This window comes from Python bivittatus, unplaced genomic scaffold (genome assembly GCF_059951505.1).
Source record: "Python bivittatus isolate LINGU-HERP-01145 unplaced genomic scaffold, Pbiv_v1 ctg000700_np1212, whole genome shotgun sequence".
NCBI classification, from domain to species: Eukaryota; Metazoa; Chordata; class Lepidosauria; order Squamata; family Pythonidae; genus Python; species Python bivittatus.
The window spans coordinates 89,342,400-89,414,488 of NW_028277098.1; the positions used below are offsets into that span (position 1 = coordinate 89,342,400).

Below are 72,089 nucleotides of genomic sequence, written 5' to 3' on the forward strand. Positions count from 1 at the left end.
GTCAATTCTTAATGACCACATAGGTAGGTTTTCTCCATGATGATCTGTCCTTAATCTGGCCTTTCAGATCTTCCAATGGTGCCACCATCACCACTGTAACTGAGTCCATCCACCTTGCTGCTAGTCATCCTCTTCTCTTTCCTTCCACCTTTCCCACCACTAGAGCCTTCTCCAGAGAGCTGGGTCTTTGCATAATGTGTCCAAAGTAGGATAATTTGAGCCTGGTCATTTGTGCCTTGAGTGAGAATTCTGGGTTGATTTGTTCAATGATCCATTTGTTTGTGTCTTTGGCTATCCATGGTATTTTCAGGTCTTCTCCAATGCCAAAGTTCAAAAGCATCAATACTCTTTCTATCCTGCTTCTTCAAAGTCCACTAAATATATGTAGGGGATAATGTTGAAGTCTTGAAAAACTCTGAGTAGCTCATAATGGAGGAAATTATTATTACTTTTATTATTATTAATTTAAATTTATTATAGCTACCCACTCCCATAGCCTCTGGGAAATGCACTCCACACCTTCTGGGGACACATTTATTTATTCCACCCTCTCACCTCTAGATGCGTTGAACTACAATTCTCTTGAGAGTTTTTGCTCGCAGCTGAAGAGCATCAGCTTGGGGAAACTTGGCCAATTCTTATTCTTATCATCAAAGTAGTTCCTTCTTGGCATTGAGTAAAGATGCTGGAGTGGAAGCTTAATGATATTGAAATGAGATCCCCACTCTTCCTTCCTTCACACTGTAAGATCGTCGCCCTCTTCTTCCTCCTCTCTAGCTGTGGATGTTGCTTCTGCCCTATCAAAAGTTAGGTGGAATAGGGGGAGAAAGTTGTTCCCGCACCCAAACTGCCCCCAGGAAGCAAGCGGGGGAATCAACTCACTCCCTACTAGGGAAGTCAGGAAAGAAATGGGAAGGGGGGAGGAGGAAAAGAATCTGGGCTGATTCTCTCCTCTCATTCCGCAAACCAGTCAGCTGCGACCTCCGCCGAGTTCGAGCTTCCCTTCTCACAGAGAGAGAGGGAGAAGGACACCAGTCGTACTGGCCGGCGAGTTTCTGGGTCAGGATTGGAGGATTTATCCCAAAGACGGATCGATTTTGGGGTGGGGGGAGTTCAAACGGCAGCCAAGAGAGAAGCCAAGCCAGCCAGCCAGCGCTATAAACTGGGTTGCGTTTGCAACTTTGCTCCGACCGCCTACGTCCGCTGCAACCCGGGATGGCTTCCAATTTTAATGATATAGTAAAGCAAGGGTATGTCAAGATTAGGAGCAGACGTTTGGGCGTAAGTATTTTGCGACCGCTTTGTTCTTCCCATTTTTCTCTCTCCCCTTCTCCCCTTGGAATTCCACGATACCCGATTTCAGCTGACACTGAGCGGCGGGTGGTGAGATGTGCCAGATGCTCCTCGCGGTCGCCCTGTGGGTTGTGTGGGATGACACAGGCGAGAGAAGCGAGCCGACGGCTGCCGTATTGGTGCATTTGTTCACTTACCCCTTGCAAAGAGCTGAACCTTCCCAGATCCTTGCGTTACATACATACATACATACATACATACATACATACATACATACATGAAAGGTTTGCAAGGAACATGTCTAGGTAACGATTCGTTGAGTGGAAAACATGAGATCCGCGTTGGCATGACATGGGTATTTCCAGGAGCTCTGCCGTGCTGATAGAGTAGCAAGTTTCGAATGCCACAGAATTCTTCCGCTAACAGGATTCGGGTGAGTGGAATCTTGGGGGAATTAGGTTGGAGGCGATGGCATGGTAGGAAAACAGATTTAGAGATCAGGAATCGCCTAATTAAGGCACTCTGTGCCTCCTAACTTTCCACTTCCGGCTCTTTCCAGAAGAGGAGCCCTGTTAGTGCAAAACAGCAAGCAAAGTTCAGGTCTCAGTTCAGTGCTGTGGTGTAATTTGTATTTGCAGCAGGGCTTAGCCTAGAACAGTGTTTCTCAACCTTGGCAGCTTGAAGAGGTGTGGACTTCAACTCCCAGAATTCCCCAGCCAGCCTTGCTGGCTGGGGAATTCTGGGAGTTGAAGTCCACACCTCTTCAAGCTGCCAAGGTTGAGAAACACTGGCCTAGAGTCTTGGGGGACCTTGGAGATGTGCCGCTGAATCCTAGATAACTTCACTCAGAAGTGAGTCCTGTGGTGGGTGATGATGTTTACTCCAATGTGCTACAGTGCAATACTTGATTTTTATAAAAAGAAGCCGGGGTAAATATTTTAAGTGAAAGGTGCAGAGAATTGCAGTCAAGGCAATAGGCTTCATTCAGAATCAACATGCATAGGCTTGTGCTGTCATCGTTGTTTGAGAGAAGAGGCCAGTAATGCAATATGTACATGATTCCCCAGAAGTAAGTCTCATGGCTTCAGTAGGTCGATTGCTATATAAGTGTGCTTACGACTGCAGATTTACTGAAAAGTCCAAACTGAGGTTGATGGAAGTAACAGAACTGCAGCATGAATCCCTCTTGAATAAAACCAGTCCTGCAAGGAGAAAATCTACATTGTTTACACTCAGTGAGTCTTGTATCTCATTACCTGCACCAGACATTTCTGTAGTTCTATGATATTAAAAAAATCTGGGCAGATGAACATGTTGATATCCAGTTTGGTCTCATGGTTAAGGCTCTGGGCTAGAAACCAGGAGACTATAAGTTCTAGTCCCGCCTTAGGCATGAAAGCTGGCTGGGTGACTTTGGGCCGGTCACTCTGTCTCAGCCCACAATATCAGGCTCGGGCGAGAAGCCATTCAGTCAATTCCTGTCACAACCAATGGACCAACTTTTGGTTGATCTGAAAAAAGTGGACCCTGCACGTGTGGGAAAAATGCTAAGAAGAGGGAGAGTGGGCAGATGAACATGTCATGCTCTTGTTAGCTATCTCTTTAAAATGTGCTATTATTCTGCATGTGGGCCACATGGAAACACCACTCCAGTAAATTGTTCCTCCAGGTCAACTTTTGAGGGTGTGTTGCCCCCAAAGGATCCCTTCATCCATGAAACTCTTTATAGCTGTGGGAAGCCAGTAAGCCATAGGCTTTGACATGGAAAATAAATATATTTAGATAGACTGGAAATTGGAGTCTTAGGAATATAACATCCATATCAGTCTGCTAGAATTCCTATTGTAAAGAGCTGATCACAAAGTTTGGGTGTGTAGAAAAGTGTGTATGGGAACTGTGTTTGTCGAAGAAATACTTTGAACAGGCATGTATCTCTGATCTTCATAAGGGCCTCAGTTTGGTGTTAATGTTTGTGCTTGAGCATTTCTTTCCTGTTTAAGCATTTATTTCATTGTTTACCTATCCAGTACACTTAAAACTCGTATTCAGTAAAAGAGATGCAATACATGAAGATGCTGGGAGTCTTATGTTAAAATTATGCACTGGACTGTTTTTTACTGGACTGTTGCCAATGCACTGGTAGCTGTTTTGCAGTAATAGGTAATGTGGCTTCCCTTGAGAAGTTGATTCATAGACTTCTGCAAGGTTTTAACTCTTTGGAGGCACATTGTCTACAGTTTTCATAAGCCAGTGAGATGATGTCTCCAATTTGAGTTTCAACTCAAGCACCCTTCGTATCACTAGGTGGCTAGTAAATGTCACTGGCTACTATAAAAGAAGAGAGGGCTTCTTTATAACTGAAAAGTTCATGCAGTGTGAACCTGGTGCTGAATACTGCATATTTGTGAATGTTGGAAGGGCCATATAGCTGAAAAGAGTAAAGCACAGAGAATGCCTGGAAACCTGGTCCAAACTGTATACAAATATAATTCCTAGTTTTCAGTGAGCCATTATATACTTCTAAGTAAAGATGTTCAAAATAGCATCTTCAAAGCTCAGACACTTCTAATGAAGAAAAGTTATCATGGGCTGAGGTCATTATAATATCCCTATCTTGCCTTTCCTCCAAAATGCTCAATGAATGTATACTTTTCCTCCTCCATTCTAGCTTCACAATCAATAGATAAGGTCAACTAGGAAGAGTGAGAGAAAGAGCATGATTTGATTCCTATGTGGCACTATTGTTGTGGTTTGTTTAATTATAGTTAGGGAATAAATGACATTTATTTGGTTTCTTATAACGTGCTAAACCAAAACCAGATAAACTACTTTAGGGTTTAACAAACTTAGGTATGAACTCTATTTTGCACTAATCCAAGATTACCCAAGGAACTTTAGGGCTAAATGGGAAACTGGACGTGACTGTCCTTGGTCTTAGTCCCAAATTATAACCTTTGTGCCCCTGTATAGACCAGGGAGGCAATCTAATAACCTCCAAGCATTTTGGAGTGCAATTTCCATCATCTTCAGCCAGGAGTTTCTCCTAAGCTGAGAAGATAAGATAAGTTGCTGCAGGAACATGTCCAGTTTCCAGTCCTTCCTGTTCTCCAGTTTCAGAGTAGAAGAGAGATTTTTTTATTGATAATGGCTGGGTGAAAGAGAACAAGCTGACATTAAATCCAGACAAGATGGAGGTACAGTTGGTAAATATAACTCAAAGATGAAAGTTTAACTGGGATTAGACAATATTCCATTCCTCCTGAAAAAGCAGGTCTGTCTGGGAGTGCTGTCTGGGAGTGCTGTTTGATTCTCAGTGATGACTGGATTTTCAGGTAGCCATTGTGCTAAGGAGTGCTTTTGCACAATCATGTCTAGTGTGATAACTGTGACCGTTCCTGGGCTGGCGAGATTCGGTGACAGTGATCTAGGCCTTGGATACATCTCATTTTGAGTATTGCCACACACTTGCATCAAGCTATGGAGAGCTAGTGTTGTGCAGTTAAAAGGACAAGTTAGAACTTGGGGGACCTTTCTTAAGTCTCCCATCAGCTCTAGAAACACTTTGGACACTTTGTGTGAGTCACTCTTTGTTGCAGTTCAAAAACAGGGGTTGTTGTTGAAGGGAGCAGGAGGTGCTGTGCATGCTGCCTTACTTATTATTTATTTATGGTATTTTGTACTTTGGAATCCACAGTTTCCAGCCTTGAACTTCTGGAAGACAGACAGATGCAAAAAATGAATGAATGAATGAATGAATGAATGAATATGTCAGGAACTGGTGCAAAATGCAGCAGCTAAGCTCCTGCATCACTCAGTGGCTGTCCTGAAGGATCTGCATTGATGGCAAACTAGGTTCCCTAGGTACAATGTAAGGTGTTTGGTTAAATAAACAAGACTTTCAAGCTTGACTCCTGGTGACTACATGGATATGCTTGGGCATCTATGGCAGGGGCAAGGCAGAGGCAAATGACAACGCATTCCCTTTTGATGTGCATTTTAGTGTTGGTTGTAAGTATGTAAGGAGCAGAGTTTATGTGATGAAATCCTGATGCACATTTTGTCATTTAACTAACAGCTCTGGATTCTGTGGACATGTCTGTAGTTTTTTTTGGTAGCAGTATGGAAGGTTACCATTCCCTTTGAGGGTATTTTTTGACTTCCCAGTCTAACCTACGGTTCTGGTCCTCCACCAAATTCTGAGAAGGTATGACTTTGCTTAACTGTTTTGAGCTCCACCAAAGTTGGCTATATGCTGCCACTTGCTGTGGGATGGGTCTTTAAATAACATCTGTGTGACTTCCTGTCTTTCAGGAAGCCTCATCTGAAGAGGACCCCATTGTCAGAGGCCTCTCATTCTGGAAATGAGAGAGGGCTTCTCTTGTAATGCTTCAAGACTATTGAATAAAAACCTTCGGTTGCACTTAGTCTCCATGGTCTTTCCCTTTAGAAGGGCAACTCATTTCAATAGGCTTTTAATTGTTAATTGGTAGTGGTAGTAGAAGTAGTTAATTTTGTTAACATTCTGATCCTAGTAATTATATGATGCTCTGACATTTTTATGTATAGTTTTATTATCATGATTATTATCATTACTGTGATAATTTACTTAATTTAAATTTAAATTAATTGCCAGAATTAGTTTACTGTGGATATTTGATGTGTACTCTTATGTCATTACCCATTGGGAGTTATCATAAAATATAGCTATATGCAAGAATGATAAATAAACACCAATTATTTTGTTCCTTTTAATCAGTATTTTTATCTTTTTGTATTCTGTTGTTGTTTCTAAATTCTGTAGATGTTTTGAGTACTTGCCAGAGCAGAAAGGTGAGGTAAAAATCAGAGAAGCAAATAAATAACAGTTTTTATTTATATGTTATTAGTTTATATTTCAAATTTAGTCACTGCTCATTTTGCTTTTAATCTTTATATTGATTTTTAAAAACTTTTTTTTAGCCTTCTGGAGATACAAATTGAATAAGTGGAAAACAATTGAATTAAAAAAAAAAAATCCCTCCCACCACCCCACCCCAGCACATATATGGATTTAGATGGCATGTGGATTAATGAATATAACCCTAGTACAAGCCATGATTCAAGATTCTGGCTAAAGTGGAAAATTTTAACCATAGCCTCAACCTTGGAATGATTTTAAAAGGAATACTAAGCCTAACCTAAGTATTGTTAATAATAATCACACTCACAGAATAATTACAAATAATCACACCCACAGAATGCCATTATATAATCTCCCATCATTCTCTTGTTGTCTATTTAAGGGGTCCAAATTATGCGTTATGAACTTTTGATGTATATGGGCTTAGTTCCTTGTGCAAAGTAGTTCTTTAACCTGAGAAACTGGAAAGAGGAATGAAGAGAAGGGTTGATGCTGATCTTTCCCTCTACATGTTAATTGATATACTAGATGACCATCCAGGGTAGGGGTTCTTAACCTGGAGTCCATGAACTTTCAGGCGGTCCATGAACTTGGATGGAAAAAACCCAACAACTTAATTTTCACTAATCTCTAAGTGAAATGTAGCTTTTCATTCAATAATATATGTAGGCAACAAAGTAATTTATGGTCTCTATACTCCAAAAATGTTTGTTAACATCAATAAATCTCACTAAAATTATTGTACCTTAAAAAGGCCATTGTCTTGACATTGATTTAATGGATTAATAAAGAAGTACCTATATTACTATACTGCATATTTGCTATTTTTCAATATTTTGATAACTATAATTGAGGATCTTTAGTTTCCTTCATAATAACATCGATATGCATTTCATGCATTTCAGTCCATTTTTCTGAGAAGAGGTCTGCAGGTTTCACCAGACTCTCAAAGGACTCCATGGTACAAAAAGGTTACAGACCCCTGATCTAGATAAAGCTTTGGTTTGCAGCAGATTTAAGAGTGGCTAATGACTTTGTAACACACTGTGCTTGCATATAGTCTCTTTTCCAAATTTGCATACACTGTGGATAGATTACCTGCTGGGTGCCAGAATTCACTACAGCAAAGTGGCCTTTGAGAGCTTAAAGTCACCGTTTATACTGCAGTTAATATTGAAGAATGAAATCCACATGTCGAGAGAAACGCTGTAGCTAAGGAGAAAAGCCATAGATCCTGGCTGCGTATTACAAGTAATGGCAGCAGGGTCACACAACTTGAAGGCTGTCTCTGGATCATTTACCTTGACAAATAATAAATCAGATGCATTTGTGGTTATTGTCCACTTAAAATCCTTTCAGAGAACTTTGGGACGTATAATAGTGCCCAAGAGTTGTAAAATACTTTCATTGCTCCTCCAAAGGGCATTAAGGGGAATGGTTGCTGAGACCTCGGGGCTGAGGGGAAATCCACTGGCCTGTGGAAAGTGGATAAAATCTTTTTAAGAGCCACAAATTGCCTTTACTTTCTTCTTGGTTTTTAAGTAGCCCCGTATAACTGGATGTCAGTTCAGGATTTGTTTACTTAACAATATTTATGGATGGACTTTCAGCCGATGCAGTCAGGGCAGTTTAGAATGTAACACAGCGAAAGGCATTCCAGGGGACACATTCTAAAAAGAATGAAGAGGAAAAAGAGAGGAAAATCAACAGACTAAAATCCCTTCCTTCTAAGCCCAGATCTGGGTGGCAGACGTGACCCCCAGATGGCTACAGAATGCTGGAGGTTTCTGTACCTCTTTGCAGTCCTCTAGTAATCCTCTAGGGATTTGTTTTGTTTTTTTTAGTCTTGATCTAGTAGTACTAATTTCTTCCAAACTGTAGGAATGAGCCCATTGGATTTGCCCACCATAATGGATCTCACTGTGCTTTTCATGATAAAACAGGCCAGTCAGATAATATTGTTAAATATCAGAACTAAAATTCCATTGACAGTTTTTAGAGACAGATGAACTCCCAGAGTTTTTGGTTATTTGCAGCATAACTGGGGGAAATGTATAAAATCAGATCAAACATAAAACATTAAAACATATAAAATAATCTACACACATATGAACAGGTTTTGTTCCAAGGCAGCAGTAATTATAAATATATGCAACAGGAAAGTGAATTACAGAGGGATAGCTAAGGAATACTTCAGACATATGATTTAGGTTATTTACTCTTTGTAAAATAAACCAAAACAAAGAAACATGTTTTACATGCAGTTTAAATGGGCAATTAGCATATTTATTTAATAAAAAGAATAGTTTCCATAGCAGCATTCACATTCCCTCTTTTGAAAGAAGATATGCTCTGAAGTAAATTATTCTGTCACATCTCTAAATCATGGCATTTTATACAGATAAGAAATCCATCCTTGGTTCACAAAGAAGAAAATATTATTTTGTGTTATATATATTTTAGAACAATCTTTCCCATTTTTAGCCCCAGAAAGAAGCCATGGTAACTTCCAAACTGCAGTTAAAATGAAAACAAAAATAAAAAATAAAAGTACTTGTAATTTTTATTTTATAAAATGATTATTTTATAAATTGAACATATAGCCGTAAATGGAGTAAGTCCATTTGAACACAATTGCTGAGTTCATAGACTGTACTAAATCATAATGTCTATTGGTAAGTTTTGTTCAGAGTGGTAAACTATGTCAAATACAGTTTTGCCCTAATATTTTATTTAGCTCTAACACTTTCCTTGTTGCAAAGTGAATTGAATTTGCTGTAATCACAAAAGTAGTTTGCTTCCATGGTAATCATGCCTTAATAATGCAATCCATTATACAGATTATCCATTACCAGAATGTAAGTTTGTGTTCCATTTCCTGACACAGAGATTATCTGCTTACATATAGTTCAAATTCACTGATCCTGTCTGTGAATTTGATGAGCTGTTGAACAATTACTGTGACAGAAACATTCTACTCTTAGCAAAACATTTACCATATCTACTCTCTAAAGTGTTTGTCTAGACATAGGCATTTCCTTTAATCTGGTCTTATGGTTTTCCTCCTAGTTCTTATATCATCCTTGCAGGCCTCCTAAAGAGCTTGTATGGCTTTTCAAAATCCATGTTCACATACTACAGGCACTGCATTCATAAATAATACTTTCTTCTGCCACTGACTGTAACATGAAGAAGAATTCCATGTGGAGAGCTTCTGTTTATTTATAGAATGTGAGCAGCTTTGACCTGGACTTTCCGTAGTGACTTCCTTCCTGCAACTTTGGTATCCTATTTAAATAGGGAATTTGAGGACGTGATGTGGAATTGCCAGTATCCAGTCTTGGATGTGAGCCATCCAATGTGTTCACAAACTCCTCTCTCTACTGAGTCAGAGTAGTTAGTATCTATTTCCTTGCAACTGCTATTTCACGTTCTTTAGCAATGATGGCAATTTAATGATCCATGGCAGTGAAGGAGTTGAGGTAGTAGCAACACAACTATGGCATTAAGTGTGTTAGAAATAACTGTAAAGGAGCTTTGGTAACTCACCCAGCAGGCCATCAATGATGCATTGGGATTTTCCAAATAGTAGTCAGTTCTACTCCAAAGTCTAAAGCAAAGTAGAAGCTAAAGATGTAGGTCTTTTTCTCCCTGGCTCCAATTTCCCTTAGACACACAAGAGTTGAAAATTGTTAAAACTTTTTAAAAATATTAAATTGTTCATGAGGTCAAGCTAGTACTGTATATATGGAATAGTATATTAAAAAGATAGAACACACACACACACACACACACACACATATATATTTTTGTGGGAACACTTGTTTGACATAATGTCAACAAATGCTTGTTTCACTTATGTCCCCAGAAGGAAATATATGATTAGATTATATTTCTTTAAGTTATTTGGCGGTATCATCCTTTTATGATATGGCATTTAGCAAGCTGTCATAACTGCCCTGGTTTTATTTTACTCCTTTTACACGATTACTATTTATATATATGCCATCTTGGGCACTTCCAAAATATATATAGTTATTGTAACATCTCATATGATAAACATGTCTGGGTGCTAGACTCACAATGAATTTTATCCTTGGTTAGTTTTTATGACTTGGCATGCTATGGAAAAGAAGTCTATTTAGTTCGTTTATGACACAATGTATTGTGTGAATTCAGAAAATGAGTTAATTCAGTAACCAGATTTAGTGAATTGTATACATTAAGCCAGTGACCTTGTTGCTGTAACTCATCTCCTTGTCAATAGACCTACAGTTTGGCACTAGTGATACATGACACAGGATGACAAGGTCTTTGCCCAGGTACCATTTTGTTTAGTCCTCCCAGCTGGCCAAAGTTGTCACTTCCTGCTTGACTCCCCTGTTGTTGTTTGCCTCCGAGCTACAACAAAAAACAAAACAAAACATGGTGGCATAATCGGGGTAGGCAGTAGCACTGGGAACAGTTTCAATGAGAACTTGATGACCATCCCTATAATGTGGCCATGGGGGGTGAAAATGAAAATAGACACAATTCCTAGAGAGACCCCACTTTTACAGAACCCTTGTAGGGTTTCATCTTGATCTCTAGGATGTGATCTGGATCTCAGAAGAGAGAATGGTTCATTCATCCTACCATCAACAAATCCCATGATCTCACTGACTAGGTGGGCTCTTTTAATCCATCATGTACGACAAGGTCTGTTCAGAGCTAAATGCAATCTCCTAGGAGGTTAGTTGACTAGATCAATTAACCCCTTCTTGGTATTTCCACAATTTCAGTTTTCCCGAGTCAGTAAAGGTGGTGTTTAGTACTACAGTTCCCAGGAGACATTGCAGCAGAGAGGAGGAAGAACCACTTAGGGGAGGGGTAGAGAAGCATGAGGGAGCTATGTCTAAAACTGTTACTTAACAAAGCATTCTAAGCTACAGCTTCCTCTGGAACCTTTCTTAAGAGCCTTTTAAGAAAGAACAAAAGTATTGCGCAGACATTATAGTGGTATTGCCTTATTATCCCATTTACCAATCTTCAAGAAAGAAAATGTAGTCCCATTGCCCCACCCCCACCCCAGCTCCTCAACTTTTACTTGTACACTAAATTGTGTTGCTCATAGGTCTTATGGGTGAATCATCACTCTTAGTCTGACACTGTGGCTTTAGGATGCAGAGCACTCCTTGGCCTAAGCAATTGCAGGGAACTTTCTGATGCTGAGAGTGAGCAGTAGGTAGTCATACACAAAAGTGTGCAGGACAAAAAAGAAAAAGTGGGTGTGGCTATAAGCTCTTCCATGCACACAGATCCACCTATAGGCATTCATATGCAATCTTATATACATCCATTCCGAGATGTAGCATATACATCTGTTTGCTTTCACATGCAAATTTCTAGGCATGTTAAAATGTTTCATTGGAAAATTCAGTACAGATTCAAAACTGAGCAGGATACATACTCTTTCTCTTTTGCTCTATTGCTGTGTCACAAAACTCATCAGTGCCATCACCTTTAACTACTTTCCAGCCCTTCTACAGTGAAAAGTTAAGCTACAGGTAAGAGGAATTTTCAGAAGCAAAACACTTACCATAGAAGAAAGAAGATGAGAATTGGAATGTTAGCTTAGAAAGGACAGGATCTCTGAGAAAACATGAGCAGAATGGGGAACAATGAAGCAGCATGAATACACCAAAATGACAAGGGTTTGTCATCAGTAATGGCTCATAAGGCAATTCTACACTGCTTCCTAAGCTGCTGGTCTCCCATGCTGCTCCTGCCTGTTTCATGAAACTTTAGAAATTCCAGTCTGGATTGCACTGGGTTGTGAGTGGGGCTGGGTTTGTGCTCAGTGGAGACTGTGGCCACCACAAGACCTGACTGGTTGTTCCCCTGCTTCTTGCTCTCCCCATCTGAGCTGGGAAGACAGGCCTCCCTGGTAATCCTCTTTGTGGGCTGGTCTCCCAATGCCTACCTTTTCCTTTTGGGGAGTGTTTCCTTCTTCCTAGTCCCTGTGCCTTTCCTTTGCTTTTCCAGATGTTTGCATCCATGGATGTCTTTACTCCCCCTTCCCACATTACCTCCTTTGACACTAATGCAGACCCTATTTTTCTTTTTTTGTTTGATGGTATCATCATAGCTCTGATGCTACAGTAATCAAAGCAAAACGGAAGAAGTTTTTTTCACACTTAGATTCCTCTGTAGGTCCATGGAAAATTGGTAGCAAAATCAGCTTCACAGAAACAAAGGTGCCATGTTCCTATATTGCAACTTAAAAATGTTTAAAAAATAAAGGAAAAGGAAGAGAAGCTTTGCAGCATGGTGGCAGGGGGTGGGAAAGCAAGGGAAAGCCACAGGGAGATGTAAGAGTTCAATGGAGCATGACCTTCTAGGGTTGAGGATGCTTCACTGATTTAATAGGCCATGGTGGGATCAATCCCCCTCCCTCCAAAAAACCAGCAACCAGCAGACAGCGTTGTAGCATGACAGTGTAGAACAAAATGGCTGCCTGAACAACAATCAGTCTTTAGAAGAGAAGGGGTGGGCCAGGCATTGCAGCCAATCAGAGCTGGGGCTACTACTAAAGTAGATTGAAGTGCTGGAAACCATCCACTCTGAAAGTCTTAAGATGACTAGGTCAGAAAACAACCATTTTAAACCAAAGCTGAAAAATGGGCATGGAGTACATTTGCAATGGGCTGTGAGTGGAAGGCAACATCATATATTTCTGCACTCAGAAAATGGTGAATGGTCTTTCCTGCTGATGGGACAAGCAGAAAGTCTGGATCTGCCCATGAACTACCAAAGAATGTTGGAACATGTAGGAATCTGTTTTGAGCTACAAGAAAACCCTAACGGAAGGGAAAAGATGGGCCCTAGGCAACAGACAAAAAAAGGGGGGGGGGTATGGCCAGGGTGAAGAGATGAGAGATCACTGGGGTACTCTGCTCTTTGTGATCTTAATATGGCAACACCAAATGATGAAGTAAACTGAAGGCATAAGCAGATTGCAAGGCATAGATTCTCACTCAGTGAATTTCCACCACCCATCCAAACCGTTAGTTGGATACACTTTAAGTTCCAGGAATTATAACTGGCTTTTAAATTCAGCTGTCAACTAGAAGGTTAGAACATCCATTTTCACTCACTTCAGAATTTCCAAACCACAGCCAGAGGAGAAGAATTAATGAATTTCAAGGAATACATGTAGAACAGATTGATCTCATTTCTAGGCTTAGACCCATGTTAGTAGTAGTGAAAGGACTGAATAATTCAGAACCTTACAGAAGTCTTTTTTGAAAGAACATTGAAAGAGCTAATCATGATAAGATGGGCAAAAGATGCTAAGAAGCAACTCACAGTGTGAAGGTATAGCTCTTTCTGTGATGCAATTTCTCAAACTTCTTGGTAGCCAATTCCTTTTTAAAACTTATTCCACATCTGGAGCCAAGAGATAGCCATCTTTTTGTTTTATATATCCATAAGGATGCACAGACCACAAGACCTGATTTGGGGTTAGGGTTAGGGAAATGCTGATTTAAATGCTGTGCAAGCTGATTAACCATCCAAATCCAGAATAAAATAAAGCCTTGCTTGTCCTTAGCATGGGGGAAATGCAAAGAACTATTTTTCTTTTCCCAGCAGAATGGAAGAAAACATGCAAGCTAATTAGATCGTAATGAGAGGATCAAGTTTGCCAACTTTGATTAAAATCAATGTAGAGGTTTCCAAGTTGCACATTTCTAAAATGGGGAAATAAAATGCCTGTTAATTTAGGTTGTTTTGAAATCGAAATTGATGAAATTCATAATGATGGTAGTTTTTTCCAGGGTCACTGTGCCAAATTTCTCTCTCTCTCTCTCTCTCTCTCTCTCTCACACACACACACACACACAAATGAGGTAGTTTCAGGGATTTCTGTAGAGTAAGGAAAGATGTTTGCAAAGAATGATAATATTCTTTCCTGAATATTGTGCTGCTTATCTCATTGTAAATTTATTTATACTTGAAACTTACATGAAAACAGGTGACCATAAGGTTATCTCGAAACAATGAGTTGCCCAAGTGAATCTTCCAGAATTTTTTTATTTCTACTTTGCATTTTGTAGGAATGGCAAAATACCCGATTGACCTATTACTGTTGAGTTCTAAGAGTTTTCTTTCTATTGAATCACTCTCTGCAGACATAAAAAATATCTCCACAGATTGTATGAAAATAACAAGGTTTTATCATTTATCCATTTAACTCCTATTTATACAGTTTACTGTGCCCAAAACATTGCAGAGTATCCTATTAAAAACAGAGAAATGAGTTTCTGAATATGTTAAAAAAAATTATGTTGTAAAAGAAGTCTTGCTCACTTGATCCAATGAAATCAGAAGCAGTGGAAGTAATACTTCCTATGTTCTTGAGTGAGAATTTAAGTTGAGCTCATTACCGGAACAAACAGCTTAGAAGCTTGTTGGATTTCCTTTCCAAGAAATAACTGAGCAGGAATTTCTCAGGAAGACATTAAGTGCATAGTGTATAACCTTAGGACATATCTTAGGATCAGATGGCAAGGACTTAAATTGAACTAGATCTCACTAGGGAACAGACAATATAAACCAAGAAAGAATGGTGCTTCTGAGCATGTAAAGTTCCCCACTAAGTTGCTACTACCATCCTCAACTTCTTAGCCTTTAGATAGGAATGTCTCATATCTGTGCAATTTAAAAAAATGATATATGACTTAAAAGCTGTGATTTTGCATATCATATCACATCATTCCTCACGTTGGTGCCCTCCAGATGTACTGGACTTCAACTTCCAAAATTCCCAATTAGTTCGACCAGCTCGGAATTCTGGGAGTTGAAGGCTAAGCATGTTCATTGGATTTGTGGAAAAGCACTTTGGGAAAAGATTTGTGGCAAATAATGGCAAAAGTAGCCATTATAAGCGATTTTGGTAGACTGAAATTATTTTTGAACTTGATGAACCTTAACTTTCCTCCCTCCCTCCCTCCTTCCTTGTTGTGCCGGAATTAATATAATTAAAATAAAAATAATTTAAATTAGTGATAAATTAGAATGTTTCAAGTGATTTTGAATGGGGAAGCAACTGAGGTATGTGACTAAATAATTGGACTCTTTCTTTGATCATTAGAACCTTCTCAAGGAACTTTTCCATAAAAAAACGTCTTGGTTCTGATGAACTTAGTTATTTTGTTTGGGGACTGTATGGCAGCTGTCTCAAGAATGGCACTTAACTATGGTTTGAAATATAGAGTTTTGATTTATTAATTAATGTTATACAGTTTTTAGTTATTATTACCCATTTTTCTCATAATTCACTTTCCTTCTCATACTTTCCACAATCGGATTTACTGGTATTCTTCCTTTAGATTGTGGTCCTATATGGATTTTCTATAGTTTTATTGATTTGCTTGATTTGGGGTGACTTAGTGAAAAATGAAGTATTTTACATAAACAAAAAATGAAAATTAATGTCCAGATATTGGCCATGATCCATTAAATGAAGACAAATTAAATAAAATAGCTTTTATCCCAGAGCTGCAACTATACTGAATTCTACTGTATACTGCAATATTAATGTAACATCAGGAGTTGTGCAATGGTGAATTGAATGTGAAGGATGTGTGTTTCTATTTTATGGTTTTTATATATAAGGTGCACTGGGGATGGCATTTAATTTCATTCTACGAGGTACAATGACAATAAAGTTTACAATAACAATAACAATAAATTCTAAACAAAAACGATTGTGAGTTATAGGTCCTGGGAGTGATGTGGAGGTAAGAATGAGTTTTTGCTCAGCATTAACGTCAACCACACCATGCCGTTTTTGCTTCTAGTCCATAGCATTTGCTACTAGGGATAAGTGTATCAAATCAAAATCCAATCTAAAACTGAGATTCAAATGTGGTAAGATCTGACTCAAATTTGAGATTCAAAGGCAACAAGACTTGAGCCAAATTGAGATTTGGTTCCATAAGCATTCATCCATACAGTATGGCAAGGAAGTATTGAAATACCGGTACTTGTTTCATTTTAAAGAATGGGATGAAAATAACAAGGATGGCAGATTTTTTACAGAGCATTGACCCTGAACATTTTTTGCCAGATAGCTTCAAGGCTTTTGCCACAATAAAATTCTGAAATGTCCTCCTGGACCGTCTTTGAAGCAGAGATAGCAGAGATAAGGAAAAGACAGCACCACAACCTCTGGTGGAACAAGCAACATGGAGAAATTGTGCTGAACCATTACCAAAAAGGTTTTATTCCAATTTAATGAAAAAATTCAAAAGTTGTTTTAAAGTGAGTTTAATGAATCCATCAGCCCTTGGATTATTGTTTTTTCTGGGCTGGCATACTTATTACATAGCTATATTTCTGGGAATAGTATATTAGATACTGCTTCTGCCTCAATTAAATCCAAGAAGTTAACAATATTATGCATCTATAATACACTACAATATGAAGTCTGTATTACATGCAGTAGCATAATAGTAAGTACTCAATCTCAGACTCCTGTAATGAAAAATAATCAAAATAAAATGAAACAGAAGGGAAAGAGAATGAAAATGGGGACTGAAAAAGCTGAAAAGCTAAAGATGGATGGACTCAGAGTTTAAGAAAAATTATGCTACAGGTAACATAATGAGAATTAAGAAAGGATGAGGATAACAAGGTATGCGTGTGAAGATCACACACAAGGAAGAGCAATCTGGATTTTTTTTTTAAAAAAGCAGAATAAATCCCTTCCTTCCTTCCTTCCTTCCTTCCTTCCTTCCTTCCTTCCTTCCTTCCTTCCTTCCTTCCTTCCTTCCTTCCTTCCTTCCTCAAACCTGCTTAACACATTTAGCAGTACAGAGCACAGCAAACCCCCCCCCCCAAAAAGTGTTCTGCTAGGGAGGGAGTTGATAAAATATTCTGGTCAATATCAGAGAGTCCGTCCCACCTCTTCTGTTTTGTCCATATATGAAAGGAAATCTGCAACAATGAAATTCATTGCAGAATTTCAGTATTCATAAGTCAGTAGTATTTAATTGTAGATTAAAGTTAACCCCCCTTTTAGAGGCTCTTTCATACCAACAAAATAGCATTTTGAAGGAAATCTCAGTTCCAGTTTGCCTCTTGATTTGAAAGAGTAAAATTAGGCAAAATTCCAGTGCTATGTATACTAAGCATATATATTCCCCATCCCAAAGGAGAACTGCTTATTATGTATTTGTCCCTTAAATTAGTAGACATAAAAATGTGCCCCAAAAATGGGGGAGTGCAAATCACCTAAGATCCAGTTCCAGCTGATTATTTAATTTGTTCCAGTTCCAGACCATTCAATTTGGCTTGTCAAATTAGCAATTTGATTTGATGGGGGGAAAAGAAATCTGTCAGCACATGCAGAGATTGCTAAATTTAGTCAAAGGCTCTTGATTTGGTGCATCCCACTGATTTGTTGGTTGAATTCAAAGATTTGATTCCAAGGGATAATGTGATCTAACTGCATTGGAACTGAACATTCAGACTGACTTTATACACACACCTTTTGAAAAGCCAACAGCATTCATCTCATTCTGTCTGCCTAGCAGGCAACATTCATCTTCTCTTTAAAAATATTTGTAAGGTCATTCCCTACTGCTTTGGGACTTCCTTTGTAAAGGGCATAGGGAATGGCCTTGAAGGATAGGGGGAAGAACCACTACCAAAGTAACAATCAGACAAGCACAGCTTGAGCCCATTCTAAGAAACTAATGTGAGACAACTTCTCAGACAGGCCCCTCCCTAGCTCACATAAAGATAAAGTGAGGGAGGGGGAAGCACATTCAGACTTGCAAGATTCTGTTCCTATAGCTGTTACAATAAAAGTAGTCCTGATCTATATGGTGTTGGTTTCTTACTTTGGTCTCTCTTACAGGACTGACAACATTATTGATCAGTAATGAAAAGGCCAAGAACCAACCCTTACAGAAAAATAGTAAGATACCCTGTAATAATACACAGAAAATGTCTTCTGGTTTGTTTGTTTTATTTGATTATGAAAAAGGAGACAAGACGTTGTTGATTGGCGTTCTCCAGCTTAATGATTTGGGATCTGTTAGGATGATGCTTCTCAGAAATCTTAGCTGGCAGAACTAGTTTTTCCCAGCTGGATGACTTCCTGGTATGTTGGACTCAATTTTCAGTGCATCTGAAGGGCATCAGATTGAAAATGGCTGCAGTATTGAAATTTCCATGAAGAAGGTCTTGATAAATTTATTATAGAAATAGAAACACAGGGGTAGGCAAACTTGTAGTCCGCAATCTCCATGCAGTACTCAATTTCTCTTTTTAAACTCCCCTTCCAGGATTATGCTGCCCAAGTCCAGTAGCCAATCATTTAATTACTTAATTCAGGAAAAAGGAAAGGAAATAGATGCATTAAAAGACATTGATGGACTAATTGCATGCCTGTTGTAAAAATCTCCTCAATAAAAAGTGGAAAATAAAAACAAAATATCACTCCTACTAATGTTGTTGTTGTTATTAGTATTATTATGTCAAAAAGTATCACCTACTGGTTCAGAAAGCAATGGTATGTGCAGTTTTGGGCACCCCTAGATTCACCCATATTACACCCTTGTTGTGTGAGCCGCACTGGCTCTCAGGTGCAATTCAAGGTGCTGGTTATCACTTTTAAAGCCCTACATGGCATGAGACCAGGTTATCTGCGGGATGACCTCTCCCTGAGGATAAGTGCCTGTCCCACCAGATTGGACAAGGTAGGCACATTCCTGGTTCCTTCCCTAAAACGTTGCCATCTTGTGGGTTCCTGGAAGCATGCCTCCTCCATTGCAGGCCCTGCCCTAATACCCTCTGTCCCAAGATCCGACAGGCCCCCACCCTTTTAACCTTCAGGAGAACACTTAAGATCTGCTCTTCTTCCAAGCATTTGGATAGGGCGAGGTCAGACTGGGAAGAGATTGTTGGGAGTCGTGTAAGGGTAGTGTGTTTGTGGCACCTGGTTTTTTGGTTTTTACTGGTGTTACTGTTTCTTTTGTTTTTATTTGATTTGATTTATATAGCCACCTATTGTCAGGTCCAGCCCAAGAACAATGGTGAAATGGTCCAGTTGAGTTCAGTTCATTCACTGCTTACAACATATAGGCAGAATCTTGCCAGACTAAATCAGTATTACTGCAACTACTGGATATACCCTGGGAGAGTGTAGGGAGTGGCCATTCTGGACCTCTTATGCTTCCCATGCTCCCCCTCTGGACTATGTCGTCTTTTTCTCCTTGCTCTTCCTGGAATGCACCCCCTCCTTCCTGATAGCCTTACTCACTGTTGCAATCCACCACACCCATCTCACATATGTGACTCTGGGTGTATATAGTTTACATATATTATTTTTGGGCCGTAAGTCACCCAGAGTTTGGCTTTAAGATGGATGGCTATACAAATGTTTTAAAAAACAAAACAAACAAACAAATATTGTGGCCTTCAGCAGCAACAATATCTTCTCAATACCAAGAATTGCCCAGCCCTGATATAGTAGGAGAACTTTTTCTTCTGGGCTTCTCCCTAAGTGGAAGATAAATAGAAGACAGGAACAGCCGATGATGATGATGGTGATGGTGATGGTGATGGTGATGGTGATGGTGATGGTGATAGCAACAGTAATAATTTATATGCCGTCCAACTCCCAGTGACTCTGAGTGGTTTACAAATTATTAAAAAAATTTTTTTAAACAAGATGACGACACAAAACAAAAAAGAACAAAGAAGGCAGAGATAACACACCCAGATGGGAGCAAAGGAAAAGAAGAAAAGGGGGCTTCAATTATGCTCACCAAAGGCTTGGGAGAAAAGCCAGGACTTTGGAGTCCTTTGAAACACCAGTACTTATTCAAATCTTGGAGGGAACCTCATTCTAGAGCAAGGTTTCTCAACCTTGGCAGCTTTCAGATTTGTGGATTTCAGCTCCCAGAATTCCCCAGCCAGCAAGGGGAACTCCCAAGAATTCACCCATGTGAAAGCTTCCAAGGTTGAGAAACCCTGTTGTAGAGGGTAGATGCTGCTACAGAGAAGGCACACTTCTGGGGTCCTAATAGATGGCATTGTTTAACTGAAGGAACGGAGTGTGCCAACCCTGCCAGATCGGATCAGTCAGGCAGATACTATGGGAGACAGGTGGTCCCTCAGGTAACCAGGCCTTATGTCATATAGAGCTTTGTAGGTAACAACCAGCACCTTGAATCGCACCTGGAAGCAAACTAGCAACGATTGCACCTCATGAAGCAGAGGTGTTACATGGGCATACTGAGGCATCACTGCCTGTGCTGTTGCATTCTGGACCAGTTGAAGCTTCTGAGCAGTCTTCAAAGGCAGCCTCATGTGGAATGCATTGCAGCAGTCAAGCCATGAGATGACCAAGGCTTGAGCAACTATATGAAGCCCCCCCACAATCTAGGAAAGGGTGCAAAGATGAAACCGTGCAAAGATGAAACCTGGCCACAGTTGCCATTTGCTCATTGAGTATTTCTCCCCTCCTCTCCATTCACTCTCCAGAAAACTAGGGAGGGTTCCTTCTGAAATGCTTTACATGCCTGCTCTTTGATGAACTGAGATATATTTTACATGCTGGTTGCCCAATCTGTGGCTCTTCCTCCTGTCTCCCAAGGTCTTTCTTACATACCATTACACCACCCCTTTTAAGGTCAAAGATGGAATATCCCCAGATCTGGGCAGTCCAAACTCCCACAGCCCCTCGGTCTTGGTAGGTGCCACTTGCTCATTGAGTATTTCTCCCCTCCTCTCCATTCACTCTCCAGAAAACTAGGGAGGGTTCCTTCTGAAATGCTTTACATGCCCACTCTTTGGTGAACTGAGATATATTTTACATGCTGGTTGTCCAATCTGTGGCTCTTCCTCCTGTCTCCCAAGGTCTTTCTTACATACCATTACACCACCCCATTTAAAGTCAAAGATGGAATATCCCCAGATCTGGGCAGTCCAAACTCCCACAGCCCCTCGGTCTTGGTAGTTCCTCCCCATCCAAACTTGCAGAGTCTCTAGGCATTGCGACAGAACCTTGACATACTCACTTGGTTGGCCTGGAGTCAAAAGATCAATAGGGTATCATCAACATACTAATGATACTGAACCCCAAACTGGTGGATGACCTCACCCAGTTTCATGTAGATTTTGAAAAGGAGGGGAGAGAGAATAGAGCTCTGAGGCATCTCACAAAGAGGGGCCTGGGGAATAATCTCTTTCCCCAACCAACACTGGCTGAAACTGGAGCCCGAGAAATGCCCCCAATCCTCAACTCACAGAGCTGGCTCATGGTTGCCAGTACTGAAGGCTGCTGAGAGATCAAGGAGTGCAAGGATAGCTGCATCATTGCCATCCTGGCTCTGCCTCATGTCATCTACAAGCACTACCAAAGTTGTCTTAGTACTAAATTCTGATCTGAAACCTGACGGAAGTGGGTTTAGATAATCTGTTCCTCCAGGATTCTAATCAGCTGCAGACCAACTACCTTTTCAACAATCTTCCCCAGAAAGGTTGGAGACTGATTGATAGTTATCAAAGACCACTGGGTCCAAGGACAACCTTTTGAGGAGAGTGAGTCGGGTGGCATATAAATTCAATCAATCATGATGATGATGGCTGGGGGCACTACTCCCTCCATCAAAGAGGGTGGCACTAAAGTACCTTCGGCTTCTCCATAATTGGTACCTCCCCTCCCCCCCCCCATCATGTTCTAAATTACAAAATCCATCCATGCATGAGTTAGCCTTTGAATATCTTGCACTGACAGACTGTCTATGTTATTAGAGAACTGAGTCATTTTTAAAAGAAAAAATAGTTCCAGTGGTGGGAGCTTAGTCAGTAGCAGGAAGCATGTTGAATCAACAGTATTTTCTGGGCCTTTGTTGTTATAGACTTAGTCAAAGTACAATGAACATTACTCATCCAATTTATGTCTGGAATTGAAACAAAATGGATATCAGTAAAGGCACCCAGGGCATATTTTCAGCCTAGGTAGAATTGTTGATTGATTGATTTTGTGTCATCAAGTTGGTGTTGACTTAGCGACTACATAGATACACATTCTCTGGGATAATTTGTTCCTGACTTGGTTCTTTGGATCTTCCAATTGTGCACCCATCACTGCTGCAACTAAGTCCAACCACTTTCCTGCTGGCTGTCCTCTTCTTCTCTTTCCTTCCACCTTTCCAAGCATTATAGACTTCTCATGAGAGTCAGGTCTTCACATAATGTGTTCAAAATATGATGATTTGAGCCTGCTCATTTTCACCTCAAACAAGAACTCTGGATTGATTTATTCTGTGATCCATTTTTTTGTATTCTTTATCTGTGGCATTCTCAGGAGTCTTCTCCAAAACCAGTTAAAAATGTAAGTACTCTTTCCATTCTGCTTCTTCAAAATCCAAGGGAGAACTGAAGGAGTACAAAATCAGAACTCCAAACTAAGAGTTACTACAGATGCACCACATATCTTCCCGAGAGATTTTTGCATAATCTGGAATATCCATCCATCCATCCATCCATCCATCCATCCATCCATCCATCCATCCATCCACAGTATTCACGTGTAGCTCATATAAGCAATATACGCTATTTACTCCACATTAACCTTGCATGCAAGACTTTAATGGAACTGCTTCCATCATTGTAGCGATGGAATTACTGTGGCAACCTCTTTGATCTTATGGGTGAATGATGGGTATCTCAGAATTTATGACCGCTTAATGCTGCATTTTTCTTATGACAAATCACTTTCAGAAAGAAAGTGGTTAAAACTCTTTTTTTTTTTTACACTTTTGAGCACCTTCATATTTCTGTAGATGTTACAAAATGTAATATGTGAACTTTGGTCTGCAACGGTTGAATTGTTCCTTGTTTGATAAGAATAGCAAATGCATTTGGAGCAGCAGGAGGGTGATAACAGTGTCATGCTTAATAAATTTCAGGCATATTTTACTATACAAGTATAGCATCACAACATCTTATTATGGATTGGCTTAAATGTACTGTTAATTATGGAGATCGTTGGATGTCAGTGGTGCTGTGTGGGCAGAGGAATTTGAATGGCACTTCGTTGCAGCAATAACTCTTCATTTTATCAAAAGAACCCCAATTAATGTCTAAAACCGCCTCCCCCATCCTGGCTCCTTCCTTCAGGAGCCTATACCTCACCTCCCAGACACTCAACCCTTTCAACACATCTGAAGGACAGCAAAGGGCTGAGAGCAGGGGTTTTCAAACTTAGGTATATAAAGTACATCTTATTAGTTAAACAGCCTCATTCCTATTCCCCGGAATCCCTGAGATAAAAACAATATGTGTGTATAATTATCTATTTGTTTGTTTTCCAGAATCTCCAATAAAGAGGCACAGCTCTAGTGATGGAAGGTGCTGGAGTGAGTCTTTAGTCTGTCCCAGAACCTTCACAAAATCCTATGGTTCTGCAGAATACAGTTTGAAAAACCTTGGTTTAGAACAGTGTTTTCAAACTTGGCAACATTAAGATGTGGGGACTTCAACTGCCAGAGTTTCCCAGCCAGCATGTCCACACATCTTAACATTGCCAAACACTGATTTAGAATAAATGATACTGCCATCCTGCTTCTCTTTCTCCTCTTAAAATGGTGTATTTGGAAGGTCATTAAAAAGGGTGTTAAGCAAAGCTACTGCTCTATTCTTTCTCGCTGGAAAGCCATGAAGCTCTCTGAGTGATCTTGGGCCCGTCACTCTCTCTCAGCCCAATCAATCTCACAGGATTGCTATTGTAGGGAGAAATTGGAGGTGAGCGTGATACACACCCTTCTTTGCACTCCTGAATGAAAAGCTGGGATATAAACGTAACAAACAGATAAATTCATGAATGATCTTATTCAGCTCTCAGAGACTGATTCATAATAAATATATAGAAGGTGGCAATGAAAGAGAAGGAAAAAGACATAAAGAAGAAAAGGGAGGTAAGAGACCTGAACCGCCCAGAAATAAATATCCATCCATCCATCCATCCATCCGTCCGTCCATCCATCCATCCATCCATCCATAATAAATAAATAAATAAATAAATAAATAAATGGCCTAGGTTTAAAATAGATCCAGCTGAATTCCACTATAAGCATTTAACCTTTTAACTCCATTTAAGTTTATTTTTGACTGTCAGGTCTAGATGTTTTCCTGTCTGTACTGTAGTGTGTAATAAAGTTGAAGATTTCCAGCACTAGAATGTGAAACAATTGGTTGTCATAATAGCTCCCAATAACTGTAGATTTTGACCATACTGTAATTTTCCAGATGGGTAGAATAAATCTCCCAAATAAATTAAGATATGAAAAGGGGAAGCCGAATTAATACCCAACAAAATACACTGTTCAGAACTGAGCTATTTCTAATGTTTGCTACAATTTTTATGAAAGGTCGAAGCTTTGCAATGTTATTCTCACTATTCTCCTGAACCTTGGAGAAGGACACATTACAGAATAGATGTGTAACTTTCTCTGCAGGCCACATTTGGGTTTTAAGTAGTGTAACAAAAGTTAAGGAGTGTGACACACTACAGAAAGTAATGGGCTGGCCACAAGTTCTGCTGTACAGCATGGGAGAGGTGGTTTGAAATGTGCTTGTTCTCTACCACAGACAGGGCTACGGGTTCTAGTGTTTCTCTCCAGATGTGCCACAACCCACAGAATGGTTGTATGCATGGCATTCACACTCCAAGGTTTTCTTAGCAACATTTTAAAATTTTAAGGCAGCAAATGCTGGTAGAAAGATAGTAGACGTATGAGACTGGCTGTGTGGAATGAATTTTTGTTGAAAGAAGCAAATGTGCAACTATAAGTTGGATCTTCTCAGTATGTTATATGGAAGAGACTTAAAGTGAGCGATGTCAGCAGAGACTTAAAGTCAGCGATCAATATGAAATAACTACATTAAGGTGCTTTAGACATGTAAAGAGAATGAACGAAGATCAGACTACAAAACAGATATATAAAGGAAGACTCAATAATTTAAAAGGAAGGGGAAGACCAAGAATGTCTTGGTTGTATGGAGTTGATGAGACCCTCGAAAAGAGATGGGTGCTCAATATGAAGAGCAAAAGACAATGTAAAATCTGAGTATGAATGTGATGGAAGTAAAGATGATTTGCAAGGATAAAAAATATGGAATGTTATGATGAATGTTGTTGGTGTAAACTAAACTTAAATTTCCTTTTATCTCCTTTTGATTCACATTTCTTTTGCTCACTACTTTTTACTCCTTTTCTGTGCTTTGCATAACTTTGTTTACCCAAAAGAAGTATGCATATCTCTATGTAAATATTGAAAGGCCCATATTTCTGAGCAAAGAGAAATATCTGTGTGAATGATAAGACACTATATCAGAGAAACAGAACACAGAGGAGCTTTGATCCTCCAAACCAATAAAGAGGCGTTTTTCATAGACCAGTGGTAGTTAAGTTGCATATCATAAGGGATCCTCAGTGGTCTGTGAAGGAATGGACAAAGCTGCTTTTCTTATACCAGCCCAATCCATTTATCAGTCTCACCCAGTATGGTCTTCTGGTGAATAGGTCTCTAGAGTTTCAGGCCAATGTCAACAATTAGAACAGAAAATATGGATTTCTCAATGTGGACTGCGTACTCCATGTTAAATTTTTGAAATGGAAATAATAGAATTGTTTGCATTGTTAAAGAACTTCATAAATGAAGGAAGACAAGGGAGCAAATGACTTTCTCATTCTTGTCTCCCTTTGAAACCATTCCTGCTTCAAGCAGAGATATTGAAACTAGGAGCACAGTCAGAAAATGCACCAACATATTCCATAGCTTCACTCCATACTTTGTGAAAATAGCACTTTTTGTCTCCTGCTATGCTTTAAAGTAATGTTTTAACATCACTAACACGTTTCCTCCTGAAATGTCCCTGTACCACTACTTTGAAGGACAGCACAGTGAATTTTCATATTGTAACATGTACACACATACACACCTATACCCATGTATTATAATTGTAAAATCACCTTTCTGTGGTCAGTCTCCTGCAAGACCACTGTTATGCTAGTGAGATGAAAGCTGTTTCCCAGGATTAAAATGAGAAGAACTCACTGAAAAAACCCTGCAATAAAAGGAATTGCAAGCAGAACAGAAGACCAGTGGGCAGGCAATAGTGTGAAGAGACATTTTAGCATCCCTAGAAGAGAGGGGGAAAAAACAAACAAACATGAGGATTAGGAGATTAATATGCTTTCCCGTACATTAAAAAGAGATCAACAATGTCTTGCAAATAATTAGACGCCCTGCCAAGTCTTACCACAGCTGTCATCTGGTGCTGGAAAAAGCCAGACTGCTAAACTGTACATTCAAATTGTCCTAGTTATTCATAATCATAATTAGATTACTGGAATATGCAACCATGTGAAATCATTTGAAGCTGGTGTAAACGTTTCAGGAACCATGAGGGGAAGGTCCTTTTCCAAATGGTGGAAGTTGCCTGACTTTAGGGCAGAGAATGGAAGAGAATTCCACCGAGTCCACGAAGTAGACCTTCGTGGACTCGGTGGAATTCTCTTCCATTCTCTGCCCTAAGTAGTGTCTCTTAATCTGAGCAGGAATTCTATCAGATTCCACTGTATTACAATTTTAGGATCTCAACATTTGGTATGTGCTCTAACATCCACAGGTAGGAACATTATGTCCCAGTGTTCTCCCAGGTTGGTCTAGCATAGTAGAAAATGCCAGCTGAAAATATCTTGATATCTAACTGGGTTTCTGAACTTTGCCTTACTCACATGAAAAGTTTTTTTTTTAAAGAAGAGAAGCATCTTTGCAAAACAGAAGTACAGGGTGGGTAACACTTCCCTATTAAGAAGCTGCTATCCTACCCCATGACGTCTATTTTTACAGATTTATCATAAGTACATAAAAGTATTCTGTCACTGAGCTGAGCATATAGATACTATCTGGAAGTGCATTCAGTTAGGGGGGAGGGAGGGAGGGGGGAGGGAGAGAGAGAGAGAGAGAGAGAGAGAGAGAGAGAGAGAGAGAGACCATGCCTTCCCAGAATATTTATCTCTCAAATATTTTCTCTGTGATCTTATTTTGTGGTTGAAGCAGCAGAGAAAACCAAGTAGAAGATCTGCATTCTGGAAGACCACCTCTGCACCTTGAAAGAGCAGCTTATCAAATTTGCCTGGATTTAGATTTCAGCTGGTTTATCTACACTGCCCAGATGCCCCATTGCTAGAACAGGCCAGCAGCCATTTTTGGAGGGCAGAAATGGGCAATCCCACCCTATATTGATTCCCTACTTACTGACCGAGTGACTTCTGGGTACTAGCAACCTACCCTTTTACATGCAATGTGATGGATTCTGCACTCCCATCCCATAGGTGATCTTAAGGAAGCTGTTATCTCTCAGTTTTGCTCTAGTTCTGAGTGTGAGAGAGTGGAGAATTGTAGATTGTTTTGTATGACAGAATATAATACGGAAATAATATCTTAATGTATTTAAAGCTGGAATGGATACATTTGTTAGATAGTGATGAAAATACTAATTATGTTTTCATCTCAAAATGGAAGTGCAAGTATAGATTTATTAATTTGTATGTTACCCTTCCTCCAAGAGTCTGAGTGATAGACTTCTCAGGCCATCATCCAACCAAACACCAGTGAAGATTAAATGCCCCATTGCCAGAACAGACCAGCAGCCATTTTTGGAGGGCAGATATGGTCAATGCTGTCCTTGTAAAGAGTAAGGAAGATGACCTTGATGGAGATATGCAAGATCTGTTACCAAAGTGATGAGGGGCAAACCATATCTAAAGTCCACAACAGACAGAAAATATGTGGAAGAGGCTGAGACAGCCACCTCCCTATTTACAGGAGTATAACAAGGGGGAAGAAGGTACAGCACAGTCAGACTTGCAAGGTTCTATTATTATAGCCACTCTCAACAAAAATAGTTTTAGCCTTCCTATGAAGTTGATTTCCTGGTCTAGTCTACCTGGTGGGGCTGACTGTCCTTTATCAATCTCTTACTTACTGACCAAGTGACTTCTGGGTATGTTTTTCTGTTTTACTTCCAGAATTTACTTCTATGTTGCCTTGAACGTTCTTGTCCACTTCAGACAATATGCTGTAGTTTGTTGCAGGTTAATCCCAGAAATTCATTGTCTACTTCACAGAGGAAGCAGTGACTCCTCAGCTAAGTTAAATGGTTACCCTAGTCTCTAATATCTGCTAGAAGTACCTTTATCAGGAATGCTGTAATAACATAACTGTTATAACACTTACTTTGTACATGGAAGGCTACTATTTGAAACCCAGAAGAAACATCTTGTCTTTAATTACTATTTTTTGTTCCTTGAGCTACCTATTTTTTCCTGTGTGTTTTTTAAAATAAAACATTTATTTTAAATCTGGTGTACATTTCATTGTTTTTCTAATCACCTGAGGTAAAAGGATTTCACTGCGAGCTCCCAAATAATTTTAGGTAGACATAAGAAAGAAAGAAAGAAAGAAAGAAAGAAAGAAAGAAAGAAAGAAAGAAAGAAAGAAAGAAAGAAAGAAAGAAAGAAATCTTCTGATATCACCCAAGAAAGCTGAAATCTCATGAGATTATGATGTTCTCATCTGACATCTTATGATATCCTGTTTGAAAGTCAATGTTTTGCAACCCGCAGAGGCCTTTCTCAGTATGACTTCTGAAAACCAATGGTACACTATCTCTCATTTTAAATGCAACATTCATATTAGTTCTAAAATGTGATATAAAATAACAACAATAGCAATAACATATTTTTAGGACAAAATTCCCAAAAACTCAATTTACCCACGTGTGTGATGTGGCTTCAGCAGCATTGCGGCTCTCAACCCTCCTGTTCATAATACTTGTGGCTCTTGGCCACTGAAAGATTGCCAGCCATTTTTCAGAATAATATGTTGTGTGAACCCACCCAACAGCAGTTTGTTCAATAAATTACAGGTGGTCCTCACTTAATGACCACTTGTTCAACAACCATTTGAACTTGCAACGGTACTGAATGAGTGGTACTTACAACTGGTCCTTGAAGTTCCAGCCATCACAGCATCCCTGCAATCACGTGATCACAATCTGGGCACCCGGCTCCTGATTACAACGTTACAGTGTCCCATGGTCACCATTTGTGACCTTCTTTGCTGGCTTCCTACAAGCAAAGTCAATGGGGAAGCTGGCAGGAGATCACAAATGGTGACCATGTGACGTCCTCAATGTCCTATGGTGATTTGCTTAACGATGGCAACAGAGAACTACAGGAACTGCCATTGCTAAATGATGCGGTCATGTGACATCGCGCTTTATGACCCTGTCGCTTAGTGACAGAAATTCTGGTCCTGGGTGCCATCATTAACCAAGGGACTACCTGTATGGTTAAGCAGATCATGTCACAATGAACAAACTCAGTCCACAATGTGCTTTCTTGGTTGTATGTAAGTATTTGTCATAGCTCAGAGTGCAGAAATGTTTAAAGGCTGAGACAAGAAGCTTGATTCTAGTGTAGATCACAATTAAGAGCCGTGCTAAGGCCTACTATAAGAATCTACTAATTGTCTTTTCCCCTTATTCTGTCAGTGTTTTAAAATGCCACTAGGTGAGCTTTCCTAGTTATTGGCAGCTTGTTTAACCAGATGTTGAGATGAAGAAGTTCGAAGTGCCTATATGGGGCTGGTGGAAATGACTCAACCTCATTTACTCCTGGCACTCCTTCAGATATTTGATCCTCCTTGTTTAGAACAATCTGCTGCTGCTTAGCTTCTTGGCTGTGAAAAGCCTGCTGTAATAGTTGCCATATGCTTGGGATCAATAGAGAAAAGTGAAGCAGTTGCTATTCCTTGGCTTTAATGAAAGCACCAAATTAATCATTTTGAAGAATCAGCATTCAGGGATATATTAAGCCTCTTTTGTCCTTATGCATGTTTTTCTGAAATCCTTATACACAACAAAAATGAAAACCTGACAATGCATTTCATTGAACTCTCTAAATATTGATATTGCTCTAAATTTCATCTGAACGCAGGTTTCGTTTTGTAATAGAATGGATATGGTTTTTGAGGATGCTCTGCTGAGTTTTCTGCCCTCCTTCCTTCCTCTTTTTCCACAAGGGCTCAGCAGTGGTGGTGTTGGAAAGTTGAAAGGGGTAGTAGGAAGCAGGATGTTTTCTACTTCTTGGAATAGGGATGAGATGATGGTTTTCCAAGGTGGGGATCCCAGGGATTATAATGATGCTCTTCTATTAAAGATGCATTTTATATACCTAAATATACGATTTATAGCTTAATTCAGTGGGTGGATCCAGCCAGTTGTGATTTATGAATGATGTAGCACAAGGTTGGACAAATTGTGGTGTTTCTAATGTTGCTGAGCCTCAATTCCCAGCTTCCCTTGTCATGACCCATCCTTCCTAGAATTGTCAGGATTTGAAGATCAACAACTATAATGTCACAGGCTGACCATTCCTGGGTTAGTAAGAAATGTGAACAATGGTTAATTCCAACAGCTGTCCAGGTTTCAAAGAGAAGATTTTTTTCTAGTCCTGCTTGGAGATGCTGTGGCTGCCTTGCATGTAAAAGATATATGTTATATTTTTGAGCCTTGATACTTTCCCCAAAGGAAAGTGAAGGAGTAGACTAAATTTGAAGTTTCTCTCCTCCCAATACGTGTTTGGAATAAATCCCAAACATGTTGATGCTCTGGGATGAGAGTTTCTGCTTGATGCTCTGACAACAGTTTTATCACCTGAATGGCTTGTCAAAGAGAGTAGCTTAAAAAAAAGAGAAAAATGAGAGCCTCTATTGAGCTGTGTTCTTCAAACAGCTTCATTTACCCACGTTTTATTGTGCAGAAAGACACAAACAGTACACAAACACAATCATCTGAATAGCTGCTGTGAATAGATATGATAGCATTCAGGGAAACAGTAATTTAATAAATTTAATTAATTAAATGTTTAATTAACATTTAATATTCAATATTCTTATTTATAGACCTAAATGCTTTTGAAGGATATTGTTGGTAGACATTTGGGAGCCTGCCTAGTTTGCTCAATGTGTGGAATTGCTTCCTCCCCTCTTTTACTAAATCTGAGACCAGAAGCTGTAGAAATGTGGAATGGATGTAAGTTCTAAACATGAGGTGCACTGTGCAACCGCTTCAGTGTTGGTAACAAATGTAGAACGCATACATTGTCATTTTGGGAGTCACATATGGTTATCTTGAAAAGTTATATTCCTTCATTATTCAGCCCACCGAGCTGAATTTCAGGTATGGTGGCAGGCATTTTTCCCTATGGTTTGGAATAGCAAAAAACAGATCCAAATCAAATAAATGTCTGGTAGGTCCCGCTCATTCATTTTGGCCTTGGTGGGTCATTATCTATGATGATCTACAGGAAGGGTGATTAAGTAACCCCATCCACTCAGCAACTGAAGATTTCTCCAATGTATATATGCAGAGAAACAGTCCATTGTTTCTCCTTACTGGGATCCTTCAGCTCACTTAATCTCTGGAGTTCAAGAAAAGCTAATCCAAAGCAGTGGGACTTAGTGGAAGGGCAGAATCAGGTCTGAAAGAGAAAAGTCATCTCTAGCTAAGTGGGTTTGCTCCAGGTAGGATCTTGGATGGATCCTTGTGGCAGGGACTAAATGGGATGTGCCCAGAGAGAGCTGTTGTCTTCACAAACCACAGCTGCATTCTGAAAGCCAACTGGTATAGTCAGGTTGTTAATTTTATCTGTTTAGAAAATGTCTTAGAGCCATTGAGAGCCAGTTTGGTGTAGTGGTCAAGACAACAGGTTAGAAACCAGGAGACTGTGAGTTCTAGTCTCACCTTAGGCATGAAGCCAGCTGGGGGACCTTGGGCCAGTCATTCTCTCTCAGCCCTAGGAATCAGGCAAGGGCAAACCGCTTCTGAAAATGTCAAGAAAATTGCAGGGACTTGTCCAGGTAGTCACCAAGAGTAAAAAAAAAAAAAAAAAAAGACTCAAAGGCACACACACACACAAAGGCTCCTTTGTGGTGAAAATGCAAATGGATTGTATTGAAGATGCCCTCTGAGTTTAAGATTCCAGAAAAGCCATAGTGCTTAGAATGACAGGTGGGGGCCTGCCAGAGTTAGAAGTAAACTAAGGCCCAAGAGGAGATGATTGTTGGGGAATGACATTGGAGTGGTGCATAGTGAGTTTGCTGAATGAAATTGTCAACTGCTACCGTGTGGCAAGATCAAGATTCAGGAAGGTCTGTCCCACCGTTATCTTTCTACATTAGGAATTAAACCTTGTTATACTACAGTGAGCACTGCAAAAATACGTACTTGTTAAATGAAAGATTGCTCCAATTATATCCATTTGCTATACCTGTACTGATATTTCATGCTCATCCTCTATAAATTCCTTTCCATCATTCAACTTCACTGGATGACCCCACATTCAAGAATTATTTTGTACCTGCCGTGGATAATTTTATACACCTCTGTTGATGTACTGCTTTTTTAAATATCCCTTTTTCAAGTTAAGGAGGCTCCCAAATTGTAAAATCTTTCTAATAGAAAAGTTGTTGCAGGTCCTTATACTATTGTTTATGCAACAATATCTTACTGAGTGGTGATGATTAGAATTATATAGTCTTTTTCCATGTGCCACTAACAAACATATAAAACAACATGTCAAAATTGGCAGCTTTATTTCTGATCTCTTTGCTGATGGTTCCCATTGAGAGTAGTTGTTCACAGTGATGTCCTTACCAAGACATCTGCCACAGCTCTAGGATTTATTTACTGATCAGTTATTGCCCCTTAGAATTTATCAATGTAGATGTAAATTAGGATTTTCTAATTCCCTCAGTGTGCACTTGATTAGAAAGGCACTAGATTTTTGAACTGTAATGTTAAACCATAGCTTGTAAATATGTTCATGTGTTCCTACTGTGGCCAGGAGTATGCTGGAACCAGCTATTTGCAGGTTTAAAGTAGTCATTTTTTTGGTTATATCTGAACCACAGTTAGTAAAAACTGTGGTTTACTAAAATATGCCAAAACTAGAAACCATTTTTTATTTTTTTATATAATCACTTTATTCATTTTTTTTAAAAAAAGAACCGTAAAAACTAACAAAAACTAATGTTAAGAAAAAGAATAAGAAGAAAAAGAAAATTGGAAAAAAAGAAAATAGTAAAGTTCAAAAGTGCAGAAAAGAAAAGAAATGAAAGAGAGAAACAACAAAGAAAGAAAAGAATTGACCTAAACACCATTCTTTGATCTTAGCCTTTTCAGTAAACCATAACTTAAATCAAGAGTGGGCAAAATTTTGGTCTGCCATGTCTTTATAAGTGTTTTATGTGGCTCCTTAACTGTGATTGGCAATACTTTGTGATCAAGCATTCTCATGAATGTGTAATGCTAATAGGAAGCTGAAACCATGTGTTTTCCCTCGTTGCACAAATGCTGCTTCAAAATAAATACGGCAGTCAACTTACTTTTGCATGAGGTTCTTATTCAAACAGGAATGACTGAATGTGATTGTGTGAGAGGAACATAAATTAATTGCCTGGAATGATTTAACAGGTTATGCAAATGCACTTACTATTATTCCATTTTTTGCCTTTATTTTGTTTTATTATTATGAAATAGAATTATTTGTTTATTTATTTAACAGATGTATGTAGCTGTCCACCTACTTAGGAAATTCTGGATGGCAATAAATAAACAGACAAACAAACCCATTCACCAAACTATACAAATCCATTAAAAAGAAACTGGGTCAAAGCCCCTAAATACATTATCAACATATCAAGCAAAACCACATCTACTCCAGATCCCCATCAGAATCTCAGCCCCAGTGCCTGAGGGTAGAGCCAGGTCTTCAGAGCCTTCTGGAAGGCCAACAGGGCTGGGCCTGTCTGTATCCTGGGGGAAAGATTTTCCACAAGACAGATGCCATGCCAGAGAAGGCACACTTTCTGGACCCCTGCAGGTGACACTACTTCACTTATGGGACCCAGAACATGCCCACTGTGCCTAATTTGATAAGATAGGCAGAAAACATCAGGGATGGGTGGTCCCACAAGTAACCTGGCCCCATGTCATGCCTGGCTTTAAAGGTGACAACCAATACTTTAATTGTACCTAGAAGCCCACTAGGAGCTAATGCAGCTCACACAGCAGCAGGGTTATGTGGATGTACCATGGAGCTCCCATACTGCACGTGCTGTTGCATTCTGGGCCAGCTGAAGCTTTTGAATGCTCTTCAAGGGCAGCCCCATGTAGAGTGCATTGCCACAGAGGTGACTATGGTATGAGTGACCACGAGCAGTGCCTGCCAATCTCAGAACTGGGATACAACTGACATACAAATGTAATTGTGTGAAGGGTCTCCTGGCCACAGCTGCCATCTGCTTCTTGAGAGAAGGAGAAGCACCCAGATTGTGCATCGACTCTGCCTGGGTGAGTATTACCCATCCAAAATTAAAGATGTAAAAATCACTAGATGCGGGAATCTAGTATGAAGAATGAGAAAAAGCAGAGATGGCAAAGGAATCTGAAGAGCTCCCCTTAATGAGCCCATTGAAAGAAATCAAAGCTGTTCCATTCTTTTGCCCTTAGTAAATTCCTGTCTATTTCATCAGGTCTGTGTGGAGAGAAATATTTCCTGGAGTCCCTGAATTAAAAAGAAAACATACTGTATATCTCAGAACAGTGATGTGATGTCTACTAACCTTTTCATAAATGCCACCCAAATTAACATCACTCTTAGTATAAACAGCAGGATGCCACCAAAGATTTCAGGGCAGAGTAACAGGCCCTGGAGTTTTGATTCACAGATTTACAGAAAGAAAAAAAAAATGATTTTAGTCTGAGGGAAAGCAAATTCCTTCTCAGCAGTATCATTATTATCCTAAACAAATAAGCATGCTTACCTGCCTGCTGCTGGCATTACAAATTCAAACAATCATGCTTAACCTTTGCAAATAATCCTAGGGTTATTTTAAGGCACAAACTATTCATCTACCACCTCCCTCCCTCCCTCCCCTCCCCTCCCCTCCCCTCCCCTCCCTTCCCCACCTGGGGATGGTGAGAGTTAAGGAGCTCTCTATACTTTTTATAGAGATTTTGATTTTTTAACCCTGCACATCATTTTACAATCAAGCATCACCATTCTTCCCCTACAATAGTGTGCATTTTCAATATCTCACATCCCAAATGTGAGATTTCAGCAACTGGAGAAAAACAAGAGAATGGTAGATCTAAGGCTTTGCTCACAGAAGATCCAATTAATGCTTTTTGGGGTCAGTAAGACAATTCTTTTTAAAACTTCCAAAATGGGCTAGAATCCAAATAGAATACAGTTTATTTCATGCATTTCAAAAGGCTTTTGGCTTGAGTTGTATTTCCCAAGGAGCAGATCTCTAGGCACTGGGCAAACATATTCAGCAGTCCTTTGTAATGTGATTTGGCAAAAGTGTAAAAACTTAAAAAAAAAAAAAATTACACTGAATAGCTCTTTCATTCCTGGCTGTGGCTTATGTGATATATGATATAAGAAGGTTAGAGAAAACATAGTAGAAATAGGGATGTAAAATCAGAATGCATATAATTATAGTTGAGGATTGTGAATAGAATAGCCTTTTTAATGGTCATTTTATGGAATAGAATGTATTCATTCTACCAATGTTCTGATAATAAAGGCATGAATACATTTTTTTAACCATAATTCCTTTCCCCTTTCCCAATATAGTTTCATTTTACTTCTGATAAATAGGCTAGCTGCTTGCAAATTGTGTCCAATATAATGTTGGGAATAATCTTCTACTGTACTGTTTTTAACTTTTGTTTAATTTACTGTTGGGCTTATGGAGAAAAAGAAACTATAGGTCGATGATAGGAGAAAGAAAAAATGGCATGTTGAAAGTTCCAGGTTCAGTACATAGCATAGCCTAGTGGGATAAGAAGATGTCTATAAGAGACCTGCTGGGAATATTACACTGATGATGGACTCCTGATGTCTTACCTGGTATCAAGATGGACTAGAGAAGGTGTTGCTCCAGACTTCAGTCTTTTGATGTCCTCTTCCTTTGTGATAAGAATAAAGTAGTTGACAACGTGCCCTATACCACCTTCCAGGAAATGCTCAATGTTTGCGTCTCATCACATACCCATTGTTAATTTCAACAGAGTCTCTTTTAGAATTCTATGATATATATTCCAACTGGCCTTATTTTCCATATAGAGTACCTGCTCTTCATTACTTTTCTCAGTTAATCACTGTTCTTCCAGCATGATTTTAATTTAAAATGGCCTATGAGCTTTATGAAGTTCCTATAGGTATTCTTAGAAAATGCAACTGGGGGGATTTCAGTCCAACTGGGACAGACAGGACCCATAGCATGTCTTTCTTGCTGGATCTAATGGGACAGGCAGATGTGATTTTATTCCTCTGGATAAAAGCTCACCTGCCCAGAAAAAAAGATATAACATGGGGGCTTTGAGAGGGAAAATTTTCATTGGTTTGCCTTTTGACAAATAGGTGTTATGTGACCAGCTACATGTTCAGTGGTGATCCTTTTTGGCATGTTCCAGAATACCAAAACTTTCTGCCACTGGTTTAACCATAGTAAATTGAATCAATCTAATATCACAAAATATGGTTTGATTCAATATGCCCTGGTTAAAAGATGGAAGCACTGAAGACTGAACCTTAGTGTTGTATCCATCAAATTTCTGTTCCAGAGATTTCATCCACCCACCTGTAATTTTTAAGAACACCTACAAATCTTACACTTTTAAGTATGATGTATTTACCATTGCGCTGGCTTCTAAAGCCACAGCAGGACAACTTGTTGCCAAGGAAATAAATGTTAACAAAGAACAAGCCTGATAGTGTGTTAATAACTGTTGCTGTTTTGAAGTGTGTAATAGTATACACCCTGTAGCTACAAAGTGTGCATTTTTAGGTTATAAATGTTGTTTCAGTGGTATCCATTTCACTTAGCTTAGACCCTTGGTGGCATTGATTTAGTTGTCCTTGTGTGGAATCAGGAGTTATTTATTTGTTTGTTTGTTTATCAAATTTATATGGCCACCCATCTCATAAGAAGTGACTCTGTACAGCAGAAAATATAAAAACAATAAACATGTCAAAAGTAATCAAATTAAAAAGTTAACAAAGCATAAAACACATAAGAGATTAGATCAGCGAGGAAGCCACCTCACGATTTTACTGGTCTCCTGAGACCCCCAGGCCAGATGACATAGCCAGGTCTTGAGGGACTTCTGGAAAATAAGTAGGAATGGAGATGATCTTACTTTGGGGGGTGGGGTGGGGGGAATGTTCCATAAGGCGGGCACCATGGCAGAGAATGCTTACCTCCTTGGGCCCACCAAGTGTAGTTCCCTGACTGACAGGACCCATAGCATGTCTTTCTTGCTGGATCTGATGGGACAGGCAGATATAATTGGGGAGAGGTGGTCCCCCAAATAACCTGGCCCCATGCCATGAAGGGCTTTAAAAGTCAAAAACAGCACCTTGAATTGGATCTGGAAGCAGACTGGCAACCAATGCAGCTCGCATTGAATCCTGAATTATTGATGGAGCCAATCTTATGATCTAGATCAGTGTTTTTCAAACTTGGCAACTTTAAGATGTGTGGACTTATCTAGAGCTGTGGTTCTTAAGCCAATTCACCCCTTTTTCTGGTCTGCAATAATGTAATGACCTCCACCCAACCCCTCCCCCTGACTCTATTGCTTTACTCAGATGTCTCAGCAATGGCAGTCCCACACCTGATCCTCAGCTCACAAACAAGCAACTACAAATTGCTCCATTACCCCTAAGATACGGCCAAATTATCCCCACTCTGAGCTAGAGCAATGTTTCTCAACCTAACGGCTAGAAGAAAAGTCTCACTGAAGGCAACCTAGAAATACTAAAATATGTTATTTCCCATATGTAGTATCTGAGAAAGATAAATGACATGAAAATACTGCATAGCAAAAAAGTTACAGAAAGCATCCTTGTGGTACTTGTGAACTTCTCAGGGCCATTGAAACAAAAGAGTACAAAGGGGTCATTCAGAAATAGGGCTTCCATGTCTGTTATGAATTAATGAGTGAATGCATGAGGAAAAAAAAGAGGTGAGTGCATAAGTTCTGAACATCTTCATGATTGTGCAATGTTTTTGAATTATTTATTGGTCAATAATAGTATTTCTTAACTCAAAACTAAGATGTAGTTTGTGAGGTATAATTGCTGAGATGGGTCCAGAAATACCTGAACTCTCTTGAAATCACTGGGACAAATTACATAGGACTTAATTTTAAATCCTGGATGCAGGATTTAAACGTATCTAGATGGGTAGGTATGTATAGATATTTATAAGTGCACATTTACATAAAATCATTGTCATACAAGTCATGGGGAAGTATGTTTGTGTGTGTTTTTTTATAGATTTATCAGAGATGTTGGCTAGTCTTCAAGAAAGCATCTAGCAAAGGGCCCAAAAGAATGGAAAAATTTTCAGATGAGCGTGCTGCATACTTCAGATGTTACCACAAGGTAAGAAGAGTCAAAGAGTTGGATAAGATGCTTCTTCCACAGTTTCTTGCTGGGGTGAACATCCTATGTAAATAACTTTCACAGTTAACTTGGATGTTTGTGCCAGTTCATCTAAAAACACACAATTTACTGACATTTAAAGAGAAATAATGAAAAATTCGGGGTTCCTCTGGTTTTATTAACATTTAATTTAGGGATGTCTGGGTGGGGGGAGGTAAAGGAAATCAAGATGGTAGCTGTGACCATAAGAGCAGAGCTACCACCTTGACTATTTTCATTCCTTACCCCTAGCTTAGTGTCATATTACTTATACCTATATTAAGGCATGTATGTTCAGTCTTTTCAGTTAAATGTGAAAGCCTCTTCAGCCCTTCCAGTTAAATGTGAATACAATCAATATAATGTAGGGGCTCCCCCCCCACAAAAAAGATGAAAATGATTTGGAGTTCAACGCAATATTCCATGCTTTGTCAAATGATAGATGTTATAATATTAACACTTTTGTTTGTAGTTTGTTATTAAGAGAATTTGTAACAACATATTTAGTAGTCCTGTTTCAGATGTTGGAGTGGTGATATAGTTAGGGTGGTGGTATGAATTTATTCTGGGCAGGGGATGATATTATGCCTAGTACATCAAGATACCTAAATCTGATCCTGTTTTTTTTTGTCTTCATTATATATTTTTGTTTCATTCATTCATTCCATTTATAAGGCCACCCATATCACCATGGTGACTCTGGGTGACTGACAACAGTTACAAACACAATATAACAAAAAATGAATACATAAATACATAATTGGCAGCCAAAATAAAACAAGATAACAAGATAAAATAAGAAACATCCATCAACATAACCATATCATGGGCTCTTAAGTATGTTCCGACCCCCATGCCTGGGAACCCAGCTGTACAGAATATTACAGATAATTTCATTGGGTCTCTCTGTGTTTGGCATACTTTATTGTTCCTTTTACACACACAGAGCCATCTTCTTTAGTGCCCTCCAGATATGTTCTGGCTACAATTCCTATACTTTCCAGCCAAGGTACCTATTGGCCATGCTCAGTGAGAATTCTTGGACTTAGAGTCCAAACATGATCAGAAGCATTGAGGAATTCTACTGCACAGGTTAACTGGGTTTTGAGATTTTGGTGGCTTCATTCAAGATTGGATGAGACTTTGGCTTCAGATTGTTATTGTTGTTGTCTAGCTATTGTATGATTTTGAAAGCAGAGTTAGCATCCTCTTTTTTTTTTTTTTAACCTACCATACATCTAGGAGGAAATGGATCATGACTAGCATTTTTAACCAGCTGTATAAATCTCTGAGGTTCAGGAAAGGTATAAATAGGAATACAAGGCCCATTCTGGGAACATTTGAACAATTAGAAGTGTATTAATAGAACTGTTCAATACTTTCTGGAATATAATTGCTGGATACAGCCTGACTAAATAAATCTTCCTGACCCATATATCTCCATCTTTCTTTGAGCAAAAATTGTCATCTTCGGGAGCCACAGAAGCATGCCTTTTCAGTTGCTGTCCCTTTTTTCTGGTACAAATGTTCAAATGTCCCCTTTCTGCCTGACTTTCAGAAAGTCTCTAAAGCAAGGTTTCTTAACCTTGGCAACTTTAAGTTGTGTGGACTTCATCTCCCAGAATTCCACAGACAGCATGCTGTCTAGGTAGTTTTGAGAATTGGTCCATATATCTTAAAGTTGGCAAGCTTGAGAAACACTGAAGATTTGGTTGTTCCGTTTTGGGATAGGGTTGTTGTGACTATTCCTCTTCATAAGGAGCTTGTCTGATGGTTTTCAGTGTTTGGATTCCTGGTTTATATATGACGATTTATGAATTACAGTTTTGATTTTCATTGTACTCTTGACATTTATTTTGTTTATTTTTGTTATCTGTTTTTAACCCAAGTTATGGATTTGAGGACATGTACAACACCCAGTTTGATTGGACTGGCTTATAAGCATTGTAAATAAATAAGTGTGTGTGTGTGTATGTGTGTTTGTGTGTGTGTGTGTATGTGTGAGAGAGAGAGAGAGAGAGAGAGATGGAGGGAGGGAGGGAGGGAGGGAGGGAGTGTATGTGTCCCTATTATTTGAGAATCACGTCTTCAGTCTGGGAAAATATATGCGTAATCCGATGCAGCATTTATGATAACTATACTAGACCCTTTACTTATTTTTTAAGCTTTGGCAGTGCAGCTTAATATATTAGAAAAATAGGATTTAGGTGTGGCATTTAGGAGCCTTGGAGCAAAAAGATAAACTTCTGGTAGCTGATCCATTGTTATTCCGCTTGAGAAACATTTAAGAAATAAAAGTCATGTGGAAACTGCATTTGAATCTCCTTCAATCTCCTTAAATTTACCCCATCTGCATTTACGTGATGCATAATGTGTACAGTATCGATTATGAAAGCTCTGCGATTATGTGCCTTGCTTGAAATCAGTAGAATTAAAAACTTATGGATGTTTGAAGCCATGTCCAAAAGTCTTGTGGGGGCGGGGAGGAAAAAAGCCAAGGACTCATCAATTCCTCTCAACGTAACAAAATTCTGTGCTGCTGCACACAGATATTGACCCAGAGGTCTGGCCATTGTTAATTTACATCACATAATTAAATGTGCCATTTGATATGGAAAAACAGGGAGCAAATTATTTGAAACGCCTATGCTGGTTAGTCCAATTGCTTGTTACTCTGTACTATGAGAAACATTGCTGTGTATGTACTGAATATGTTGGTCTTTCTGTGTTGTGTTATGTGCCTGCATTCGTTTTGCTGAGGACTGTAATAAAGATACATTTTAATTCTGACCAGCAATTCCTTTATCTTCCTCATTTGTTTGTCTATAGAAATTGTGGGGTTCCACCTCTAGAGCAATAAAATGTCAGGTTGGCACAGAACATATGTCATTTGAAATAATACTGAGTAGACAAATGGTTGATGCAAATATTTCTTTCTCTTTCCCATTCTCCATAGTAATGCAAAATATAAGTGGTACATCCATAGCTCTCTGAATGAGGAGGGAATCAGAGCCTCAATATAGAATCAGAATCCGTTAAATATTCTTCTCTTCTCTCAAAAGGGGATTTTATTTCTTCCTATGCATAACTTCCCCCAGTAGATTTTGCCCTGCTCATAAGGTGTGGGGGGGGGGTAGTTTCTGCAACTCAAGAGTTACTAGCCGCCAGCAAAACTGCTGCTATGATCACATCCTGAGGATAAATTTTATCAGAAAAAGTCTATTCAGGCTGTATGGGATATCTGAAGCAGAATAAGTAAGTTTTAATCTTAACTATATTCATCTACCTTTTTCTGGGCTCTTGATTTCAGTTGCCTGATGTTATTATTAAGTCTATTTGTATATTTTGTACGTTAGACTGGGAAGTACAGGGTAATCCCCAGTTTAAGAACAAGTTCTGTTCCCAAGGTCTGCCCTTAATTCGAAAGTATATGCAAGCTGGAACAGTATTATTGTATAATACTGTATAAGTACCGGTAGTACTTGCCTAACAACTGCAGCTGGGACTGGAATCTCGGTCGTTGAGTGAAGTGGTCATTAAGCAAGATGCCCACATGACTGCTTCGCTCAACGATGGCAATCTGGGCACTCCTGGTTGCGGCCATTAAGCGATCTCCTGGGTTGTTAAGTGGATAGAGTGAAAGAGCTGCCTGCTGAAGGATTTCAGCTCGGCATGGAGCTGAAACCCTCCCAGCAGGCAGCTCTTTGAAAGCAAAAGGGCTGCCTGCAAGATGGTTTAATCTCTGTGTGGAGCTGAAATCCTCCCATCAGGCATCCCTTTCACTCTCAAATGTTCCTAAAGCCCACCGAAAGGTTTGCCTGCACGCCACTGACAGGGGAGGGGAAACCTTCCAGCAGTGGGCAGGTACGGAGCTCAAATCCTGAAGATGTTCAGGATATCTTCCTGAAGCTCAAATATTCAGGATTTGAGCTCCATTCTTGCACACCACTGTGTCCCCCTTCCCTGTTGGCTTCCAATGAGGAAGCTGGCAGAGAAGATTGCAAATGGTGATCACATGCTCATGGGGCCCTTGGCAACTGGTCGTAAGTGCAAGCTGGTTGCCAAGTGCCTGAAATGTGGCCACGTGACCATGGGGTGGGGTGGGGGGCGGCGTGATATTTTACAACAGATGAAAGTGCTTTACAGGCCATAAAGCACCCTTTCTGAGGCCGTCGTAACTTGGAACCATTGTTAAAAGCGCAGTCATTAAGCAAGAAGTACCTGCAGCATTGTGTAATGAACTCGAACCATTGTGTACTTAACTCGAATCATTGTGCGTTTAACTCAAATTTTGCTACAATAAGCTGCATTCTTAACTATGGGTCATCTGTAACCTGGGCGTTCTTAACCTGGGCATCCTTAACCTGTAAAAAAAAAAAAAAAAAACCCAGAAGGCCTTGGAGAACCACTTTTGTATTATGCCAAGAAAATGGCATGGTTATGTCATATATGTTACTAGGAATCGAGCTTACATTAAAAGTGACTTCATTTTCTTTCTTCCTTTTTTTTCCTTTTAGCTTGAAGTTTAGACTGGTTCTGAACATTTTTGTTAAGTCCAGGTGAATACGCATTTTCAATTACCATGAAAAACTCAACAATTTGGAATCTACTGCAGGGCAGTGGTGGGTGGGGAGAATTGCGGATGCTATCACTAAGAAGACCTAATTATATGATGTTTCTTATGTTTAGATTCAGAACTATAAAGCTTGAACAGCCGTACTGAGGTTATTGAAATTAATGGTGTGTTCCAATAAGCATCATAGATTGAAGTTTGTTTTAATTTTGCAGGGCCAGAACTGATAAGAGTTTCTTATCACTTTAATGATTTATTGCAGTTGGTCAGCTTAGCAGGACTTGCAAAGTATGCTTAGCTACTTTGGTGATGTCTTAGGCTAACCTGTAACTAACACTCATATTTATAGATTTGTACCCTTGGATGAACTTTTCCATTGCCAGGAAGGGCCTGTGAATTGAGGTTGCTAGAATGCTTTTTCATCTGATTGTAAACTCTTCCTTGCATGGAACACAGTTCAGGATCCAAGCCATGATTAAGACAAATTTGCACTGGAAAAGTGTTCTCAATTCAAGCCTGACCAGTTTAATTTTAAAGATAGCAAAGGTATAAGGATATTATTAGAGGATTACAGCAGTTACCCTGTGAGAACGGACAGGGTGTTTGGGGCTTTAAAACTTAGGATCGCTATGGGCACCATGCCCATCAATGCCCAGTTTGCACTCTGTAGCATCCCAAGATGAGTGGCAAAAATGGCTAGTTTTCAGGGGCACATTTTTTTTCCTCTAAAAAATGTGAGAGGTCTCTAGGAGGCCAGGCATTTCCATTTCACTAATTTAATTATTAAAACATTTAAATTACCTTAAAAGCCCCCAAGGAAATTAGGCCCATGCTCCATGCCGTGATGTCTGCACTGTTCTAATAACATTAGATGTTTAAATGAGAAGGTTGTGGCCATTGACCCAAAGAAAGTTGTCTAGGACTGGTAGGTACAGGGAATCACATAAAGATACATAAATTTTGCTTAGTATAGAAAATGTGGATAGAGAGACGGTCTTACAATATTAGAACTTGCAGTCATTCACTGAAACTAAATACAGGGAGATTCAGGTATGTCTGTAGTGGTGGCCAGAAAAGTCACAACGGTGCCTGAAGTCATGCAATCAAAGTCCATCTGGTGGACTACATCATGGTGGCTACAACCACATGATCAAAGCCCCAGAATGTATGTAAAAAACATACATTCTGGGGCTTGGATCATGTGGTTGTAGCCACCACCTTGAGTTTTTTGACAGCTCTACTCCCACACAGATACCCAGTAGAAACTCAGGTTAAAGGGAAATCTTTCTTTGCCCAATGCAGTAAAACTATGGAATCTATTGCCAAGTTAACCATTTTACAAGGGGATTATAGAAATAGAGGATCAAGACATCCATGTTTATTAGTCTTTGTTATATTCTATTATCATTCTGAATAAATAGCTTAATTGAAATGAACAATGAGCAAGGATGTAAGAGGGCTGTTGTACTGACATCTCACCTGTGAGTTGAGCTCTGTGTTAGAAGGGCCTTTGCTCTAAAATAGCAAGGCTCTGTGTTTTCTAAGATGTCAATAGTTTGTACTTGGCTTCTCTGAAAACACCCAGTGTGACTTCAGACTCCATTCCAGATACTATTGTCTCCTTTGGAATTTAGAATGCAACTCTGCCTAATCAATATATTGTCTGGTTCACAAACATTTGAGTCAAGCTGTTGGGTTCAAAAGATTAATCTTTCTTGATATCTGTGGTATGAAATCAGAACCTTGTTCACTGTAGATAATGGTCACTGGGGATGAACAATCTTCATTGTCTGCTTTATGAACTGATAAAGTACAGACGTGGGAGGAAAATGTAACTCAAAGCAAACAAATTTTGCTCTTCAGATGGATGAACTTTGAAGCACCAGATGTGAAGTGAGGCTTGCAAAATGTGGGTTGAAATCCATCGTTCTTCATTTGAAATTTTGGCAGAGCAATTGCTCTTTCAGTGTCTGACCTTTAAGGATGAATTGATAATGGAAATAAATTGGGAAACAACTTTTTTATTACATCGTTCTCTCCTAAACATCATAAAGCCATCATGGGCAGCCAATAGCTCACATCTCATCTACAGTATATCCAGTTACCTTCACAAAGAGATTGAATAAGTGTTCAAAAACAGAATTCAGATTTGATCAGGCTGGGGAAAAGAATGGGAAGAATTGTTATCAAAGGCAAAGTGTTATAGCTAATTGAGACAGAAGGAAAGTTAGTTTTCAATAATACACCTAGCAATGGACGTGTGTGTCTGTGCACATGTGTGTGTGTTTGAATTTTTGAGTTTTTGAATTTGCACATGACATTGATTTGCAGACTAACCAAAAGGATTGAACTTGCACAATACACTAAGCAGAATAAATGGAATTAAAAATAAAATTATGAAATTATTTGGATGAAACTGAAGTGATGGAAGGCTGGAAGGAGCATCTGGAGATGATGGGGCTGATAATATGAAGTTGAAGAGTGGATGGGAAGCCAGTGCTATAAATGTTAGTTATCAAGAAAAAAAAGATGGAAAGGAAGGTATAAATCTTAAGAGTATGCTTTTGCCCACTTGGTTATATGGAAGTGAGGATTGAATGCTGTTTATATGGATTACTTAAGATATGTGTGCAATCAAAGAAGAAGAGATGGGATCAAGAACAAATGGGTGCTGAATGACTGTGGATTGAATCTAAAAATGAATGAAAGAAATGCACTGATATGGTTCGGTGATAAAGGCAGAATCAATGAGGACTGAATCACAAAACAAATATTTCAAGGAAGAATGAATGGCTTAAGAGGAAAGGGAAAACTGAGATTGTTGTAGTTGTAGTTGATGGGATCCTCAGAAAGATAGATAAGAAATTTAAAAAACAAGATGAACAAAGGTGGTTGGCAAGAATGGAAAGGTATAAAGAAGAACAGCGAATGGTGTATTGGTTAACGAGATTTAGCAGCTTTTGCTTTCTTATTTCATACCTTTAATTTCTTTAGCTTACTGCTTCTTACTCCTTTTCTGTACTCTGTACAGTGTTGCTCACATCCAGAGAGAAGAGATATGTATGCATGTAGGTACATATGTATATATGTACGAGTGGATAAATGTTGGGAGCATTGCTGCCTATGAGTCTAGTAGTTGCTTGTGCTTGTATATAACAAACAGATATGATGGTTTCCATGTGCTGACCCATGACCCTTCCAGTCCCTGAGACTATTTCACACTGCTGATCTTCCAACATTCGGAATCCAGTTCCTCAACAAAGCCTATTCCAGCCTGTTGAGCTTGCCATTTGCTCTTTATTTACCTCTCCTTATTAGTTAATGCACATCTACTATGTTGCACTGTACTTCCATTTCTCTTTCCTGCATCAACAGGTAGAGTCTAGAGCAGTGTTTCTCAACCTTGGCCACTTTAAGCTGTATGGACTTGAACTCCCAGAATTCCCCAGCCAGCATGGCTGGCTGGGGAATTCTGGGAGTTGAAGTCCATACAGCTTAAAGTGGCCAAGGTTGAGAAACACTGGTCTAGAGCCTATCAAGCCACAGGTAAGGTTACCTGACCATGTAAAATGGCCTGTGGATGTACAAAAGCTTTCTTGTTTTCGGAGCAAAAGAGAAGTAGACCAGCTCTTGGTTCTTTACTGCAGTGGGTGATGTCAGGTTGCAAGTTACACAAACCTGTTATTTAGAACATTCATTGTAAAACAGCCTTAATGAGAATCACGAGTGGCTTTTTTTAAAAAATTTTTAATTCCAGGTTACAGAACTTAATCATGTGAAGAATATATTGCGGTTGCCAAAAGGCACAAGGAAACATGCTGTGGGGATATATTTTAATGATGACACATCCAGGACTTTTGCTTGTGAATCAGGTAGGTCTAATGACATAGACTAATGTGTGTGTATACACAATTGCGGTAGCTGTAAATATGATAAATGTTCCACGCCAACCTGCAGATTTTTGGTCATTTGTATGCAGAACTTGAGGCAGATGAATGGTGCAAAGTCCTGCAAATTGAGTGCCTGGGGACTCAGATTAATGATATTAGCCTTGGAGAACCTGACCTATTGGCTTCCGGTGTAGAGAGGGAACAAAATGGTATGTAAATACATGTTGTATACAACCACAAGTAGAAACATTCAGGGCGCCTCCCCAATGGGTTGAGAAAATCCAGAAATGTTCCTCTGTTGGATTCTTTCATTTGGTCATATTTGTGATCTGCAAGTGACACCTCTGTATATGTTCTGTCCTCCTTTCTCTTGCCCCATTCTTTCCCTCTTGCTAGTTACACAATGTGTGACCTAACAGAGATAGATTCAGCATTGCTTAGTTAAATGTTCCAGGCCTACTATTCTAAGCAACAGAGAAATGATTTGAAATGAGAATAAATCCCAACTGTCATTAGACTGCTGAGGGATGTGGACATCAACCTTTTAAATAATATGCATACATTTTATCTCAGTCTGAACAGTGGCTTATCCTTGTAGGATCCAAGGATTTTTGGATTGCATCTTGTATTCATGTTCAGCAGCTACTCTTCTACTCTGTTGAGTTCCTAAGTTCATGAAACAGAAAGTTTGTAGGTAGAATCTTGCAGATTCTGTGTATGTACATCATACACCCTCAGACTTACAACCTAGAAAACACAAGTTTAAAAAATTGAAGGGAATACAACCCTCTTTATCCTGAACAGCTGATGTTTGGTCAACAGCTATAGAGAACCCAACTCATGTGAAATAGGGAGGACAACCTTATAACTTCACTATATTGAGTCTGATATGGAATTTTGTGCAAAGGGCATGGAGGGAAAGAATAAACAGTATTGATAGCAAAAAGTGTACCTTGAATAAGAATTTAGAATTTCTCTTACAATTTGAGATTTAACCATTATATCTGGGACTCTGTGTTTTTGAAGTGATTTCATACGCTTAAAGCATGGGGAGAAATGGTACATTAGGCAAAAGACTACATTGCACTTTTATCCTTGATGTGCTACTTTTCTAGATGCAGTGGTTTTTATTGTGCTGTGGACATTCAAAAATATTATTTTCTTCTGCCACCTGAAGTGGTACGATCAAATATACTTCTGCAAGCCCTATACGATTGCTCTTTTGTTTTGTAGGCTGTTAGGAAAACATGTGGGAATAATTATGAAGCAGTTTGGATGTTGGAAAATGCCACAGAAGCATGTTCTGTTATGATTATGCTGTGTTTTAGTTCTGCAAGGATTTTAGTTTCAATCTTTTGTTTTTCTCCCAGAGAGATTCCACGTGTATTTGATGCCATCACCTAATTTAGATGTGCATGGGGAATGCACCTTGCAGATAACATTTGAAAATATCTGTCTTTGGGACATTCAGAATCCCAGAATAAAACTGGTCTCTTGGCCTTTAAGTGCCCTCCGGCGATATGGGCGGGACTCAACTTGGTTTACATTTGAAGCTGGAAGGTGAGCAAATTCTTTTCTGCAGGTTTTTTCCATAAAGCTGTTGAAAACAGGACATTCTTTTTCTGCATTGTGGCCTTTGTATATCATGTTAGGAAGATACACACTAAGCCAACAGACATATACAGCAGCAGCAACTGTTCTCGGTCCTATTAATATAACATCTGAAATATCTAATGGCAGAGGAAGTAGGTCTATTTGGTTCTTGGGAGAAGTGCCAATATTTTAAATCTGTTGACAAATGTGAATCTGACTCGTCTTATTGGGAGCTACGGAAGTCTGATTCAAACTGGAGTGCACCTTTCCTGGTATTGTGTTGGTTGGCAAGGAGTTTTTTTGGGTCCTTTTAGATTTTTTTTCTTCAGCCCAATCTGGAGATGCTGCAGAATCAAGCCTATGATTTTCTGCATGCAACACAAGTATTCCAGCTCTGTGGTTTTTATTCAGGATAATTTTAAAGGAAGGATAAAAACACATTTCACCTGCATGTATACACATATATATTCACACACAGGTACAGATGTTGGCTGTAGGCAAGGAGCGCATTTAACAATGGATTAATTAGAATATCCAGTACTGGAGGAACAATCTTTTCTGGTGCAGAGAGGAACAAAAAAGGAAGTTTTCAGTACTGAAATTCTTCTTAAAATATACCCATTTTAACTTGTCTGAAGAGATTAAACTGAAATAGTCAGCCAAAATGGCAGCACAGGTAGATTCAAAGATAGCAAATTCTGCTGCTTCTCCTCTGATCCATACTAGGGCTCCATATGGAATAATGGCTTTTAGGATATCTTGTCACGTAGAGAAATAATGCATAGCTCCAGGATATTAAAAAGTAGCCTCCCAGAGCTTTAAATTGTAGCTATTCTCCCTTTGTGCTCTTTTCATTAAATGTGCTTTGTATGACCTTTATTTAGATTTCCCAGATGGAGAAATTATTTATGCTTGTCAGCCTACCCGAGGATACATGTATGATACCTATGTTTGACTAATAACCTTGGTTTGAATTTTAATACAAACAACATATGCAAAGTGGGTTGTCAGGAGCCTTAAATTTTTGCACCTGCTTGTTGTGCATGTTGTGATGCAGTTCTCCAGTCAATGCATACCTTACAGAAGATTGCATACCAAAACATGCAGAGAAATGTATTTCTAGAGCAATATTTTTTGGTGGAAAAATTACAAAGAAGCATAAAATTGGGACAGGATCAACTTTTGCACCAAAAAACATGGCAGCGTGGCAGGAAGTGTGGCAGGCAGAAATTCATCTGCACTTAATACACTGATACCTGCTAGTTTTGTTTCATTCTTCTTTGCTCCTTTTCTTCCCCCAGCAGAGACCGTACTGTACAAATGCACATTTATAAATTATTCTGATCACATGGAACCACACTCTGTTCTCTTTCTGGCAGGATGTGTGATACTGGGGAAGGACTATTCGTCTTCCAGACAAGAGATGGAGAGGCAATCTATCAGAAAGTCCACTCAGCTGCCCTGACCATAGCAGAACAACATGACCACTTACTGCAGAGTGTGAAAAACTCCATGGTAGGCCTCCTAGTTCTCCCAACTGCCAGCACTAATTCCATAAACTCAGTAAGCCACCTTCTTAAGCAGGAATTCAGACTTGGATAAGCCTATAACTACAGTTGCTGTTTAATTAATGAATGTGGCCGGCGAGGGCTGGCACAAGATTTCCTGATGGATTGATTTGTCTCTGCCACAGAAGTGGGCAATGCTGCCCTCAGTTTTCAGAAACAGGGGTTGAGATGTCCTCTGGGGGCTGGCAGAAAGGTGACTGAGGACCCCAAGCATTCACTGCAGCTTATCCACTCCTGGCTTCACTCTTGCCGCTGAGCTCCTTGTTTAACCCTTACATAGTTGTTAAAAGAGTATTTAGCTCTGAACATCAAGTCCCTGTTCCTAGGAAAGATATGTGGCTCTCATGAGTCTTTTGGGGGTGTAAAACAAATAAGTGAAAAGGAAGGCATCTTACAGAAGAGCTTTTGGGTGTTCTCCTGCTCACATTGTCCTTCTCAGCAAATCTGAAGAATTTGCCCTCTTATGGCCTTCTGCCAAGTAATGTATCATCTTAGCCATACTGCCATCTTGACTTTATCAAGTCTCATGCCAACTCTCTTTTTGTTATTCTCTATTTCATGTGAAGCCTAGATGAGGCTGTGGGGAAATCAAGTACATATTATAATAGGGCCTAAAAGGAAAGGTTTGGCGTCCCAGATACCTAGTCGCTGAGTATCTCATATATAGAACTGCTGCAATAAAACCAAACATTTGGGTAAATAATCCTGTCCTTGTCAGATTGTAGTTCATTTCCAAAATGGGAAACATCTTGCCAATATTTTTTACCTTGATCAAAGTTGTACTGATTTGTTTACCCCGCTTTAAGACTACAAACTTCATGATGCCCTGTGAGATTCATGAAAACCATCTGCTTGAGAACAAATGTGTCTTAAACTAGAATGCCTGTTTGGAATATATGCACTACTTTGCCCCAAATCACATTGGAATTTTACTGGAAGACAGGGATGTATTATTCGTTTTTGTGGAATTGAAGCAGAGATAGAGCAGCTGATACCTGAAATGGTCAGGGAAAACTTGAGATGTTAAATTAAATTATTAGCAATATTAGGTGTATTTCCTTAATCTATAAATTGCTTGTGCTCTGAAAATTAAAATAAGAACATTTTTTCTTATATGGTTTAAAAAAAAATGTTTAACATATTTTTCTCTTTCCTTAAAAAGAAAATGTTTTATTTGAACATACTCGTTTCTTTTGATTAAATGCTTTTCTCCAGTCCTTCTATCAGAGAATTTGAACTTACTTTAAAAATAATCTTTTTAAAATATTCTACATCCCTTTTATCTTAAACAAGAAAGATGCTGTTAATTCAAAAAGATGAGAGGTGCAGTGGGATATACTTTAAGATTTTTTCAAATGCACTTTTTAAAATGTGCTGTAGTTACTAAAATAGATTTCTAGTTGTTTCCATGACAGTAGAATATAGGATAATTTTGTAAGTTCTTTTGAAGCTTTACCTGATGGAACGTATTTATTTAACAGTGTGGGTGGAAGCTTTTATTGTATGGAGTATTTGTAACCCAGATGCAGGTGTTTAAAGATTTCATATTGCGTGTTTGTTCTGATGGAATGGCTAAATGTTATAGAAAGTGGAAGTTAAATATTGGTTGGGTTATACTATAAGTAGTTCTCTGTGATGGGGATGGGGGAGTCTGTAGAACATCCCCAGAAATCCAGTAGGACTCTACCCTCCTGGTCTTCTCGGAGGCCTTGAAGAGCTGGCTCTTTCTTTAAGCTTTGAGGTAGAATGACGCTGGACCCCAACAGGGTGGAATGCTGATATGTGGGACACTGTTGCCCCAGAGCACTAGGAGTTTTTATTTGTGGTTATTTTGTTTTATGTTTTTATTGTTTTGTGAGCTGCCCAGGGTTGGGGTTCGGTTCATGATTTGAGTGGCTATATAAGTTTTTTAAACCAACCAACCAACCAACAAACATACACTTCACATTCTGCAAATTAACCTAGTATGTGTCACTCTAAGTCCAACTTGTAGGCATTAAAGCTGTGCTGATTCACAGGGTTTTTTTTCCCCTTAAAATTAAAAAAATATAATAAAATTAACATATCCACCAGACCTAATGGGAGCAGTTACTGTTTTGAATATCTACAAGGTGTTCAAAGGAACTTTGACAGATATTTTTAACTTTCCAAAAGCTTGGTGGGCTTATTACAGCTGTGACAAAGGCTTCTCTTTTCTGGTGCTCCCTGGAATGACCATCTGATACTTGGCATTGTTTTATCACCTGGTCAGTCCAAGAAATACTAGGGAAGTGTTTCTTTTTTAGGAGTCCAGTGTGGCAACACTTCATAAAAGTTTAAACAAATCTAGGAGAGAGTGATTTCCTTTTTAAAAAGTGTAATTCTTCAGCTCTGCTCTCTCTGTGTGCATGTGTAGAGAGAGAAAGAGAAGAAGAGAAAATGGAGAAATCTAGCTAGAATCTGATTCGTACCTAATATTCATCCTGCCATGGGTTCCTCTGGGGAAAAAATCTGCAAATTTTCTCCGAGAAGAAATCATGACAAAGTTCTTTTACATTAATGGAATATTGTTAGTTAAAGTTCATGTTTTTCAGGGGGAAAATTATAAGCCTTCCCCGATGTTTTTCTCCTCTTTGGTCATGCCATGTGCTATTTTCCCCATTCTTAGAATAGCATATTTATTCTGAGCAAGTGTGATAATATGCAGCATATTCTAACCCCCTCCTTTGCAAAGACTGCCTAAGGTAGAATTGTTATGAAATCAACTTTCCAGCAAGTGGCATGTTTTTTTTCTTTTCCATTTTATACTGTGAAAGCCCAATTGCACATTTTCCTTCCTTCATGGGCAAGAATATGAGAGAATGACTGTAATCAGTGTCCAAAGCTGTAATCCTAAAACAAAGTCAAGCTGAACTACAAACAATTATGAACAAAGCCATACTTACGTAAACTTCTCTGGCTGAGGAACTCTAAGAGTTGGGGGAAGTTTTGACACTGTGCTGGAATGCAAGATATGTTGCTTTCATTGACCGGCGTACAGGTAGAACACAGCAGATGCTACACAAGTAAAATGGCCCACATGGGACAAGTCATGGCAGGATAAAGATGGCCCTGGGGGAAACACATATATAGCAATCACACATTGTCTCCCATTGACTTTAATATATCTTAACAAATCTGTCTTGTTTGGTTTGCTGCCAGGCAGGGGGTTCAGGTGTTCCCATTAAAAAAAAAAGGATCTAATATCATCCAGTCTTTATTTCAGTAATTCCCCTGCCCCAAAGACCCTAAATATGGGTTTATGTGTCTGTGTGTACCTGTTGCTGGAGTGACTTCTAGTAAGGCTAGTACTGTATTGCTTTTGAAGATATTTCCTGGGTTGCTGGGATTTGAGAAATTTGAATGCAATGCGGCTAAATACATGGCATGTCATTAATTCTTTACTCCCTAAATTGTTCATCTCTGCATACTTAAATCCAATGAAGAAATAGTGCATAAAAGCACAAAATCATACCAGTATTATTTCTCAGCCAAGGTAATAGGGTAAAATCTTGGTTTATGCGATCCATTTCCTCAAAGGAGTTATCAGTGTGACTTCTGACATCTTTCCTATGTTTTTTCCCCTAACAATCTTAGAATTACAGAATTAGAATTTAGGCCATCAGATGCAATGACCATCTCAGTACTGGACTCTAAATTAAAGCGTTTCTGACAAATGACTATCTAAGCCAGTGTTTCTCAACCTTAGCAACTTTAAGATATGTGGACTTCAACTCCCAGAATTCCCCAGCCAGCATTCCTGTTATTTAAATCATTTTTAGGCATTGCATTCTGGTTGTTAGAAGTCCTTAGTGTATTTTTGCAGAGCTAGTGTTCCCAAGATTTCTCAAAGTGGAGAGAATGTTTGTTTTTTTAAAAAAAACACTGCATGTTTGTATGATATTTTATCCAATATAAATTAAATTAAGGCTAAACCTATGGGTTAGGTTTCATGGGACTCATTCCCAGTAAACATAACTATCAAGAATAAGCAATCTGGTACTTTTCAGATATTTTTGAGCCCTTATCAACCTCAGCCAGTATGGCCATAGACAAGAAATTGTGGGAACTACAATCCAAAATATCTGGAGGGTATCAAGTTGCCTGATATCAGGCCGAATCTATCTATGCCAGTGTTGTCCAAACTTGGCCACTTTAAGATGAGTGGACTTCAATTCCCAGAATTCCCCAGCCAGCATGGCTGGCTGGGGAATTCTGGGAGTTGAGGTCCACTCATCTTAAAGTGGCCAAGTTTGGACAACACTGATCTATGTGGTTGCTAGAATCGAAAATGACTTGATGGCACATAATCAATTGATCAATCATGCTGCCTACCCAAATATAGAAGATAATAATCTTAACTGATAAAGCCAGGATATTCAAACTTCCTTCTGTTTCCTTAGGTTACCTAAGTTGCTGTTAATATCGGGACATGTGCTTCCTTCTTACACGATGCAGAGGTGAAAAGCATTAGAACCAACCTAGGTTTTGGTGCAACATGTTGAAAAGGCATTTCATGTGGTCCCCAGATATTCATCCCATTGTATCTTGGACTTTTTTTCAGCTCCAGATGAAAATGACTGAGCGAGCAGTTTCTCTTGGCACTATGGTCCCTTTACCCCGGAGCGCTTATTGGCAGCACATCACACGGCAACACAGCACTGGACAGCTCTTTGGCTTACAAGGTGGGGTGCTGATGTAACATTTCCAAAAAATAGTCCCATTGAGCCTCGATATCATTTATATACCAAGGTACAGATTCACAGGTATTTCCAAACCATAGTTTGACATTGCATAAACAATGAGAGAGGGTCTTCTGTGATTTCTTTTTCTTTATCTTCTCCCCTCTCCTGTGCCAATGACCTTCTCTGGCTTTCCATTTCAGGAAAGCCCTAATTTGTTATTATGCCTGAATCACAAATCTTGATGCTTGCCTTCCAAATAGAATTGGACATCAGCTTCAGACCATAGTTCTCAGATTTGGTTTGGAAGACAAAGCACAGTTTGCTGATTTGGATATGGTGAAAAAGTATGGTTTGGATGAATGAATGAGGAAGTTGCAAGAGAATTGGAGAATGTAAAGGAAGGGGTGAAGATGAAGAGAGAGCATACAGCCTTGACATTCGCTTAGGAAAGATCATAGCTGTGTGAAGATCAAGGTGGAAGACTTTTCTTCACTGAAAATGTAGATGACATAATCAAATCTCAGTTGACATTTTACAATATGCTGTCTAGACTTCACATCACTATTTTCATTTAAGAAAAACATATATTTTTTTTGCATAAAACTTAACGAATTACATATGAGCCCTCAAGTAATCTTGACTAGATTGTAGATGGAGTTGAATAAGTGGCCTGATTTCAAGCCACCCGTTTTGGAAAGCCTGTGACAATTAAGTCACAGGTTTAACTGATCAGTTCTCATTCCACCCCAGAATGATGCCCATATGTCTTTGTTGAAAGTCATTCCCTGTTATCTTTTCTTTATCTTGCCAAAATTTAGATTGCGAAAGCTGAAAACAAAGGTGGGAATAAGCAGCAATTTATCAGATTTTATTTATTTAATTTATTTATTAAGCAAATTTATATAGCCACCTATTTCACCCAAAGCAACACTGGGTGGCGTACAACAATCAAATGAAAAACAAATATAAAAACAACATGAAAAATATAAAAACCACAATAATAAATATCATAAAAACCAACCATAAGGGAGGGAGAATAAAAATGGCCCCCTCAGCAATGGAGCCATCTAAGCAGCTCTCGGGTTCCCCGGGAGCCCCAGGCCTGATCACAGATCCCAAATCTTGACTTTCTTCCAGATAAAAACCATCCATGTTTTGATTCTGACAATAGGGGAAGAACTTGGGACTCAGCACTTCATTATTTCCTCTACTCATCGGCTCTTAGAGACTTTACATTCTAAATTAATTCTTAATACTTATGCACACCTGATAAGTCCCAAGTAAGGATAAAACCTTACTTTTTAGTCACATGCTGCCTTCTCGTGGTCAATATAAATAAAAATATTACTTAGGATATACACTGTGTTAAAAAAAAAAAAAAGCAGGGGAGCAGAAATCATATAAAACTTTGTAAATGAGGGCATGTCATATTAACACCTCTCTGGTCTGAAAGTTTAAGAAATGGAAGGTGGACTGTATGTATGATTCATGAAAACTGGGAAATAACGCATTAAACTCCAAACATGCTCCAATCTATTAAAGCAGCCTATGAATATTCTCTTTCTTATTTACAACAGAAAAAGTATTACTTGCTTTTAGAATTTCTAAAATATTTCATAATAATTAGAACGTTATTTTAAATGCTCCTCTGATGTAGCAGCTTAGATTGCCTCATGCATGATGAAAGGGAAATTTTATATCTATCTATCTGTCCTGAATAAACTTATTTCTAGTAAGGAGAGAATGCTGCTGACATTTTTGCAGCTTCAGTTCAAAACATGTTAATGAACGTCTTGTAATCTCTGAGGACATCTAGTGGCCAGGGAAAGTGTATTTATATTGTCCAATGTAATATTTTATTTATGAGGGACTGGAAAGAAAAGTAATGAAAAATAAGTGCTATTAAAGGAAAAAATATGCACTGGTTACCAGCTGGCTTCTGGGTGCAATTCAAGGTGCTGGTTATCACCTATAAGCCCATCATGGCATGAGGCTTGGCCATCTGATGGACCACTTGTCTCCTGTAGTTTCTGTCCTGTTTGATTGGTGCCGATAGAAGGGAATATATGTAAAACAGGGTTGAACTGTGGAGTCCTTGGTGCTCTCTGAGCTTGGTTGTTTTCTTGCAGACATTTCATTACTCGACTAGGTAGCATCATCAGTCCTAACGTTGTTACCTAGTTGGGTAATGAAACTTCTGCAAGCAAACAACCAAGCTTAGAGAGCACCATGGACTCCAGAGTTGGTATGCTTCGGGTCCCATCAATTAAGCAGTGTCCTCTGATAGCATCCAGAAAGAGAACCTTCTCCGTTGCAATGGCTGCCCTCCTGAACAGCATTCCCCAGAGATCCATATGGCCCCAACCCTGACCTCATTCAAATGAGTTCTTAAAAATTGCTCCCCCCAACAAGCCTCAGGCTATGGAGGATGATGGGCCACTTGGGGGAATGTTTTGTATAAAAGAGTGTGTTGTTTTGCTCTTCCTGGATGCTCATTGTTCCCCCCCCCACACACACACTGTTTTTGCTTAATTGTTCTAATCTGTCTTTAACATTGTAAAATGCCCGGAGTCATTGTGGAGTTAGGTGGATTTACAGATTTGATAAATAAACAAATAAATATAGTACAAAGACTGCCTGACAACTCTAGCACTTCAGGATATTAGCTAGTGTCTGCTAATGGCACACTGTAAACACACTTTTCAGTACCCTTGTAAAATCAGCTTCTTTTTTCCCCAAACACTTCAGTACTTGCTTCAATTTGTGTTTCTCCCATGCTTTATGTTTTCATAGGCCTGCTATGACTTCCCTCCTCCCAGAGCATGCTTTCCTTGCTAGACCCAGCACAAGGAGAAACACAAATATGAAATACGTGGAAGTCTTACCGACAACAACAGCACCAACAATTTTGGGTGGGATGCAAGAAAGTGTTTTACTTCTCTTTATTAATGAAGGGTTGTCCACAAGGGTCAAGAAAGTCAAGATGGTGGCCATAGCTGCATGCTCAAAACCTTACCCCTTTCTATGTGAAAACATGAAAAAGATGGGGCTTTAATTCATGGTTGTGGCCATAATCTGGACTCTTTTGACCTGTTTGCAGAAACCCCCGGGTGAGGAGAAAGTGAAGGAGGCTTGGTGTTTCGACACTTCAAGTATTGTTTTGAAAATGGAGTGGATGGTGATGTGGAAAAGCTCTGTAAAAAATATGAATGTTACAATGAAGGGAAAAATTGTTTCTTTGTCCGGGTGCTTTTGTGCATCTTAAAACCATGGTTTAACACTAAACATGGGCAGCTGCCCACTTTCACATTTGATAATTTACTGGTATAATCTTACTTTCCTTTTTTGTTTGATTTGGAGAAGATAGCCCACTGAAGATCCACAGAACAGAAACCTTTCCCACCTATCGGTCAGAGCATTGATAAAATGGAGCCAAGGACTTTAAAAAGCTGTGTGTGTTTGTTGAGATGGACTGGTCTGGCACCAAGGCTTTCACTGAACTGGAGAACAATAATGAAGCAGACAAAAGGAAGAAAGACTGGATTATGACTGCTAGATTATTCCATAATTTCAGGAGAAGAGGAGACTGGCTTGAAAATCATCATTTGTAATTTGCAGTATTTCATAATCACATCTGGAACAAAGAAACTTTCCTTCAGTGTGGGTTTCATGGATCGTTAATATCTGCTGATGATTAGTCCTATGCTATCAGTTGTTCAAGGTTTAGTTCATTTCAGTGGTATCTTGAATAATGTAGTTTACAGTCTTTCTCTATTTTCTTGATTCAACCCTGACTATAGCATTTTTCCACTTTTAAGAATGGTTACTTGTTTTTAGGAACTGGAATCAGTTGTCCCTGTCTATTAAAGTCTGGTTTTGTCTCATCTAAGTTATCAAAAGATAATTCTTGTGTCTCTATGTTTATTACATATTCTAGTGCTTAAATGTGTACTTTAGTATATTAGAAATAAAATGGCCTTTCCCATATTGTTAAAAAGATTACATGCAACTTTTCTGGGATATACAGAAAGAGCTGCAATATTATGGAGGTAATAATATTGCCCTATTTGGCATTAGCAACCCTTCCTTTTAAGCATCAGGTTGACATTATGCACTGAGAAGATTTCAGGCTGTATGAATGGTTCAATACCTATTCAGAATACAGAGCAGAACTTTTCAATATTTGCTACTTCATGATATGAGAGCATGTTAAGTAACATAGAAAGGTAGGATATCAATGCCTAATGACCTTAACTATCATAAACATGGGATCATAGCAATAAAACCCCCTGCCCAGGACAGGAATCCTAGATAGAAATCCGAATACAATTCCAGATAAATAGCAGTCCAACCTATGCTTGAAAACCTCTAGTAATGGACCACCCATAACTCCAGGAAGAACCTGTTCTGCTGTTTAACAGCTCTTGCAGTCAGGAAATTTACCCTTATTTTGAGTGCAGACCTTTAGACTCAACATACCCAGGTCCTTTAGCCTTTCTAAACAGGATTTAGCCTCACTAGATGTGCCTAAGCTTTTTAGAAACAAAACATATCATATTTAGTGCCTGAAACAGGAAGGCTAAAATGAATGGACAATCTTTGGTAGCCAGGAGCTACAGTTAACTTGGATAGGTCTGCAGTGCCCACAATGGGCAGAAATATGATATAAGATTGTCAGAAATTTTTCATACATGGAGGAGGGCAAAAGTTTCTGGTTTTATATACATTTGCTTTACATATGGCTTGCATTATAGTCTTCACCACTTTATAATATTTTTGGCATCAAACTATAAGCAGCCATGCTGTTGATTTTCATTAATTGTGGACAAATGGCACTCCAGAATTATAGAAAAATTGGTCCAGGGGCTACATTCAAGTCTCAGGTTGTTCCCCTTCTCTCCCAACAAGATGTTCTTGTATATGCAATGTACAGATCTTTTAAATACAAAACCTGTTCCCCCTCCCCCCAATCATCTATGAGATGAAAAGAGATACTGCTGTTGTTAGCAGAATTCATTTAACGCCATCCATCAAAGAACCAAATGGAATTTTCACAATAACTCTCTCTCTCGTGTGTGTGTGTGTGTGACTCTGAAACAACCCCCTCCCATTTTTTTTAAAATTCTTTCTACATGCTTGATCCTTTCTAGGTTTTTCTTCATGATTGCCTGCTTCTGTACTCAATGTATTCTGCCCTTGTAGAATCTTAGGATTTTCTTAACGCTTATGACTGCATAAAGAATTACATTGTGATCATCTTTCCCCACAGACTTCTTCGCCGTGCCCTTCTTGACCAAAAGGTGTTGCCCTTACACAGTGTATTGCAGCATCTACATACACTAAAGCAAGACCCAGAAACAGAACAGCAAAGAAAGGTGGAAACTCCTACATTTTCCCAGAGAAGATGCTAATGAAAAGCTACAGGCATCTGCTCCAAAATCAAGCTAAGCATAGAAACATAACCAGGCATATTAGTTCTGTCAGCCCATCCTCACTCTGGGCTTGAGAGCCTGACACATAAAGATCAAGATGCATTCGTTGCAATCATGCACCCACTTAGGCTGTGTGAATCCCATCAATTTGTTGGAATTATGGGGTGTGTCCACTTTGCACAATTTGTGATGCCACAAAAAGAGAATGCTGGATTTTTATTACCTTCCTTGCCTAACTTTCCATTCACAACTGTTGATGCATTCGTTCATGAAAGATGGGGGGGGGGCACTGAAAGGGAGAGTTAAGCAGCCATTCAGGTGTTTTAGAAAAAATGTTCACCTGGGTTAAGTTACCAAGTATGTATACATCTTGGGTACAATTAAAGCCTTTTAAAAAAAAAAAAACTTACTGGCTTCATTATAATCCAGAGAATTCAGACCTCTTTTAGTTACATGCATGTAAGGTAATGTAACAACTACTGAGATCTCCAATGGAGATAGACTCTCCCATCTTCATCAAATGATGCAGCCAGCAAATCCAAGAGGTACTAAATGCAATATGAATGTGCACCCAGATGCATATCTTTTCTCTCATTGCTTGCAACTTTAGAAATATGATTCTGTATATGAAGAACTCCCTTGCTGGAGTGGGTCAATTGATATGATATGTAATGCTGAATTATTATGGGTATTTTTCTACCACCTTTCCATCATACATTTAATAGTGTTGTGCAAAGAGACAATTTGAAGTTTCAGTCAAAAGATGATTTGATCAAATCATTTATTTCAATGATTCCTGCTGAATCAATTTAAAGCATCAAATCAGAGTGGGTATTTTTGATTCAATTTGATCGCCCCCCCCCCCAACTGAATAAACAGCTTGAATTGATTATTTGAATTATGTCTTGGGTGATTCACTCACCACTAATATTTAGGGTGGTAAGAGTTCTGATTTTAAAGTAAAGTTTTCTGGGTTCTTCTGCTAAATTTTTGCTGCAGACATGATCCATGATGCTTCTTAAACAATGTGGTTGATGACCTGATCTGGGCTGGGAGTTGCTTAGCTCCTACTGGCCACTTCACCCTGCTCCAAGTATGACCCTCCCCTTTGGTTGCTGGGCACTGACCTCCATGGGCATTTTGGCCTGGGCTGCAGGAAAGGCTGGACATCTGGTTTCTGCAGGGACATCTGCCTGTGTAATGCCTGTCCAGTCCTTCAGAAAGTGTCAGCTGGGCATCATGCAAAGTCCTTATACTGTGTTATAAAGTGTTGGTTGTTGGGGAAAGATAAAAACGAAGCCTGACACATACACAAACACGCAACATTCTAGTAATCGAGTGTTTATGTATGTAGGGACCAAGAGTCAACATAAATACTGTATGTAGGCTAACAGATTCCTAAGTAAAGGTGCACAAACAGAATGTTAACTACATGATTCAACCTCTTGTCCTTTCCTTTATGATTTCATATGCTAAGCTATTGCCTTCTTTTTTCCCCTCACACTTAGATGTCTACGGCACTGGGTTAGGGATGCTAACAGCCTTTCCTGCCTTGCCTGACTGTTACTATACCAGAGTTCACCGGCTGCTCTCCTTATCCTACTCTTTCCCAGTTTTCCATCCCTTGAACCACCTGGTGTTTGCTTTGCCATCGTTTATAGTCCAGTATATTCCCCTTTCTGCTACCTCTTTGTAGAGCTCTTCTCAGTCATCAGCTCCTCAGGATTCTCCCTGGTTCCTCTCTCTCTCTGTCCATGGATCATCTTGTTCCTGGCTCTCCAAGACACTTTCCCCTCTGATCCACATCTTGCCTGGACACCTCTCATTCCATCAGCATTTCCTGATGGAGTGAGCTGATGGAGTGAGATGAACCTAGAAGACTCCCTTCCCTCCCCCTTTCAGTCTACCTGCTGTGGCTTATTTTTGTCTTTTTTTCCCTTCAAAACCTATGTGCCAGCTTACACACAATTCTATGGAATTTAGAGAGGGTTTTTTCTTCTCCTTTTTTCCCAGTAACTGCCAGTTTTCTTCTTCTTTTTTTCTGTAACTGCTTACATACCTAAGCTGTGTACCTGACAGACTATCAAGGAGGAAAAAAATGTTGACCTTAGCTTTTCCACATAACATTTTTGTTTGTTTGTTTGATCAGGGAAGTTCATCCTTCCACACTAGGGATTAGCACTCTTGAAAGAGATAGTATGCTTATTTTTTTAAAAAACTAGGGGTTAAGCACTCTTGAAGAAGCACTAGGCTTGTGTTTGAAAAACAGGATTAGTCCTCCAAAGATGATTAGTCTTATGCTGTGCATACGATTGATTTATACTGATAAAGAAAGACAGGTTCTGCTAGATGTATATTGCAGGTTTTGTCCTAAATGACTGCATTACAGGTGTTCTGCTTGTTTTACTGGCAAGCGGTTTCCCATGGCGACACCTTTTACTTTTTTTATGCTGGGAAGCAGCAATGCCTACTAGACCACTTGGTCACTTGTTGCCAGCACTTCCAATCTGTTGCAGCAAACCATAGAAGAATTAGAGATGTTCAGTGCATGTCCAACTGCATGTACACATTCCTGTCAGTGCTAATAATGACTGGATTCTACTTGCACATGTCTGCTCTCCAGTCCAGCTGACGGTTCACAGGTGCAGAAGAGCTAGGCTGGATGAAGTGGACGTGCTCCCAGTGTTCCTCACAACTCCCTCACAGTCTTATATTCTGTCATTTAGGCTATATTGGAACGTGGGTTTAGCTCTTTTTCAAAAAGGTGCTAGATGTGCTAAATAAGGGACAGCAACTGGATACTGTTGCTCAGTCTGTTTTGGTAGATGACACTCAGCGGTGAGGGGAATGCCACCAGTGGATCCACCAATCACTTTACTTAACTTATCCTGAGTTAAAACTGTAAGGATAGAACCATCCATCAGCTCTGATGTTAAGGCAGAAAAGGGCTCAGCTGTTTATGCCACATCCTTTTCTGCTGATTCAAGGACTGGAGGAATATCTGTTAACACAACCATGAGGAAGAGCCCAACGTCCCAGATGATGATGTGGCATTGTCAACAAAATAGTTGTATTTTATTCAAAATATAAGAGAGAGAAAAGTTGCCTCTAGTAATACCCTTCTAAAAGCACAATAAAATGTCTTAGAGAACAATATGTGTGAAGGCATCTGGTAGTGGGTCAGAGGAAAAGATAGTCAGAAACATTCTAGTGACATTGAAAAACAACCATGTAAAGATTTCAGCTTGAGCTCAAACTCCAGGATGACATTTTTGGTGAACTTTCATATTCTGAAAACAGAGTTAAATAAGCAATATTGAAAACAGTTTCTTGCAGGTATTTCTTTATTCCTTTCTTTCTTTTTGAAAATAAAGCTGAGTTCATAACTCTAGCTGCACATGTTCAGTGGACCAATAACGCAAAAATCAAAATGTGCAAGGAAATAGATGCCCAAGATTTAATATGAAGGTGATGAAAATAAAAGGGAAGATATTAAGAAAAGAGTAACAACAACAACAAAAACAGAATATGGATGTAGCAAAACATGAAGGTTATTACTAAGATGATTGCTGAATGCAGTGAAAGCTGAGTTCACAAAACTCATAGGAAATTCCCATCTAGCCCAGTATTGTTGGTACAGACTAACAATAACTCTTCAGGATTTGGGGCAGAATTTTTTCCAGACCTCCTTTGAAATCCTGGGAACTGTGCCTGTCTTCTACATGCAAAGTACGAAACACTGTTAATGGGATGTTGCTTTTGGGGGGGATGGGTTAATGGGATGATGCGTTAATGGGAGCCATGCTTTTTTCGTAGGTGTGTGAGATCTCTTTGTAAGCCGCTCCACATCTAGAATGCACAGAGAAAGTAACAAATAAATGCAATTTGCAGAAATAGACATAAAGAAGTCTGGGTAAGTAGAGATTGACAGCATTCGTATAGTTCAAATGTTCAGTAGTTTGGGATTTCACAAAGCGTGAAATGGGATATTGACAGTGAGAAGAATAAAATGCATGAGGATGGAACATGTTTTTTGTTGTGAGCATCCAAATGAAGAAACTAATGCCTAGCGGTTCAACAGAGATGCCAGAATATCAGGAACTAGGCAAAAGAAGAACAAGAGCTGGTGTTGTGTAATGTTTAAAGGCTTTTACTTGGACCAGAAATAACCAATTTCAAGTCCCCACCTGACCATGGAGCTGATGGGTGATTTGTGTCAATCACTGTCAGATCAGCCTAGGAAGTAGAGCTAGTGTGATGGTAAAATTAGGGGAGAACCTGATGTACATTACTTGAGTTCTCTAGAGGAAAGACAGGGTAATAAAACAAATGAATGAAACTGATTCATTCAGAACGCAAAGTTAGTATGGAATAATGTGAAGCAGGTAGGCTTACTTTAGGCCAAATGTTGCTTTGTGGGTGAGGGAAAAGAAGGTGAGCCTTTGACATTGGAATGTGATTGGATCTGTAATACTAAAGGCCTTTCAGAACAGAAGAAAGTGCAGGAAAAATTAGAGACTGGAGTAACAATGAAAACAAAGCTTTGGGACACTGAAAAATAGAGTTTATGTTGGTAAAAGGGATCTGCATGAAATGAAGGGAAGTTAAATAGCATTGTGTTTCTCAGTAAAGGAAATCAATACACCCCATTGTTTAAGGCACTGGACACAGTTACACTGTGAGCTTTATTTACCTGAAACAAAGATTTTTACAAAAAGAAAGAGAAGAAAATCATTCATTTCCAGACAGGAATACCCATGTAAATAAGTGATCTAAATGGCAGTTTGGGAGTAAGCAAATTGTTATCTAGAAGATTGTCCCACCAGGACATCCCCTATGCTAAATGATAGCATCTGTTTCTTTGTGCTGGAGATGACAGTTCAGTAAATATTTTTATTCAGACTTTATTTGTTCAGCAATTGGTACAGAAAGTCTTTATGTTCTGCTGAACAGTCCAATTATTTGTGAGACAAGTAATTACATTACATTGGCCTTGAAATGATGGATCCTTGAATAGGCAGCACCAGACATCTGGTAAACTTGCATTACTTGTAGGAAGGAAAGCAAAATTGGGGAGGTAATGTTACATTCTTCTATACTCCACGTATGACTTGAATATCATTTATGACATTTCATATCAACAAGCTGCCAAAAATCATGAGAGAAATAGTTAGTTGTTACTGATAATCAGGATCAATTGGGCAGACTATTTACCTCTCCACTAGGATGAGTAGAATTAACCAGAAAGGTCATTAACTAAGTAGAATGAGAGAAAACATCATCATCATCATCATCATCATCATCATCATCATCATCATCATCATCATCATCATCATCATCACATCAGTCCAACAAAATCCCCATCAGTCGATTGCAAAAGACAGCTTTCCTTGGAACAATTTACATCTTGCAATGATACCTTTCACATCATCAGACAACAGCATCTGACTATCCCAGGTCTTTGGGAAGGACTCGATAGGTGGATAAAAATGCCAGATCCAGTCTAAACATCTGGCTGACAGTGCAACCAACAATAATAAGCTCCTAGCATTGGATGAAACATTTCAAAAAGCTGCTTGAAGCAGAATTCTAAAAGGCTCCACCGAACATTAGAGTATATGTATAATAATGAAAAGTGCAGGGATGATGGTCGACAGATCATAGAACATACATCAAAAACACCAATAGATCCTAAAATATTTATCAGATAATACTGCAGTCTAGGATAAATGACAAACATGCTGTAGATCAACTCTTCCCAGCTCATTATACTCCTTATGTTCTGTACTTACTCTTTCTGGTTGACGTTTGGTCCACTATAGCGGATATAGCTAATATCAAATTCTGTCCTATACCATAAAATTAAAGCTATTTTGAAAAATAAAAAAAAGGTATCTGACATGCTTTATGTTTTCTTCAAATCAATTCCATTCCAGAAGCATCCATGGGGTGGGAATGGGGATGGGATGACAAAAGTGGTGTCATGCTGTCATGATGCAAACCCTGACTCTTTTGTGCATGTGTCATGACATCACATGCACATATAAATGGGATGGACCTTGTGTTGCAACAATGCAATGCTGCATCATTTTGATGAAATAATGACCTGATCCTGCTTCTGTTTTGCTGTGATGAAAAGTGAAAAAAATCCATCTGGTCATCTGAGTAGCTGATTGGTTCTGATACTGGAGAAAACACTGGAAACTTGAGTTAGCAGGGCTATCATCTCTACAGACCTTGAGATGATAATCACCAAGCAGAAACTCAAAATATTTTATTTATATTAAATTAAATTAAATTAAATTAAATTAAATTAAATTAAATTAAATTAAATTAAAAGGTTTGAATAGCTGCCCATCTTATGTAACCCTAGGTGGCTCACAACATTCATAAACAAATAAAAACAATACAAAGCATAAAAAACTAACAGAAGCAGAACATACTCTGCACCCTAAACACAGCACACTTGCAAAAATGTATCACCACTGTAGAGCTTCCCTGGGCTCCAGCCTCCCATCACCCCAACCCTTGTGGAAAATCAGATCTTGACCTTTTTTGGAAGGCCATGAGGGTAGGGGTCCGCCACATCTCAGGGGAAGGGTGCTCCAAAGAGCAGAGACTGCTACCAAGAAAGTGTGCTGTCTAGGTCCTGCTAGATAGCAACATTTGAGGCATGAGACCTGGAGCATGCCCACTCTGTCAGACAGGGCAGATATTTTCAAGGAGATATAGTGCTGCACGTATCCTGGCTATGTACCATTTAGGGCTTTAAAGATGATAACCAGAAAGAAACTGGAAGCCAGTGCAGCTCCCGCAACAGTAGTATAACATGGGCAAACCATGGGGCATCCATAACTGTGCATACCACTGCATTCTGGACCAGTTGTAATTTCAAATGGTCTTCAAAGGCAACCCCATGTACAGTATGTTGCAATTATCCAACTGAGAAGTGATTCTTCTATATCTGAGATATAGAAGAGGATTCTATATAAAGATTATATGGCTACAATGTGACAGCATCAGAGATCAAATTATTAATCCTTTTTCTGTGTCGCTGTTCACTATTACAAGAGCAGATTGATCTTCCTTTGTTCCAAACAGAAATAAAAAACATTGTAGCTTTAAACGAGTTTTCATTATAGAGATTTTCAAAATCTGCTCCAAACCAGAATCTAAAACAGGAAAATTCAGTATTTTCCTTCATGAGTTAAGACATATGCAGATATATCTAATTATACAAAATACATAATTCCTCACCATTCTTTACTGGGATTAAATTTTAGATTCAGGTAAGAACACTTTTATTCCCTATGCATATTCTAAGAAATATGGCATCACTCTATTTGTTGCTGCTTCTTTGTTCTTGACAAGTACTGGTTTTAAAATTATAGCAAAAACAATCCTTCAGCAGATTAAGGATCAAGTGCTTAATCTGATATCATTTCAAGTATGGGCTTGATACTGATTTTTTTTTTCCTATCCAAGAGAAAAAAAAAGTTGAATAATGCATCAGTACATAATATATCACTTTCTCTCTCATATCACACACATACATCTGTGTATCCAGATTACTGCATTACCAAAAACGGTTATCAAGCTTGTCCTTCAGCACTTCCAACAAAAGAGAGCCCATCACATCTCTGGCTAATTCATTCTACTCTTGAATTACTCTTAATATTGTTAGGAAGCGTTTACCATTTGATCAAAATCTATTCCTGGGTTCTTTTAGTTATAAGGAGGCCCAGGAGTATCTGTAAATGTCCTGCTGTCTTTGCAGTCACTTCTCCAGTGATCTACAGACTTCCTGGCTTCCCACTTTTCAAATATATCTCAATGAACCACACTGAGTAGGAACTCATCCCATGAGGTTGCTTCAAATTGGGAAGCATGAGTAGCCATGGAGATTGAGGAATAAGGGAGAGATGTATATGAGAAAAGAGAAAAATAAGCAAAAATACCACCTAAAAAAAGTCAAGATGGTAGCTGTGACCAATCAAAACCCTGGGGGGGGGGGGCTTTGGTTGCACAGATTGGTCACCATTTTAACTTTTTGACTCCCCTTTGCAGATAACCTGTAGATAACACCCAGGGTCTTAATGGACTGAGGCAATCTGCAATATATGCATACATTGATACTTACATAGATACAACAACATCATTCTGGACCACCTGTAGTTATGTGGATGATCAAAATGGTACCCAAATGGTATCCAGAATATATCCAAAAACATTCAGAAGCCCTTTTCTGAGGGAGTGAAGCATTTGGGGAATTGGCAAGGAGGTTTTCACACAATATCAATATGGATTCTACAGAACTGTTTTAAAAGTGGCACTTTTTAGAAATGCCAAATGGAGTCAAAGTCATCTTTTTATTCTGTATGTGCTAATACATAAGCAAAAGACAAGCAATAAAAATCACAAGATTCAGTTTAACAACAAAGAGTGGAGCAGTAATGGTGTTAAGTTATGGGGAGGTCCACAGAAGAGGTCAAAAAAGTCAAGATGGTGATCGTAATTGTACATTGAAAGCCCTGTCTCTTTTTAGGTGTGTCATAAAATGCATATACACGTTATAGATCAGACTTCTGGGGAAGCAATGGTGGACTGAAGACAGCTCCGTGAAGAGGGGAGCTGATGGCCACAGCAGAAAGAGGAGCTAGTGAATGGATTCAAACTCCTTTTGAAGGCACCAAACCACAGGTTAGGCAAGATGATTTCCCGCCCCCCAGCTCCCAGAGCTCTAAAACCTACTGGAGATCATTGTTTTATGATCTCTTCACAGGGAGCCTCTGTATGGAGCAAACCTGTGGGTGATCCTAGTCCTCAGATCATCCATAAGTTTGCTCCATACAGAGGCTCCCCATGAAGAGAAGATAAAACAGCAATCTCTGGTGGGTTTTAGAGCTCTGGGACCCGGGGGGAAAATCATCTTGCCTAAGCCGTGGTTCGGTGCCTTCAAAAGGACACTGCATTCACTCACTTCCTCTCTTAATCATCTTAGAAAATTGCTTATTGTTGGCTATTTGGATGTTAAGAACCTTCAGAAGGACATGTTTCATTATGTTGGGAGAGTTTTCTTCTATCCTTGATGAAAGAAGTTTAATGATTAAAAAGAAAAAAAAATACAGCAAAATGGGGACTCGAATGTTGATTTTAGAAGGTTAAGAGGCCAGATGGACTTGAAAGAATATTTCCTATGGGTTGTTTAAAATTTTATAAAAATATGTATGAAGATTTTGAAATTAACTGTAAGAAATCCTCCCATGCAAAAGTTTTGTTGATTGGAAAACAAACATGAAAAGAGGGGACTTTGAAGGTTGACTAGAGGGAACCAGAAAGAACTAAAGATTACAGTCAAAGGAGAACAGACCCATTAATACAATGGAGCAATACTATTTGACTATAGAAAAAAATCAATGATATATGGGAACAATGAATGCAGAAATTACTCTTAAGATTGTGTGCCAGTATAAAAATGGATTTAACAGAGGCTAAACAGGAGGAACAGATTTTACTGGACAAAATAGAGACTGGGGCTGATCTGAATGTGGATCTGAAAATGGATTTAAAAATGCCAGACTAAAGAGTGATATGGAAAAAGATACTACATTGGATTCACAAATGAAACCAGCTGATGTCTTAATAATTAAAGGGGACATACAATTAATAAATCAGAAGAGTGTCTTGGAAAGCTTTCTTATCTTGGATTTACAAAAGAGACATGTTAAACTAGTGAAGAAATTTCTGATAGGAGAAAAAAAGAAAATAATAAGTAATCAACATGTGGGAGATTATTTGCAGGGACTAAAGATCAAGCATTTTAAAAGCAAATAGAAGGAATATAAAGTGGATTTTTTCAACCAGGGTTAAAATATACATGTTGTGGTTTTTGGTAGCTATTAATGGACTTTTTTTTTTTTTTTGGCCAGGACTGAATGACAAGGCTTTAAAAATCTGTTTATAGATAACAAGGTATGGGGAGAGATTTCTTTTGCTTTACTTTTTTTTTTTTTTAGAGAAAGTGATAAGCTGGAACACAAAATGGATTTATTTGATAAAGGTGAAAATATATATTATTATTTCTGGTAGCTCTTAATGGACCTTTGCTGATTAGGACTGAGTGATGAATCTTTTTACAATTTGTTTATTGATAAGAGATGAGACATAGGAAGAAGAGATGTTTTTATTGAAATAGCAGAGAAGGTGTTAAGTTCCTGAAGTTGTTTATATTTGTCTGGAGGGAGGGGCAACTCATTTTTTAATATTTTTTTTCTTCTTTTTTCTTCTTTTATTATTCTCTTTTTTCTTTTTCTCAGCACCTTTTACTTTTCTCTTTACTTTTTATATTCTTCTTAGTTTGTATTAGTCTTTTATCATTGCATTTGTAAACTTAAATATAATATAAAAGTAAAAAAAAGTTATAGATTCATTTTTCCTCTTCCCTAAAATCATCTAATTTTTTCCTGCTACTTCTACTCCAGCAATTAGGGTTTTTTTTTTCCCCCCTATTTACAACTACAGCAATCTTTCACCTCCTGGAGCACACTGCATGTATTCTCAATCTAAATCTCCAGCTGCTATTTATTTTAAATGCAAAATAAAATAAAATATGCAAATGCAATCAAGTGCTGGCTAATGATGCCTTGAGACTCCAGCAAAGAATGACACACTGGCTCACACTATAAAATCTCACATCATTGCCACTCGCACAGCAACCTCAGATTACGAAAATCAATTTCCAAAGACCTGCTAAATAGATGTTTACCAACTGACTGGGAAAACGAAAATGCCTTGGAAAATATGAATCAGATATATATGGAGAAATACAGCTTAAAAAACTGTATAGTTAGCTCTCTTTTAAAACTTTTGTCTTTATATTTTTTGCTTCTTTAACCACTAGGTGTCTCTCTCTTTCCACCTCAGAGAACAGGAGACTATGGGTAGAAAGAATGCCAGGAACTTTATTTGGTTTATCAGTCCTGCTCCATGCTTTGATCCTTGGCTAAACTGGGGTTTATAGCTAATAAAGTCAAAAATATCTTACACTTATTTCTCCTTTTATCTGACTTCTGGAACTTCCCATTTTCTGTATCAGGCCTCTATTCTTTATCTCTTCTGCTGCTGGCAGAGAGTGCCAGCATGAGGCACCAGTGTTCCATTAAACGGGGTCTTTCCCAGTGAAACTTAAAGACAAAATGAGGAGAAGTGAAAGTTGAACTGTATTCTGTACACGTATTTGGGTCTATGGTAAACCTTTCCTGCCCACACTGCTGCTGGACAAGAAACCTTGAGTAGGATATTTAAACACAGAATACCAGATGGTGCTGGAGGTGGGGTGGGGTGGGGAGTTGGTTTGGTTAGGGAAGACATGGAATTGCCCTGCAGGTTAAGCGAATGTTCAAAGAGATGGCTCTATATTGAAGAGAAATCAGACCTTGTTCATCAAAGATAGTTAGATGGTGATGAGAAGGTATCCCCAGAAGAGAAGGTCCTACTGTATCA

General features: G+C 39.0%; 1 protein-coding gene across 1 annotated transcript; it reads left to right on the top strand.

Annotated features, from left to right (window-relative positions):
* The first annotated feature begins 1,032 nt into the window (after nucleotides 1-1,032).
* Nucleotides 1,033-59,013, top strand: DOK5 (docking protein 5). The gene is made up of 8 exons (XM_007430686.3): nucleotides 1,033-1,281; nucleotides 38,682-38,789; nucleotides 47,159-47,273; nucleotides 47,381-47,500; nucleotides 48,662-48,851; nucleotides 50,264-50,399; nucleotides 55,035-55,155; nucleotides 58,519-59,013. The coding sequence occupies exons 1-8, from the start codon at nucleotides 1,216-1,218 to the stop codon at nucleotides 58,575-58,577; spliced, it is 915 nt and encodes a 304-aa protein (XP_007430748.1). The 5' UTR covers nucleotides 1,033-1,215; the 3' UTR covers nucleotides 58,578-59,013.
* The last annotated feature ends 13,076 nt before the right edge of the window (nucleotides 59,014-72,089 follow it).

What these genes read in the sequence shown, in the direction of transcription:
- DOK5 (XM_007430686.3), top strand. Translation starts at nt 1,216, where the DNA reads ATGGCTTCCAATTTTAATGATATAGTAAAGCAAGGGTATGTCAAGATT. An exon ending in TGTAGAGAGGGAACAAAATG is followed by an intron (nt 47,501 to 48,661) that starts GTATGTAAATAC and finishes TTTTTCTCCCAG; the next exon opens with AGAGATTCCACGTGTATTTG. An exon ending in ACAGCTCTTTGGCTTACAAG is followed by an intron (nt 55,156 to 58,518) that starts GTGGGGTGCTGA and finishes GATTTGGAGAAG; the next exon opens with ATAGCCCACTGAAGATCCAC.